We start from the raw sequence: 72,089 nt of genomic DNA, 5'->3' as shown, positions 1-72,089 counted from the left end.
GTAAAAGTCCAGAAGGATCATCACCTATTTCAGATTTGCCCGTTGTTCAAAAAATCAGGAAGTTGCTTAAATTGCTGTTTATGTCAGGACATCACAGGATTCCACCATCAAGCTTCACAACTTCTCCACAGCCTTGGGGTGTTTGTCATGGAAAAGGCCACATGCCATTAGGAAACCTCATATCGGCTAAAGCCCATTCATCTTCCCACTACTGCTAGATGAAGGATAATTGGACTTCTTTTTCTATTGTGCTGCCCAAATCCTAAAAGAGGGCATCTCATTGACAGAACATAACTCAAGTGAATTACCCTAAAACGAGGAGTGTAGAAAATGTAATTCCAAGTGACACATAGGAGAACATACAAGGCAGTGGTAAATATTGGTGCCAAAAACAAAGACAAAATGATTTCCAACACAGGAGCAGAACCCAATATCAGAATTTATTTCCAGACAAGATAGATAGAAACAAGTTAAAAAGAGCCTCTAGTAAGGGTGTATCAGCTTTTCTTAGCAGATCTACCCAGACCCTTCTCTAGTTTTACATGAGTTCCTACTTTCAGAATCTAAGTTTGTTCAAGAATTGGAAAACTCATTTGCCCATGACAAATAATTTGGTCAAGATCATGAGATAACATCTAAGATTCCTATTTTCCTACTCTATCAATAAGCAATGATCTTTGAATCTTTTCACCTTTATTTAGCCAGTCTTACTCAATATTCATTTATCCAATAAGAGGAAGCTTCTCTGCTATGTATAGCATGCCATGTCAGGCATTATAGTGAATATTAATAAGATACTTAATCTACTCTCAAAGATCTTAAAATCTAGTAGGGAACAAAAAGTATATACAGTTTTTTTAGCATAGCAAAAATCAGAATGTGACAGTGTCAAATGTCAACTATCAAGTTCATGTCTTTTTTTACATTGAAAATTCCTTTTGCGCCTATTTCAATTATATAAATAACTCATATTCTAGGTAATAATTTAGAGAATACAAAAAACTATAAATAATGTCACCTAAATTTCCACCTATCCGTGGTAAACCTCCTTAACTCTGTAATGATTATAATGTCATATAAGATCTTATCTTTGTGAACATATTTCTATCTATTGTTGTTGTTAGGTGCCGTCGAGTTGGTTTCTACTCATAGCGACCCTATTCACAACAGGATGAATCACTGCTCAGTCCTGTGCCATTCTCTCAATTGTTGCTATGCTTGAGCCCATTGTTGCATCATACACACATATATTTAATTTTACATAAATGAAATATCATAATTCTACCAAAAATCCTTTTTTTTTTTTAAATCACCGACTCTTTTGGCCTACCTCCAATTTCCTGGGCAACCAGCATGCAGCAGCACCCCACCATCCAATGTCTGGTATTGATTACCTCATGTGTATCCTTTCATTTCTCTCTTCATGTACAAACACATACACATACGTAAGGCAGGTTACCTTGATTTGTTTAAGTAAAGTGTGTAATGTGATCAACATCAGAAGAAACAAAAACTAAAATGATTAAATAAGGCTGAGGTCAGAAGGAGATGTGTGTTTTCAACTAAAAGCATATATATACTAATTGATCTGTTCAGTCACATGTATGAATTACTTCCATTTTTGCTAAGGTTTGTTTCTTTTTCCTAATGACTTGTTATCATGAAAGTCAAGAAACTGGCAACAATGTTTAGTTGTCAATCTTACTATTCAGGATTGTTCTGTAAGTCCTGGCCCATTCAGTAAGTCAAGAAAAACATGTGAAAAGAATACAGTTTAGAACATAGGAAATGAATTTGTCATCACTTGTGTATAATATGGTTGTCCATTAAGAAAGTTTTAAGGTAGCAACTGAAAAATTATAATATACTATTAAAAAGCTCTGTAAGAAGGTCAAATATAGCAATATTAGAAATCAATAGATTTCATGTCAGGAAAAATCAATCATAAAATATAGATTTCATCAAAATACCAACAGACTTCATAAAATAAACATAATCTTAAGAAGAAAATTTTAAATCCTATAGAAATAAAAATACTAATATTTAATGAAGAATATAAAAAAAGACATGGTAAAATAGAAAGACCTTCCATGTACCTCGGTGCATAATCTCAACATTAAATTATACTCTTTAAATAACTCTAGGAATTCAGTACATTTATTTCAAAATCTGAAAATATTTTGGAGATAGACACAAATATTATAATAGGCTATTCTGCAATAGTAAATGCACAGCAATAAGAAAAAATTGGAACCAAGAATATACACTAGAGTGGGTCACAGTTATTAAAACACTGTGGCACTGATGTGGAAACAGATATGTAGATCAGTGAAGAGGCCAGAATCCAAAACAGATCCAGGTAAATTGATCTGATGTATGTAGAAATTCAGTGTATGACAAAGTGGACATTTAAAATCATTTACACATGATTACTAATTCATACATGGCATAGGGACAATTTTATACAATGAGGTCCCCATGTCATATTGTCACAAAAACAAATTTCGGATTGAATTACAGAGTTAAATCCAAAAAATAAACCTTTAATTGTTAAAAAAAAAATATAGAAGAACATGTTTTAGAATCTTGGGAATAAAAATGGCACAAAACTAAGAATCCATAAATAATTTACACATTTAACAGTACAAAAATTTTTATGTGGAAGATGCCATAAAAAAAGTTAAAAGATAAACTATATTTTAGTCAAGAACACTGACAACACCAATCAGAGGAAAAAATTGGTAATGATATATGTAAAACCAAAAACTGAACCCTTTGCCATCAAGTTGATGCCAACTCGGAGTGTCTCCATACGACAGACCAGAACTTCCCCACAGGGTTCTCAAGGAGCTGCTGGTGGATTCAAACTGCTGACTTTTTGGTTAGCAGGCTAGCTCTTAACCACCGTGCCACCTGAGTTCTGCTCATATATATTCGACTCATATTTGTAATGTCTAATAAAAGGTAAAGTCATAGACATATATGAGCAGAGAATAGAAAAGGCAACTACCAGGAAAAGGAATGTAAATAGTTAAATGAATTTATGAAAACATTCTATATAACAAATATACAAATGATTAGGGAAATCTAAATCAAAACAAAAAGGAAATAGAGTCATTTTCCTGCCACTTTGGCAGGAATTTAACTTTTCCATAAAGAAAATTGGCAAGTCTAATAGACTGTTGGTGAAAGAGTAAATTGTACAAGTATTTGGAAAGTAATTTGACAATACCTTTCAAAATGTAAAATGATCAAGACATATCACTTTTAGAACCATTCTAGATTCTTCCCTATCTTATTAAAAAAGAGCATAACTGTAAAATGTATGCATGAGGATATTCAGTACCCCAGTTGCTGTAGTAAACTTTAGGAGCTCTCTAACTGTCCAAGTATAAATGATTGTATAAAGACATTTTGGTACAACTATACATATGAAAAGATGAATGCATTAAAAAGATGAAAACCCAGGCCAAAAGGCATTGATTCAGAAATAAGTTCCTGACTCATGATAAAGTAGGAAAAAAAATTAATTGCAGAAATATATATAAAAACCACATTTACCTAAATCAATAATTTGAAAACATTGTGTACAAACTAGACTACATAAACATAGAGAAAAGAGTCTGTAATAATGAACATCAAACTGGTGACATGTTCCCAGTGGAAATAATTGGAAAGTGAGGTTACCATATTTACTTTATGCACTCATTAATTTTTTATTATATGTTCAGAGAACATATGTTACCTTTTCTTTTAATTTTTTTGTTGTTGTGTAGAATACACACAACAGTACACCATTTCAACAGTTTCTACACCTACAATTCAGTGACACTGACTATATTCTTCAAGCTGTCCAACGATTCTCACTCTCCTTTTCCAATTTGTTCCTCCCGCACTAATGTAAACCCCTGTCCATTGCTGGAGAGTCGATTCCAAATCATAGCTACAGTATAGGACAGGATAGAACCATCCCATAATTTCTGTAATTGTTACTGACTAATAAGTAAAAAAAAAAAAATCGCGATAAATGGAGAAAATACTGAAGTTGTCAAGGATTTTATTTTTCTTGGATCCACAGCCAACACCCATGGAAGCAGCAGTCAGGAAGTCAAAGATTGTATTATATTGATCAAATCTGATCTGTTTTCTGAGATTTTGAGGACAAAGTTGCTCCTGACTCAAGCTGTAGCATTTCAGTCACCTCATATGCATGCAGAAGCTGAATAATGAATAAAGACTGAAGCAGAATGATGTCTTTGAATTATGGTGTTGGTGAAGAATATTGGATATACCATGGATTGCCAGAAGAACAAAGAAACCTGTCTTGGAAGAAGTACTACCAGAATGCTCCTTAGATGCAAGGATGGCGATATTTCACCTCACATATTTTGGACACATTACCAAGAGGGACCAGTCCCTGGAGAAGGACATCATGTTTGGTAAAGAAAAGGGTCAGCTAAAGAGAGGAAGACCCTCAAGAAGGCAGATGGATACAGCGGCTACAACAATGGGCTCAAGCTTAACAATGATTGTGAGAATGGTGCAGAACTGGAAAATGTTTTGTTGCACATTGGGTCACTATGAGTCTGAACAATCTCAATGGCACCCAACAACAACAACAACAATCTTCAAGGAAGCAGGCTGCCACAGCTTTCTCATGCAGAGCAACTGGTAGGCACAAACCACCAACTTTTTGGTCAACAGCCAAACACTTAACCCACTGCACCACCAGGGCTTCTTCATATAAACTCATTAACCCCTAAGTTTCTTATCTCACCTTTCAAGTTGCTGTTGTCAATTTGATCCCGTATAGATAGATCTTAAAAGAGCATAATGCCCAAGACACAGTTTCTTTATTAATTAGGCTAAAAGTATTGTTTGTTTTTAAGAAAAATGTGTCATTAGCACGATAAACTGAGGTGCTCTTAAAATGAAAACGTGAACCTAAATCTCAAAGCCAAGAAATCAAATTCCATGAGGTGTTTGGTTGTACATAGCAGTCTCAGCAGCTATTCCTTTTTTTTTTTTTTTAAATCATTGCAAATCTATCAGTCACAAGATGGATTGACACAGTGGTTGCAACAATGGGCTCAAACATAGCATCTATTGTGGGGATGATGCTGGACGAGGTAGTGTTTCAATTTGTTGTACATAGGGTCACTATGAGTTGAAAATGACACAACAACCTAACAAAAACAATGACTTCCTACTTCGTATACCTGACATGCCTGAGGACTCATCATTTTTAATGACATGACAAAGTAAGATCCGTAAGCACTTCAGAAGAGTGACCACGACATCCTATGGCCAGATGAAAACATAACCAGGAGCAAAATTTACTTCAGGAAGGAAGCTACATCTATGACAAAAAATTGTGTTAACTCAGAGACATGCAGGTGTTGGTTTTATATAATATCATGCATGTATTGTCTGTCTCTTTCATTTGGGAACTGTCCCTACTGATAAATTCCAGTGGAGCTGACCATGAAAGCCCATGTCCCTCTTGCCTCCCAGCTGACTAGTCAGACAATCCCACTTCCCTGGACACACAGATTAAACCAGGCGTGACACAATAAAACCATCATGGCTATTCAGTCCTTTTGAGGAAATGATAGAGACACTGGGTAGAGAAAAGGTTTCTCTCCTTTTGATCCTGGAGCTATAGGGATAATGAAAGCCTGGAGATGGTGGGCCATTTACAGTATGCCTGAGGATAAAGCCATCATAGAATAAAGCAAAGTCAAAAGAGAATACTTATACACCTGGGTTCAAATTCATCCCCTTGAACTTTTACTTTAGCCAATAAAATCAGTGATTTTCTAAACTCCAAATGACTGAATTTTCTTTTTCACCTGAATTATGTTTGCAATATACTTTTAGAATCACAGAATTTTAGAGTCCATAGAAGAAACTGTACCTTTCACAGTGACAAAATCTATCATAAGTGTCTGATAAAAAATCCAATATTATTTTGTATCAATATTATTTTCCCTCCTGTGTGAAGGAAATAATTATTTGGCAATCTTTTACATAATGTTCCTCTTTTAGATTTTTCATCTAAAAAATTGGGAGCAGGGAAATGAGTTACTGTGACTATTAAATGAGCAACACAAGTATTCACAATAAGGCCTGATGCTTGGTAAAAAATTAATAAAGGCTAAGTTTTTTAAGACTACCTGTATATTTAGCTCTTGAATATCCAAGATACAAAACCTAAGTTGACATTTCAGTGGTTGGACTCCTTAGGAAAGCCCTCTGCTTAATGAGGAATCCTCAAGGAAATGTGAATGTTTAATGTTTCCAGTAAAATTCAGCAACATTTACATTTATTACTCTATGTTCTGTATTTTTTCCAAAAATGATGAAGTGACTTCTTAGTAAAAAGTAAATTGAGTAATAACGTGTAATGTAATGAAATCTGTATTTTTATTTGTAAATCTGGGATAGACACTAACGCTTACAACAGGATGTTTTTGCAATTATGGACAAAAACCACTGTATCTCAGTTGTCCTAGTCGCCTTCTGATTAGTCTTAAGATACCTTATTAATTCTAAAGTCTGCCCTCCCAGTCTTGTGTGTTCAGCATCTACTGATTCAACCAACCACGGATGTAAAATATTTGAAAAGGAAAAAAAGAAGTTTCCAAAAGCAAACTTGAATTTGCTGCACACCAAGCAATAGGTGAAGGAAGTGATGTTAAGCATACCTTGCTATAGCCTCACGCCATTTCAGAGATCTTCAGTCTCTAGACAACACACGTTATTTAAGTAAGCATTGATTGCCTGGTGCCTTGTTAATTAACTACTTGTGTTATGTGCACACATTTTTCGCTGTGTTCGTTCGCTGCTTGTGTTGCCTGCACCCTTTGTCTCTGTGAAAAAATGGCTCCTAAAAACCAATTAAGTGGTCAGAGGGTTAGCTTTTAAGTCTATTTTAAAAGTAAATTAGAAAACAATACACAAATCCTGAATATCAAAAAAGAAAGCCTAAGGACTGGCCGGAACACCAATGGGAAGGAATAAAGAAACCAATGAAAGAGGAGTAACACAGAATGCAGAGGCTCTGCCAGTCATCCTTGCCTGCTGCAGCTGACTTAGCAGAAAGCCAGTATTGGCCTTAGATGAAGAAAACCAAAAGGCAACTTCACAGCTTTACCAAGAGGGACAGAGAACCTCTGTAAATGCACGTGCAAAGTAGCAGAGAAAGAGAGGGTGCCAGATCAAGAACTGGGGTACTCAGGGGTACCCTTGAACTCAGGAGTGAGTGCGTGTATGAGACAGTGGACTCACGGACTGTCAGCAGAAGCTCTCTCACGCAACAGATCCCTGGGCAGCTATCCCACCCCCCCCCACCACTTTGCCATTAAAATACTATGCATCCCACTTACTTGATGCAGTGGACACAAAGTGCCCTTGCACCCGCATATCCTAGCCAGAGGAACACACACCCGCACACTCCATCCTGATCTGAGGCTGTAGAGGGTCCTCTACCTCAACCACCTTGCCTGATTGGGGGATCATAACACTAGCCTATACTCTTCCCCCTACCTCAACAACCCCATTCACTACTTCCCTGTGCCCACCCAAAGAGTTAAACCAGGCATGCCCTGGAGCATATGCCCATCTGCCACCTACTCCCCCACCCAAGTGCTTACTAGAGGGCAGCAGCAGCAGAACAGTGACACAGCTCATCCACCTGTCCCTCTTCCTTCCCCCTCCTGGCATGAGGCAGCACCTCTCAGTGTGCATCTGCCAGGCACAACTGCATCCCTTAACCCACCCAATGAAGGGTAGAAGAGCTGTGACTATGTTTGCATCCCTCATAGCCCCTTCCTTCCTCCCTCCACCTGATGCAAATTGCACCACTGTGCTCTCATCCATTAGGCCCACCTCTATCCCTTAACCCACCCAGTGAGGGCAGAGGAACTGTAACTGTACCCACATCACAACACAGCCCCTTCCTTCCTCACCCCTCCACAAACTGTTGTGAGGTGTCACCACTGACACCATAGACCTCTGCGCAAAGGCACTCAGCTGTCTCCTCATGGGCCAGAAAGCCCAGTAGGCCGTCTCCTGCTGCCGGGTCTCCGCTACTGAGTCTTGCTGTCTTCAGTGTTACATCTCTCTCTCTCTCTCTCTCTCTGTCTGTCTCCCGATTGAAGGAGCTTCTCAGTGCAGAGATCCTGAGTCCAAAGGATGTACTGGTTCCTGGCTGTTCTTCCTTGATGATGGTGATATCTCCTCTTTCTTGCCTCTGGAGTGGCTCATTTCGAGCCCAACGGGATGACAAAAATGGCCAATTCCTTTGGTAGGCCAAAATTACCCTATTTGTCTCACCCAGTCACTTGGCTGTGAGTTATAGGATCCTGGCCAGAAAGGCCACACAAGTGTGGTCCATCACGCTGCAGGTAGTGAGAATGGTTGCACAACCTGAAGAATGCAAACACTGTGACTGAATTATATATGTACAATTTTTGAATTGTGTTACGTTTTATTGTGTATATTTTCACTACAATTAAAAAAAAAATCTGCTGTCTCATCTCTCTTACACCCCTAATAAGGAAACTTCGAACACTTTGGCAAGGGTAAAATAATAAAATTATCATTTTCTTTTCAAAGTGGGCCCTCTATGAAAAATCTCAATCATCTACAACATAAGGAGTAAAAAAAAAAAAAAAATTATAGAAAATCAAACCAGAAGTATTTTCAAGGTCTTCCTAAAACCTGAACTTCAGGGACACTATATAAGGTCAAAGTAGTCCAGGTTGAGAAAAATCTAATTTTTTTTTTTTGGTAAAGATGACTAGCATCCAAATATAATGAAAAAATCTTAAAATGTAAGATTGAAAATTCTTAAATTTTTATTTAAGAAATAAAAATAGAGGGTGGAGCCAAAATGGCAGAGTAGTCAGATGCTTCCTATGGCCCTTCTTACAATAAAGGCCCCCCCCAAAATAAAAACAAGTGTTTTGATTATACAAGAATATCTGGGAGCCCTGACAGTCAAAGACAAAGTTGAGGAACCGAGATTAGAGGCAGGGGGAGGGAAAAATTGTTCAGAAGCAGTGAGGAGTTGCCAGGCCTGAACAGACAGGAACCAGCTCCTAGCCGACCGGATCCATTGGTGCAAATGCGGTGAAGCAAGCAGTGGCATTTGGAATGCATTTTCCACATCGGAAGAGACCGAGTGAAGGAGAGTCCACACACACCTCTAGAATCAGTGAAAAAAAAAGAATCAGTGAAAAGAGGTGTGCAATTGTGAAAAGGTAAGTACTTGTGTCTAGTTTACTGTGCAGAGCAAAAACCACCCATTTGGAAAAAACTCTCTCCCATTTATCTAACTCCTTCCCACTCTGCACAGGGTCCTGAGTTGGCATCAGTGTTAGCTGTATTTCCTGGACTGCAAGTAGGACATGTTGCATGTATTGAGCCATTCCCTCAGCCTTGGAGAAGGAACAGATTAACAGATAGGGGAAAAAAATAATCTGCTGGCTTCCCTAAACCATGAACTCAGGGCAGAATCAGCTCCTTTGCTTAGGCACAGTCATAAGGGGTCCACAGACTTTGAATGTCTTTCACCTCTGCATATACCCTTGTGGGCCCATTTCAACATCATAGAGCCTCTTTAGCACAGTACAATAGGGTATATACAAAATCTAACTTAAAATGCTTCAGTTGTATGGTGGAGATGTATGTTTTTGATATTTGACACCACTCTGCCTATCAAACAGGGTCCTCACATACCCACATCAGAAGCCTGAGGACTGGTGGCTCCACCCATGCCACCTAGCCACCCATGACAAGAGTCAAAGGATGAGTGTTGCCTCCCAGTCCTTACACCCAACAGGATTGAGTGCCCATAGTCTAGCTGCAAAACCCACCCTCCTATGTGCTCTGGGGAACACGGACATGTTTTCATTACATGCTCTCAAGGGTTATTTTCAGGGCCCTGCCTTGCTCATTGTGTGATCCCCACTTTAGCCAGATACTTGTGCCTACGCCAATCACCCCTCCTTATCTACGACTGTAGGAGAGAGCCTTCACCACACACTTGGTGATCAACTACCTGGACACCTAAGCAGAATTCATATAAGAAAATTAAATGGACTCCTGAGCTTTTTTACATATTAGTAGCTTTAACCTCATGGTGGCAGGAATAATTTGCCTCAAAGTCACTAATAATCAAACTGCCTCACTCGAGCAGCCTATGTGGGTATATCAAAAAAAAACTAAACAAGAAGCTAGAACAGAGTAACAACAACAACAAAAAAAGTAAAGAAAAATCCATTGTCATTGAGTCAATTCCAACTCATAGTGACCCTATAGGGCAGAGTATAACTGCTCAATAGAGTTTCCAAAGAGCACCTGGTGAATTCAAACTGCTGACCTTTGGTTAGCGGCTTAGATATCAACCACTACGCCACCAGCATTTCCAGAACAAAGTAAGCAAACATAAGATAAATAAATGCAATAAATTATTGATGGCTCAGAAACAACAGTCAATATCAAATCACATTAATAGAGGCAGACCATGATGGCTTCACCAATCTCTCAAAGCAAAGAATCAAGAAATCTTCTGGAGGAAGAGAATTGTCCAGAGTTACCAGAGGTAAATTATAAAAGATTACTATACAGAACTCTTAAAGAGATCAGGGAGAAGATCAGGTCAAATGAAGAATAAGCCAAGAAAGACACAGGAAAAACATTAGAGGAACTTAAGAAGATTTGAGAAGAGCATAAGGAGAAATTTAATAGGCTACAAAAATCCATAGAGAGACAGCAAACAGAAATCCAGAAGAAACTTCAGAATTAGACAACTCAATAGAAAGTCAGGAGCAGAACTGAGAAAATGGAAGTTAGAATTAGTGGAATTGAAGGTACAGCACTTGACACCAACATATTTGAGGAAAAATCAGATGAAAGAATTTTTAAAAAATGAAGAAACCCTAAGAATTATGTGGAATTCTAACAAGAGGAATAACCTATGAGGAATTGGAGTACCACAAAGGAGGGGTATAACAGAAAATACAGAGAGAATTGTTGAAGACTTGTTGGCAGAAAACTTCCCTGAAATTGTGAGAGATGAGAAGATATCTATCCAAGATGCTCATCAAACCCCACGTAAGGTAGATCTCAAAAGCAAGTCACCAAGATATATTACAATCAAATTTGCCAAAACCAAAGACAAAGAGAAATTTAAGATAGGCTAGGGGTAAGCGAGATGTCACCTACAAAGGAGAGTCAATAAAACTGAGCTTGGACTACTCAGAAGAAACCATGCAGACAAGAAGGCAATAAGATAGCATAACACCTTGAAGGAAAAAAAATTTCCAGCCAAGAATCATATATCCAGAAAAACTGCCTCTCATATTAAAAAAAAAAAAAAAACCAAACCCGAGTCTCTCATATAAAAAAAAAAAAAAACTATGAAGGCAAAATTAGGATGTTTCCAGATAAAGAGAAGTTTTGGAAATTTGCAAAAAACCAAGCCAAAATTACAAGAAATACTAAAGGGAGTCCTCCAGTTAGAAAATCAGTAACACAGCAACCCAAGACTAAAACATGGGACAAAGTAACCAGACACCAACCCAGAAAGAAAAATCACAAAAATAATTTCAAGATAAACCACTCAGAACCAGAAAACAGAGATGTCATTGGGTAAAGAGGACAACATTAAAACAAAAAAGAGGGACTAAAAAAATGTAGTCATAGATCTCTCATATGGAAATGAAGACTAAGTGTTATAAAGAAATAAAAGATAATGTTGAAAGGAGAAAAATAGGTGTAACTATTAAGGTAACCACAAAGGAAACTCCAAATCCTACACAACAAAATAAAAAACATAAAGACTCAGCAAATACAAAAGCAAGAACAAAAGAAAGAAAACCTATAAAGAAAATGACGTAGCACAGAAAATTACGTGGAACAAATACTGTCAAGAGCAGAAAAAAAAAGACATCAAAATAATAGCACTAAACTCATACCTATCAATAATTACGCTGAATATAAATGTACTAAATACACTAATAAAGAGACAGAGTGATAGAATGTATCTGTACGCTGCCTACAAGATACATACCTTAGACTTAAAGACAGAAACAAACTAAACCTCAAAGGATGGAAAAAATAATATCAAACATACAAGTTACAACTAAAATAGAACAGGAATGGTAATATTAATTCCTAACAAAACAGGTTTTAAAGTAAAATCCACCACAAAGGATAAGGAAGGACACTATGTAATGATTAAAGGGACAGTATACCAGGAGGCTATAACCATAATAAATATTTACACACCCAACGATGGTGCTCAAAATACATAAAACAAACTCTAACAGCACTGAAAAGAGAGATAGACAACTCCACAATATCAGTAGGAGACTTTAACACACCTCTTTTGGTGAAGGACAGAACATCCAGAAAGAAGCTCAGTAAAGACACAGAGATCTAAATGCCACAATCAACCAATTTGACATCATAAACATATACAGAACACTCCACCCAACAGCAGCCAAGTATACTTTTTTTTTTTCCCCAGTGTGCATGGAACATTCACCAGAATAGACCACATGTTAGGACAGAAAGCAAGACTTAACAGAATACAAAACATTGAAGCATCTTTTCTGACCCTAAAGCCATAAAAGTAGAAATTGATAACAGAAAAAGCAAGGAAGAAAAAATGAAAGACATGAAACTGGACAACATCTTGCTCAAAAACCAATGGGCTGTAGAAGAAATTAAGGATGGAATAAAGAAATTCATAGACTCAAATGAGAATGAAAACACTTCCTACCAGATCCTATGGGACACAGCTAAAGCATTCAGTGTTCAGAGTTCAATTTATAGCAATACATGCACATATCCAAAAAGAAGAAAGAGCCAAAATGAAACAATTATCTCTACAACTTGAACAATTAGAAAGAGAGCTTTGAAAGAAGGCCTCAGGCACCAGAATAAAGCAAATAATAAAACATTAGAGCAGAATTAAATGAAATAGAAAACAGGAAAAGAACTGAAAGTGTTAACGAGACCAAGACTGGTTCTTTGAAAAGATCAACCAAATTGATAAGCCATTGACCAAACTGACAAAAGAAAAACAGAAGAGGAAGCAAGTAACCCAAATAAGAAATGAGATGGGTGGTATCACAATAGACCCAATTGAAATTAAAATCATATCAGATTACTACGAAAAATTGCACTCTAATGAATTTGAAAACCTAGAAGAAATGGATTAATTTCTAGAAACACACTATCTACATAAACTAACACAGAGGTAGAACAATTAGATAAATCCATCACGAAAGGAGAGATAGAAAAGGTAATTAAAAAACTCCCAGCCAAATAAACCTGGTCCTGACAGCTTCACTGGAGAGTTCCACCAAACTTTCAGAGAAGAGCTAACACCACTACTACTAAAGGCATTTCAGAGCATAGAAAAGCATGGAATAGTCTCAAACTCATTCTGTGAAGCCAGCATTTCCCTGATACCAAAACCAGGTAAAGACATCACCAAAAAAGAAAATTACAGACCTATATCCTTCAAGAACTTAGATGCAAAAATCCTCGACAAAATTCTAGCCAAGAGAATTCAACAACTTATCAAAAAAATAATTCCCCACGACATATGATAGACTTTAGTAAAACAAATCATGACAACCTCCCTTACATTATGTGTACGTGCTTGCATGTGGGGAAAGAAAGGGAAGGATACACATGAGGTTGTCAACACCAGTCACTGGAAGGTGGGGTGCCGTTGCATGCTGGTTGGGCAGGGGGAGGGAGGAAATCGGAGGAAGGCCAAAAAAGAGTATACTTTTTAAAAAGGCATATTTGATAGAATTATGATGTATCATTTATGTAAAAATAAATATCTGTGTGTCCAGATTCACAAAGATAAGATGTTATATGATCTTATAATTGTTAAAGTTTTAATGATGCTTACCATAGGATGGTGAAAATTTATATTACTTTTATTTATACTTTTTGTATTATCTGAATTACTTACCTGGAATATGAGTTATTTACACAATTTGAGTACGTACAAAAGCTATTTTCACTGTAAAAAAAAATTACGTGAACTTGATCGTTGACATTTGACACTTGTCACATTCCGATTTTTGCTATGCTACACTATAGATGTTTATTGTTCCCTACTAAATCTTAAGATCTTTGAGAGTAGTTTCAGTACCTTATCATTAATTTTTTTAATTTTTATTGTTCTTTAAGTGAAACTTTACAAATCAAGTCAGTCTCTCACACAAAAACTTATATACACCTTGCTACATCCTCCCAATTTCCATTCCCCTAATGTGACAGTCTGCTCCCTCCCTCCACTCTCTATTTTCGTGTCCATTTTGCCAGCTTCTAACTCCCTCTACCCTCTCATCTCCCCTCCAGTGAGGAGATGCCAACAAAGTCTCAAGTGTCCACCTGATCCCAAAAGCTCACTCCTCACCAGCATCCTTCTCCAACCCACTGTCCAGTCCAATCCCTGTGTGAAGAGTTGGCTTTGGGAATGGTTCCTGTCTTGGGCCAACAGAAGGTCTGTGGGCTATGACCACTGGGGCCCTTCTAGTCTCAGTCAGACCATTAAGCCTGGTCTTTTTATGAGAATTTGGGGTCTGCATCCCACTGCTCTCCTGCTCCATCAGGGGTTCTCTGTTGTGTTCCCTGTCAGGGCGGTAATCGGTTGTAGCCTGGCACCATCTAACTCTTCTGGTCTTATGCTGATGTAGACTCTGGTTAATATGGCCCTTTCTGTTCCTTGGGCTCGTAATTCCCTTGTGTCCTTGGTGTTCTTCATTCTCCTTTGCTCCAGGTGGGTTGAGACCAATTGATGCATTTTAGATGGCCGCTTGCTAGGTTTTAAGACCCCAGATGCCTCTCTCCAAGGTGGGATGCAGAATGTTTCTTAATAGATTTTATTATGCCAATTGACTTAGATGTCCCCTGAAACCAAGGTCCCCAAACTCCTGCCCCTGCTATGCTGGCCTTGGAGGCATTCAGTTTATTCAGGAAAATTTCTTTGCTTTTGTTTTAGTCCAGTTGTGCTGACCTCGCCTGTACTGTGTGTCATCTTTCCTGTCACCTAAAGTAGTAAAGTAGTTCTTATCTACTATCTAATCAGTGAATACTCCTCTCCTGGCCTCCCTCCCTCCCCCCATCAAAACCATCAAAAAATATTTTCTTCTTGGTTTAAACTATTTCTTCAGTTCTTACAATAGCGGTCTTATACAAGATTTCTCCTTTTGCAACTGACTAATTTCACTCAGTATAATGCCTTCCAGATTCCTCCATGTTATGAAATGTTACACTGATTCATCACTGTTCTTTATTGATGCGTAGTATTCCATTGTGAGAATATACCATGATTTATTTATCCACTTACCTGTGGATGGGCCCCTTGGTTGCTTCCATCTTTTTGCGATTGGAAACAGTGCTGCCCGCCACGTGTCTCTCGGTTTGTCGTACTGTGGGGGCTTTTGTGTTGCGTTGAGCTGGAAGCTATGTCACCGGTGTTGAGACACCAGCAGGGTCACCCATGGAGGACAGGTTTCAGCTGAGCTTCCAGACTAGGAAGAAGGACCCAACAGTCTACTTCTGAAAAGCCGTAGCCAGTGAAAACCTTATGAATAGCAGCGGAACATTGTCTGATATAGTGCTGGAAGGTGAGCCCCCCAGGTTGGAAGGCACTCAAAAGATGACTGGGGAAGAGCTGCCTCCTCAAAGTAGAGTTGACCTTAATGACGTGGATGGTGTCAAGCTTTCGGGACCTTCATTTGCTGATGTGGCACGACTCAAAATGAGAAGAAACAGCTGCAAACATCCATTAATAACCGGAACCTGGAAAGTAAGAAGTATGAACCTAGGAAAATTGGAAATTGTCAAAAATGAAATGGAACAGGTAAACATCAATATCCTAGGCATTAGTGAGCTGAAATGGACTGGTATTGGCCATTTTGAATCAATCACATAGTCTACTATGCTGGGAATGATAACTCAAAGAGGAATGGTGTTGCTTTCATCGTCAAAAAGAATGTCTCAAGATCTGTCCTGAAGTACAATGCTGTCAGTGATAGGATAATATCCATATGCCTACAAGGAAGACCAGTTATTACGACTATTATTCAAATTTACACACCAACCACTAGGGCCAAAGTTGAAGAAATAGAAGATTTTTATCAGTTGCTGCAGTCTAAAATTGACCAAACATGCAATCAAGATGCATTGATAATTACTGGCGATTGGAATGCAAAAGTTGGAAACAAAGAAGAAGGATCAGTAGCTGGAAACTTTGGCCTTGGTGATAGAAACAATGCCGGAGATCGAATGATAGAATTTTGCAAGACCAACGACTTCTTCCTTGCAAATACCTTCTTTCACTAACATAAACGGTGACTATACACATGGACCTCACCAGATGGAACACACAGAAATCAAATTGACTACATCTGTGGAAAGAGACGATGGAAAAGCTGAATATCATCAGTCAGAACAAGGCCAGGGGCCGACTATGGAAGAGACCATCAGTTGCTCATAGGCAAGTTCAAGCTGAAAGAATCAGCGCAAGTCCACGAGAGCCAAAATATGACCTTGAGTATATCCCACTTGAATTTAGAGACCATCTGAAGAACAGATTTGATGCATTGAACACTAGTGACCGAAGACCAGACGAGTTGTGGAATGACATCAAGGACATCATCCATGAAGAAAGCAAGAGGTCCCTGAAAAGACAGGAAAGAAAGAAAAGACCAAGATGGATGTCAGTGGAGACTCTGAAACTCGCTCTTGAGAGTCGAGCAGCTAAAGCGAAAGGAAGAATTGATGAAGTAAAAGAACTGAACAGAAGATTTCGAAGGGCCTCTCGAGGAGACAAAATAAAGTATTATAAGGCCATGTGGAAAGAGCTGGAGATGGAAGAACACACTCGGCGTTTCTCAAGCTGAAAGAATTGAAGAAAAAATTCAAGCCTCGAGTTGCAATAGCGAAGGATTCCATGGGTTTTGGCCCTTTCTTCTTTTGGATGTGTGCATTTTTTGATGTAAATTCACCTCTGAGCACTGCTTTCGCTGTGTCCCAAAGGTTCTGATAGGGAGTGTTTTCATTCTCACTGGGTTCTATGAATTTCTTTATTCCATCCTTAATGTCTTCTATAATCCAGTCTTTTTTGAGCAGGGTGTTGTTCAGTTTCCAAGTGTTTGATTTCTTTTCCCTGCTTTTCCTGTGATTGATTTCCACTTTTATGGCCTTATGGTCAGAGAAGATGCTTTGTAATACTTCAGTGTTTTGGATTCTGCTAAGGCTTGATTTATGATCTAATATGTGGTCTATTCTAGAGAATGTTCCATGTGCACTAGAAAAAAAAAGTATACTTGGTTGCTGTTGGGTGGAGTGTTCTGTATATGTCTGTGAGACCAAGTTGGTTGATTGTGACATTTAGATCTTCCGTGTCTTTATTGAGCTTCTTTCTGGATGTCCTGTCCTTCACATAAAGTGGTGAGTTGAAGTCTTCCACTATTATTGTGGAGCTGTCTATCTCATTTTTCAGTGCTGATAGAGTTTGTTTTAAGTATCTTGCAGCTCTGTCATTGGGTGCATAAATATTTAATATGGTTATATCTCCTTGGTGTATTAATCATTATATCTTGTCTTTCCTTATCCTTTATGATGGATTTAACTTTAAAGTCTATTTTGTCAGGAATTAATACTGCCACTCCTGCTCTTTTTTGATTGTTGTTTGCTTGATACATATTTTTCCATCCTTTGAGTTTTAGTTTGTTTTTTGTCTCTAAGTCTAAGGTATGTCTCTTGTAGGCAGCATATAGACGGATAGTGTTTTTTAATCCATTCTTCCACTTTCCTTCTCTTTATTGGTGCGTTTAGTCCATTTACTATGAGAGTAATTATGGATAGGCATGAATTTAGTGATATCATTTTGATGTGTTTTTGTGGGTTGTTGACAGGTTCTTTTTCCCACTTAATTTTATGTGATGAGTAGTTTATCTTTCTATATTGTCCTTTCCTCATATTGGTTGTTGTTGATCTTGTTTCTGCTAAGTCTCTATTTTTTTCTTGCATTTTATTTTGATGAGTAGGATATAGTTTGTCTCCTTTGTGGTTATCTTATCATTTACCCTTATTTTTATAAATTTAATAACTTTTATTTCTTTGTATCACCATATCTTCCTCTCCATATGGAGGACCTCTGATTACATTTCTAAGTCCCTCTTTATTGTTTTTACGTTGTCTTCTTTTTTTATAATAACATTGCCATTACCCTGTTTTGAGCTTTTTTTTTTTTAAATCTTGTTTTATTTTTTTTTGGATTTCCCTGTCTGGGTTGACTTCTGATTGCTCCACCCAGTGTTCTAGTCTTGGGTTGATACCTGATATTATTGATTTTCTAACCAAAGTACTCCCGTTAGTATTTCTTGTACATTTGGTTTGTTTTTTACAAATTCCCTAAATTTCTACTTATCTGGAAATATCTTAATTTCACCTTCATATTTCAGAGACAGTTTTGCTGGTTGTATGATTCTTGGCTGGCAATTTTTTTCCTTCAATTTTTTAAATAAGTCATCCCATTGCCTTCTTGCCTGCATGGTTTCTGCCAAGTGGTCCGAGCTTATTCTTATTGACTCTCCTTTGTAGGTGGCTTTTCATTTATCCATAGCTACTCCTAAAATTCTCTCTTTATCTTTGGTTTTGGCAAGTTTGATTATAATATGTCTTGGTGACTTTCTTTTAACATCTACCTTATGTGGAGTTCGATGAGCATCTTGGATAGATATCTTCTCATCTTTCACTATGTCACGGAAGTTTTCTGCCAAGAAATCTTCAACAATTCTCTCTGTATTGTCTGTTATCCCTTCCCGTTCTGGTGTTCCTATCACTCGTAGGCTATTTCTCTTGATAGAGTCCCATGATTTTACGGTTTCTTCACCTTTTTAAAATTCTTTTATCTGATTTTTCTTCAAATATATTAGTGTCAAGTGCTTTATCTTCAAGTTCAGAAATTCTGGCTTCTACTTGCTCAATTCTGCTCTTCTGACTTTCTACTGAGTTGTCTACTTCTGTAATTTTATTGTTAATCTTCTGAATTTCTGATTGCTGTCTGTCTATGGATTTTTCCAGCTTATTCAATTTTTTATTATATTCCTGAATAATCTTTTTAATTTCTTCAATTGTTTTATCTGTGTGTTCCTTGGCTTGTTCTGCCAATTGCCTCACTTCCTTCCTGATGTCTTGAAGTGTTCTGTATATTAATCTTTTGTATTCAGCCTCTGGTAACTCCAGGAATGCACTTTCATCTAGAAGATCCCTGGATTCTTTGTTTTGTGGACTTGTTGAGGTGATCATGGTCTGCTTCTTTATGTGACTTGATATTGACTGTTGTCCGAGCCATGTATAAGTTATTGTATTAGTTTATGCTTGCTTACTGGGTTGTAGCTTCTTGCTTTGTTTTATTTTGATATTCCAAATCGTTTGCTTGAGTGTGGTAGCTTGATTATTTTCACGTTTGGAGCTCTGACAACGTGTCCCCAGATGGCTAGAGCTGTTATCATGTTTATCAGTCTAGGAGTCCATTCAGTTTTCTTGTATGAATTCAGCTCATGTTTCCAGGTAGCTGATCATGAAGTGTGTGGTACAGTCTCTGTCCTATAGTCTTAGAAGGGCAGAGGTGATTGGTGTATGTACCAGTATCTGATTGCAGCAGGGTGTCAGGCTTTGAAGAAGGCAGAGGGCTGAGAACTGACCCCCGAGTATCTCTGAGGAAAGCGCGTCCCTCTTCCCTAGAGAGTGCAGGTGGGTGAGTTCTGCAGATGGACCATGGGCACCCAATGTTTTTGGTTGTAAGGACTGGGAGGTACCAGTTATCCTTGGACCCCTTTCATGGGTGTCTGGGTGACCTGAGTGGAGCTACCAGGCCTTAGGCCCCTGTTGTGGGTAGGTGAGGACCCTGTTCAATAGGCAAAGCAATTTCAAACATGAAACAGCCACCTCTCCGCCACACAGGTGAAACATTTGAAGTCTTCCAACAAGGGCCTATTCTCCTGAAATAGGCCAACAGAAGTCCATGCAGAGGGGAAAGGTGCTCAAAGTCCACAGACCATTTATGTCTGGACAGGAGCTGCTTCTCTCCTGAGCTACCACAGTTATTGGATTTGGCAAATTATCTTTTCCCCCAACTGCAACTTTTCCTTCTTGAAGGCTGAAAGGATGGCTGTAGGTACTCAAAAGTGCCTATCTCAGACCCAGATAATTCAGCCGTGGAAGCTGGCTTGGCTGTGGTGGTGGTGGGGGGGGGTAAAGTATACGCAAGTACTCAGCTTTTGCCGAGAGCACCATTTTTCTTTGGCTGCAGAGGTGTGAATAGGCTGTGTGGCTGGCTACTTCTCCCTAAGGAAACTGCGGTCGAATGCTAGTACCAGCCTGCCGCCACCTCTCAGGAATGGTGCCTCAGGGCTCCCCGCGATTCAGGTCCGGTAACTCCCCTCCACTTCTGAACCATCTCTTCCTCCCTCTGCCACTCTGTTCATTTTCTAAGCTTGCCTTTGATGCTCAGGGCTCCTAGCTTGTCATAAATATACTCATTTCACTTGTTTTTTTCGGCCTTTGTCATAAAGAGGGCTCTCCTGGTGTGCCAGTCTATTCCATCATCTTGGCTCTGCCTCCTCAGTATTTTATTAATATTATTATTCACTAGAGTGCCTGACAAGGTATGCTATACATGGCAGATAACCTGCCTGTTGTTGGGTAAAAGAATTTTGAGTCAAATTGTTTAAATAAAGATGAAAAAGAGTTAGACACAGTTGCTTGTTGATTGAGTAGGAAAATATGAGTTATAGGTGCCGTCCCATGATCTTGACCAAATTATTTGCAATAGCCAAATTAGTTTTCCAATTCCTGAAGAAACTTAGATTCTGAAAGTGTGTATTTATGTGAAACTGGAGAAGGTTCTGGGTAGATCTGATTACGAGAAGGTGATATGACATTACTAGACCTTCTTTTAACTTGTTTCTATCTTGCCTAGCAACAAATTCTGAGATAGGGTTCTGTGTTTGTATTGGAAATTATTTGGTCATCATTTTTGGCACCAGGATTGACCATTGTCTTTTATGTTCTCCCAGGTTTCACTTGGAATTAAATTTTCTACGGTCCTTGCTTTAGGGTCCTGGATATGAGTCACAGTCTGTCAATGAGATGCACTCTTTTAGGATTGGGAAAACACAACAGAGGAAAAAGTCAAATTATTCTTCATTGAGCAGTAGTGGGAAGTTGAATGGGCTTTAGGAGATACGATGTTTCGCTATGGTACGTGGCATTTTCCACGACAATCACCCCAAGGCTGTGGAATAGCTGTGAACCATGATGGGGTTTCCTGACCTAAGCAGCATTAGTAGAAATATCCTGAATTTTTGAATAGCAGGCAAACCTGAAATAGGTGATGATCTTTCCAGACTTTTGTTCTTCTAGCACACTGGAAAATGGTATTGTAAGCATCTAATTACTTATTTTAAATTTGTTTTTCCAGGTGAAACTTGACTGATAGTCCCTCTAGTAAGAATCACCTGAAGGCTCTAGGAGTTGCCAGATAATGGCTTAGTATATAAGTTCTTTGTTGACATCTTACATTAGGGCCCTCCTAACAACCTGCTGTACTTCTAAAGCTCCTTTGCTTCTAATTGTTTTCCTGGTTTTAATCTCCCATTCTGTACTTCATTGCTGTATTTTCGAGTTTATTCAACATGTTTGCCATGACTTTTACTTCATTGTATCCTGACTCCTGCAACCTGCATGTCCTCACTATAACTGATTTACTCATGTCTAAATCTTATCTTCCGTGACCTCAGATTTTTAATTTTTTTCCAGAGTTGACCTTAGCTTTATTGATCTTGTGTCTCTGCAAGTCATTTTGAGCCACTGTCATCCATGACCTGGGATTCTAGAGTTTTATAGATAACAAATTTGCCTTTTGTAACCTCTGTACACCAAATTAGAGTCAGCAGAAAAACACCAAAATCAAACTTGAGTGCTTACATGGACATAGAGTAAAACACCTGAGTGGATGTTAAACATACAAAAAAAAAAAGATCAACCAGTTTAATACTGAAGGATTTGCCAATTAAATCTACAAGATACATTTTCATACACTTTGAACTGGTAAAAATTATTACTCATCATAGGGAAGGCACCAAATTATTGGTCACCGCAGTGCTGGTTTGCTGGGTGCATGAACAGAGTGGTGATGGGATTGCCCAACAGAATGGACTGTCATGAGCCAAGTGACCTAGCTACTGCTGCCACCTGCAATCCAACCTGCTAGTGTTCTGACTATACATTTGGGGAACAGGGAATTGACCACGGGTGGGACTCCAGACCTAATGGACCTTCTATAAGCTGACTTTTGTCAGGACTCTATTACTAGATTTCTATAGACCCCACTTTCACATATTTGTTTTCAGAAGAAAACCACGCCTCTCATTCATCTGAATCTTATCAAAAGGCAGTGCTCAAAAGCACAAAAGCTTTTGGGATGTCAATACACAAGAAAAATTTGAATAGTGTCTGTTGTGCTAGTTTTTGAGTTATTGTATCTCAGCTCTGAATTCAGCTCTATGTTATTGACTCTGGAACCCTTAATCGTTTCTCTTTGCTAGCTGGTTGGATGGTAAGCTTTACCAATAAAAAACACCAGAATGACATGTCCCTGCCAAGGTCCCTCCCGCTTTATTCTTATTGTTGAATAAAGGCTGTGAGTATTGTTGGATTATAAGATTAAATATGAAAGTTCTGATTAGCATATTTGTGTTACATATCTTTTAATAAATATTTCATTTTACGTGGAAATTAATTCAGAAAACTCCTAATTTTATTGCTAATTATATTGCCAGTCTCCAACATAGAAAGACTCTGCTTCTTGTGTTCTTTTCAAGATTAAGTTCATAATCATTGATTTTTGTCTCCATCCACTGTGATACTTACATATGCCTGCGATTAAACATTAGATGGGAAATAAACAAAAGGAGCACACAGATGGTAAAGGTGAAGAAAGTTACCTTAATTCTGTCATTCTATGTGAAAACTTCAAGTTTTTATTTGTATTAAATATTTTTGACTGCCGAGACATTTCAAAGTTGCTTGAAAAATCCTGAGGAGACAACCACATGGAAAATATTACAATTTGTGGAATTTAATATATAGTGGGATTTTTATGATTTGTGCCAAATGTACCTTCATGTTTATGGCATTTCCTAAATATACGTATATATATATATGTGGGAAAAAAACTTTTAAAATTAAAATGAATGAAAGGATTGTTTGATCATCCAGGAGTAGATATAGATTGGTATATCTGACCGTATGGTCTAAGAATTGCAAAGAAAATCAATTTGGACAATGTCATTAACAAACCTGCAGAAGTTATTTTTTAAAAACAGAACTGAATAGGAATTTGGCATAGGTAGTACACGTCCAGCTTCATTATTGTCTCAGACTAGTATGTAGGTATAAGGTTATCGCACACTTAAAAACAAAAACAAATGAATATTAATGTAAGAAAAAAGCATTAATGCATTACTTTTTCTCTTTTGTATTGTAATATTTAATTTTTTACTTTTTAGTGACATGATTCAAAGTTTAATAAAAGATGAAAAAGTTTAATAATGAAAATATTCATTGTTTAATTTCCAACCATTATTGTCATGATTAATTTCATTTGCAATTATTACTGAAAATATCTTTGTCCTGTAGAAAGGAAAACCAATACCAAACCAGATGCTGTCAAGCCGATTCCAAATCATGGAAGCCCCATGTGTACAGAGTAGAACTGCACTTCATAGGGTTTTCGCAGCTGTGATCTTTCAGAGGCAGATTGCCAAGTCTCTCTTCTGAGGGACTTCTGGGTGGGTTCAAATCATCAACCTTTAAGTGAGTAGTGGAGCACTTAACAGTTTATGCCACCCAGGGACTCCTAGGTTGTCATATAGAAGAGTGTTATAAATATTTCCAGGTGTCAAAAATGCTAGCTATGCCATTCCTCCATTCAGATGTTTAAACTATCTCTTATCAGGCAGAAGAAACTACAAAGGAATGGTTTCTTCCTTCTCTGGGGTTCATTATTTCTTCATCCTAAGGTTCTGATTGCTGATATTCAAAGACTTTTTTGGAGATCTTTTCACCTTATCAAATGCTTTAAAATGCATTTAAAAAAAAAAAAAACCCTGTGCCGTCGAGTCGATTCCAACTCATCAGGTGCATAGCTTTTAAAATTGTTGCACATAACAAAATTTGGCTCTTTCTCTGCCATTTACTTTTTCTGTGCAATAGAGAGAAGAATCAATATAAAAGGTTTAAATAGCATTCTGGTTTTCCTAGCCTAAGTGGGGTAGATACTAAAGTCTGTGAATTGCTAAGTTAAGGCCAAAAATAAGAGAGATTATTACAGGAGCTTTTAACATTATAACTCAGAGGCACTGGGCTACACTTCTTGGGCCCCACCTATCATTCCTAATCAAGGGAACTACTCCTTTTATTTTATGTCTTACTATCCAATTGCAAACACTGGTGGTGTAGTGGTGAAGAGCTACGGCTGTTAACCAAAAGTTTGGCAGTTCAAACCCACCAGGCGCTCCTTAGAAACCCTATGGGGCAGTTCTACTCTGTCATATAGGGTCACTATGGGTCAGAATTGACTTGATGACAATGAGCTGGGATTTTTTTGTTTTTTACTATCCAATTCCAAAGAGTCATTCCATAAAGGGAAAACAATAGAAAAGCATATTCAAGGGCAGTGTGGAAAATATTTGTATTCTTTCTAACCAAGGCCTTTACAGTATTACATAATTTTAGGGAGGAAGCCACTTAAAACCACTCAGAACTTCTGAAAGAAAGAAAAATTTCAGGAAGAAATACTGTATGTTTCATGAGGCATACATATATTTGTATGAATGCACATCATTTATATAGAAAATGTTTCTGAAAATGCAGAGTGAAAACATCAAGCTTCCTGATCTTTTCACATCAATAGGTTGCGGTTCCAGTGAGTTTCATGTTGTTTTCCGGTTATAAAAATATACATAACTCATCACAAACATAGATCTTGTTCACAATTTACCAAATGAGAATAATACCTTGAGTATAATCCACCTGATGACTGGAACTGTCTATTTCAAGAGGAATATTGAGGAGAAATTTATTTAAAAACACGCAAGATCATTCTTCCTTAGGGAAGAATTAGCTAACACAAGAACAATAAACCAAGAGTAGCATATCCTCAGAAATAAAAAAAAGCTCAGCTCTTGCAAAATATGGAGGAGAATCCTTCCACAACTTGAATTGTAAGGGTTGAATTAAATATAACGCTCTCACTTATCATGCCTATTAATCTTTTGTCTTAAAGAGGCCTACTCTCTCTTTTTCTTCTTTCCTGTCTTATAAAACTTTTGATAACCTAACAAACAACATTTTATGACCAGAAAACCAGCAATTGCCACACAAACCAGGAGAAACCCAATCACATCCAAAGAGTGGTACTGGTACCAGGTGAGGCTGAGTGCAGCTGGGCGAAGGTGTTTGGCTCCTTTGTGGCGCATGACAAACTCGATCCAGAAGACGGCTCGATCCAGGGGCTTAACAGGCTGATCATGATGAATGGCTGATAACCTCATAGCATTCTCTTTATAGCTGAAGAAAAATCAAATAGACATCAACTCAGACAAGAAACCAGAAAAGATCAATAAGTGAAATTCTCATGCAGATGGTAAAAATATGTGCCACATAAGATTGGAAGAAAAATGTATTATTTTCTTCCGAGATGATGATAGACATTTTAGCACATGGGCTAGAATTTGTTGAATGCATAGGATTTCAGGATGTAAAGAAAGACAGGAGTTGGGGGAGGCCATGTATTTTTAGGTTAGAGAATGGAAAGTGCTAAGCCTTAAAGACAAAAAAAATAAAAGAAAAAAAAAATCATCATCTGTGCAGAGTTTGAATTATCCAGTGAGGAATTGTTAATGAACCTGCTGTACAAGTTTCAAAATAATATCAAATGGACACGATGACACCTAACAACCACCACATTCCAGTATTTATCTTCCAAATCAATCCATTGTTAATTTTAAAACTCTTCCAAATATAATCAAAATAATCACACCCAGAAGAACCAAGATTTTTCATACATTTATGACAGCAATGGGCTTGGTTTGATATCCTCATTTTTCATGGTTTCAATTGAATAAATTTTCAGCCTTAGTTGTTTAATGAATCCCTGGTGGTTAAGTGCTGTGGCTGCTAACCAAAAGGCCAGCAGTTCGAATCTACCAGGCGCTCCTTGGAAACTCTATGGAGCAGGTCTACTCTGTCCTATAGGGTCACTAGGAGTCAGAATTGACTCCATGGCAATGGGTTTGGTTTGTTTGGTTTTAGTCGTTTACCATTTCTGGTACTGGGATCTAAATGTTAGGATAGAAATTTTCAGAAGGGTTAAACGTAATAGAAATTTGAGGTTGATTATCTTTTGCTGATTTACTTAAAACATTTTAGAATAGTTTAAAAGAACTAATGAGTCTCATGCTGAGACAAAGTTACATGGCCTTGCAGAGTCCTATTGTTTTAACATTCATGGTCCCTATTTCAACTTCGGTCTCATCTCATAATTCTTCCATGTCCAACTTCAGTAATTCTTCTCATTCTCCTTACTGGCTTTTTCAAACCTTCATCCTTGTTCTCAAACCTCTCATTGTCCTCAAACCTCTGACAAATCATTTCCCCAACATCACCCTCCACACAAAAAAAGAAAAAAAATCTTATTCTAACTACTCACGATGGGTCATAGATAACTGTCTTCAAAGCATTGAGCAAATCTGTACTTGTCATCGTGTCCATGTCCAGACTCACTGCTGCCCCCTTGACCTTCATGCGAACAATGTTTTCAGGTTGATCTGCAAACAAGGGAATGCCCACCATAGGGATCCCATGGTAGATAGCCTCATAGATGCCACTGGCTCCACCGTGAGTTATAAAAGCTTTGGTCTTTGGATGACCTAGGAAGGGGTAAAATTCAACAAAATTATTCATTATATATTCTTAGAAATAAAATGAGAAATGGGAAATACAGGGAACTCAATGGGCAGTGTTTTCTAGAAAACAGATTATCATGTCCATGAAACTATATATAAATTGTTTTTAGATCTCTGAGTAGGAAGCAACTAGGCCTACTGCAGTAGTAAACGAGGGCTTACTGAAAGAAATGATGTGTGCCTGGACAGATGAAAAGAGAATAGAAGATTGTCAGGTGGACAAGTTGAAGGAGAAAATCCTGGGTAAAAGTAACAAATGAACTAAAAAAGGGGCACATTAGACCATATTAGAGAAACAGTGAGAAAAATGATGGAGACTGATGTGTGGTGTGTTTAAGGGAGGAGGAAGTTCGATGATGGTGGAGGTGGACTCAGAGGAAGGGATGGTGATCTTTTATCATGAAACATTTCATCACTTCATGGAAAAGATTGTGGATATTTTAGTATACAAAATGGGGGTGGGGCTCACTGGTTCTAAAGGAGGTGCTGTTATTGCTCAGCAGCATTTGCAATACTGCTTCAGCAATGGAAAGAATAGGTATGAGGTGAGAGTATTAGGATGATGATCCAGGAGGCTTTTAAAAAAGTCCATTTGAGAGGTGATTACACCTGAAGTATAGATGCCTTACTTCTGCGAAAAGGATTATGACTGTATATTATAAAATGCCAATTATTATATTTCATCTTTTTTCCCTCTAGAACTAGAAAATAAATATTCAGAACTTATGCTTTAGTTTTTAAATTCTTCTATAATAAATGCTCAAGAATTGATTTTCTGTTTAACTATTATCCCTCTGATTAGCTGCTATCCATATTTTCATTATTTGTTCTCTAATCTTACCAAGAAGGTCATTCTGGGGAATCCACTTATAGAGCCGAGTATTGGGTCCTAAGGTATCTGGCTTTTTGCCATCAAATCGCCACAGCACCTTATGAAGATGAAGAAAATACTTTATTCCATGAATACAACTGAAAAGTTATAGCAAGTTAGAATTTGGTAATCATTAAAAGATCCTCTAGTCAAACCCCTTCCTATGACAGAGGAACTGAGAACAAGAGATGCTAGAAATCAGAACTACGAAAACATTGAAGTAAATAGGAATACTCAGGTTGAAGGAACTTATTTTTATATAAAAAAATAAGGTAATTATATGAAATTATGATGTTTCTCCCATGGTACCTAAAAACATTGAGATTAGCAGTGACAAATTCAAGCATTTGGGGAACTGTTAGGCAGTCACATATCTAGGGTAAAAAACAGTGTGAATTCCCAATGATATACATATTTATGTTCTCATATCTATGTGTTACCCTGGCTCTCATTTCCTAAATTTCATTTTAAACTGATTCTTTCTTATCATTTTTTGAATGACATGGAAGGGAGTTAACTTCTGTTCACTTATTCCAGACTTTCAGAAGTAGATTGCTGGGTCTTTCTTTCTAGTCTGTCTGAGTCTAGAAGCTCAGCTGAAACCTGTCTGCCATGGGTGACCCTGCTGGTGTCTGAATAACGTTGGCATAGCTTCCAGCATCACAGCAACATGCAAGCCCCCACAGGAGGACATGCTGACAGACACGTGGGACGCTATCATAGTAGTTACAGGAAATTTCCATAACCAGACCCTTTACAGAGTTGAACAGACTAGCAAAGTAGTTGGTCACCCTTACGGCACGTTATCTAACCTTTTGTGGAATCTGAGCAAGGGCCGATGCAATCACATGGGCCCTTTCTTCTGTGAGGTTACTGACCATTGACCCAAGAGTAAACACCACCACACCGTGTTTTCCAGAGCTCTGGACAAACTCTTCTATTTCCTGTGAAGACAGCATTTGCTTCATCATGAAACAGCAACAAAATATTGAACAGTATTTAAAGATTTGGCCACAACTTAAGAGAGAAAATCAAGAACTGACAACCAAAACCAAACCCACTGCTGTAGAATCAATTCTGACTCGTGAACAAATCTCCACAGGTTTCTATTTCCACGGTAACATTTAAGGACGCAGATCTCCAGGCCGTTCTTCCGTGGTGCTATTGAGTAGATTGGAACCATGAATCTTTTGATTAGTACACAAGGTTGAGCCATTTGTGCTACCCAGGGATTTTCATTGACAGAGACAAAGTATTGGAATAGTGGCTGTTTTTTTAAGAGCACTGATCAGTCAGTTCCTTTGGAAGGAGATGCATGATATGAGATCTATGGCCTTCAGTATGTACAATTGTGTAAATGTGTGTGGGAGGATGGAGGTGTGATATAAGCAAGAAACAAAATTAAGCAGTTACACAGTAGTGAGAAGGACGCTCACTCTTCATTTAGAGTTATTAATTACTAGTATATATTCTAGGAAGGAGACCCAATAGCAGCATCTTAACTCAGCTTTAATTCTATATAGTTCTATTTCTACTGGAGTACAAGATCAGTACAAATAATTGCTGTGCTTGGCTGCCAGCTAAAGTTTGGAAGTTCAAGTCCAACTAGAGGTGCCCCAAAAGAAAGTCAAGGTGATCTATTTTTGAAAAATCGGCTAATGAAAACTATACTCTGATACACATAAGGTCACCATGAGTTGGAATCAACTCAACAGCACCTATTTGGTTATAGTTCTACCCAAATCATATGTGTTTATTCCGGCAGGTTTTCTGGAGATATCTGTCAGTTGGGAATATTTTACTTCATGACTATGAACCCTAATGAAAAATAAGTTCTGGTACAGGGTGATTTGATATTTCTCTCATTTACATAATCCTTTATGTCACACCTTAAACTTTCTCATAGTTTCCCAAATATTCCTCTAATATTTAATGTCCAAATGTTAAGATTCTCTAACGTTCAAAAAAACTTTGAGTTTAGAATTTCTGTGAAATAGTCATAAAATTTCCATTTTTAATCCATAAATACACATTTGTAATTACATATGAGAATGTCCCTATTTCTTGGCTTCTTTCTTGACCTGAAGTCATATTATGAAACTGATGTACCTGTTGAATGTGCTGTGCACAACTGTGGGTAAAAGAGACCTTCATTAACATCTCACTGTCTCCTGGGGAGAGCACTCTCTCCCCAATGGGAGAGGTCCACCTGGCCTTTCTCCAGGAGGGATCTGGTCACCCTCTTGAGAAGTTCACTTGGAACTACATAGAGTTTCTGGTAAAGACATGTTCATCTGGAATTGTTTGAGAATTATTCTGACTTGTGCTCCTTTTGCTGTGCAAGATGGATTCTGATAATATTATAATAACACAACCTTTCTTTAAAGATTAATCACTTACTTGGCCTGATTCATTCCAAATTCTGTGACATCTTAATAAAAATGACACAAACACATTGTAAAAAATTTTGGATAAGTATGAAAAATGTAAAAGAGAAAGTAAGTTTCACCCATAAATTCCATCCTGGAAGAGTTTAAACTCTGTACCCATTCATTCTAGTGTTCATGTTATCCATATGCAGAAATGTATATTAAAAAAAAAAACACTGTTGCCATAAAGTTAATTCCACTCATAGCGACCATATAGGACAGAGTAGAACTGCCCATAGAGTTTCCAAACAGCACCTAGTGGATTCAAACTGCCAATCTTTTGGTTAGCAGCCATAGCTCTTAACCACTATGCCACTAGGGTTTCTGATGTATATATATGACATATATTTAGAAAACTGTAATATCCACTGTATATACCTTTTTTCTACAATAAATTTGGCATTGTAAATTTTTTAACAATTTGCCTCTTGGTTTCCAACTAATCTTATATAATGATTGATTTTGTATAATCAAGCATTCTTTGATGAAATGATTGCAATAGTGCAGAAACACATAAGTTATTTAACCTCTCATAAATGTTGGAATTTAAATTACTGTCAATGTTTACTTTTATAAATAACACTGCCATAAGATTGATTCTGCAACACTTTTTTTTTTGTCTGTGTAGGTTCATATAAGCATATAATGAGGTCAAAGGCTATAATTATTTTTAAGTCTTTTGAAGCATTTTGCTAAATGCTTTTTTTTTAAAAAAAAGAAAGTCAAATAATCTGAGTCTAAGAATTAATGGAAAAGCAAGTAATATGGGGGGAACAATCACTTTTTATAATAATGCATAAGAGTCTTCACATCATTGACTTGGATTCAAATCTTGTTTCTGCAATGTAAACGACAACTACTGTAAATATATTATTTTAACTATTACACTATTATTCATCCTCTCTTCCCTCCCCTCTTTCCTCCTCCTACTAAGACTGTCATTTTCCTTTAATGTGAATGGGAAAATCTTTCACGAATAAGGTGAGATTGCAGAAAGGGTCATTAATCTTACCGCAGCATTTACACCCTTTGAAAGACATATATATATAATTTTACATTCAAAGTAACTATTGAGTTTTAATCCTTGAAGAAGATTTCAGTTTTATGTTCCTGCCAATAAGAAGAGAGACAAAACAGATCTTTTAATAGATTATATACTACTGCCATAAACAATCCTTGCTTTTTATTTATGTCTTAAAGTTGTAGTAGTAATTTAAAACAGATTCTTGTTGTCCTTCATAAGGGATATTAACCTGTATGCTGACAGAATTATTTTGTAAGTTCAAACTAATGGAAATTTTCAGATACAAGTAGCAGAAATTCTTTAGTCTTTATTATGTGTACAGAATTTTTTGTGTTCATTATATGCACAGGATACATTTTCTGTGTTCATTCTATCAGGCAGCTATGCTACAGACACGCATATACTCAAAGGGGAGCTGTGGTGCTGCAATAGCTAAATGTATGGCTGTTAAACAAAAGATCAGCAGTTGGAATCCACCAGCCCATCCTTGGAAATCCCGTGGAGTGAGTTTGGTTTGTTTGTTTGTTTGTTTTTATACTCAAAGGGAGTTTTACTAAGGATTCCTGTAGGCTTGGTATATGGTAGAAAACACTTCCTCTGATAGGCTAAACCATCCCTTTTATTCTCAGAGATGTAAAACTGTGAGGCTTCAAATGGTGAATGGTTTCAATGCTGTAAACTAAGGCTGCAAGCAAGCACACTGGGCTTTGGCTGCAAATATTGTTGGGAACACCCATTTCTATTCACCCATTTATAATGGTTAGGAATGGTCTTCCCCTTAGCTATAAAACAGATGAAGAGCCTAAATCCTTACAACAAAATTTAAGCATTTTAACCTGCTCATCTCTTTGCTAAAATGTATACATTCACTTTTAAAAACTTCTCAGGATATCTGTTCTTTAGGACTTTGCTAGAGAATATAATTTTGATCTACTGGAAAACCAATTCCTACTAAATGAGAAGTATATTTAAAGTGTCTGACACATATGAAATGATTAATAGCATTAGCAATAGTAACAAACATAGCAATAATTACAGTAGCTAATATCACTTTTGGAAACCCTGGTGGCGTAGCGTTTAAGCGCTACGGCTGCTAACCAAAGGCTCGGCAGTGCAAATCCGCCAGGTGCTGCTTTGAAACTCTGTGGGGCAGTTCTACTTTATCCTATAGGGTCGCTATGAGTCAGAATCGACTCGACAGCACTGGGTTGTTTAGGGTTTAATATCACTTTTGGATTACTTTGTGCCAGAGGCATTTGGAGTGTTTTACATATATTAACGAATATTTTCTTACAACAATCATATGAGGTTGGTAGTATTATAGGAATAATGTTCACTCTATGGCCATTCTAGTTTCCCATCATCTGGTGCCTGATCTCCTGAAACAATCTCCTAAAAGGTCCACCATTCTCGTCTTGCTCCTTCACAATCCAATCCAGTTACTGCATCTTGAGGGCTCTTTTGTAAAAGAAACCTGCTCATATCTCTCCCTTGCTTAATTCTTTCCACTGGCTCCCCAATCCCCTTAATGGATGTTTCAAACTCCTTCTGGATCCAACTAAGTTCTTCCACATCATCAGCCTCTTTACATCTCCTCTTCCTGGTAGCTAGGAGATCCTGGGGACTGCCATTACTGCTATAGCTGCTTTCATTTTGTCTTCCTCTTTCCCCCACCTTCTCTACCTATTCCTGCACACCCTTCACCTTAAATACAAATGACTCTGGGTTACTTTCTATGATCCCTGCTGGGTGTTCCCTTAGCACTGTGGTCTTTCCTTAATATGATACTTTTCACACTGTATGTTTACTACTTGCTTCTGTTCTATTTTTCCAACTAGAATATAAGATGTGTGTGCGTGAGGTGGGGTATGGGAGGGTGCAGGGACCATGTCTGTTTAGTTTCTCTGTATATCCAACCAGCACTAGTTTACCTGGAATATGGTAGTCACTCTAAAAATAATCTCTGAATGAATGAGTGATATTTTCTTATGTGCTGAATAATGAAGGCTTTAATTTATTAGACTATTCTCAAAGTCTCACAGGTATCCCACTTATTTCTCTCATGGTAATGATATTAAGATACTTCTGGTGGCATGGAAATATGAATTTCTAATTTGTAAGTCACTTTAACACACTTCTCACATCTTTCTTACTTCGTCAAACATTCTGAATGAAGAAAGCAGAATGATTTCAATTGAAAATACTAAACCAACTGAAATAAGTTTACCTTAGGCAAGGGATTCGCAGGTTTGCAGTGGAACCCACCAACAAAGTGAAAATGTGGCAAGAAAGGGCGCGGAAATTCAAAATCCCAATAGTTTCGAACGAGCCATAAATCAGCTTTCCCCATTGTCTCACGTAATGTAGTTGGTCTTCCTGCAAAGAAAAGAGAAAACAAAAAGTAGGGGAAACTGGAAAAAATTGACATCTGAATGTCCAAGTAATCTTCTGAGGGAAGCTTGCAATAGTTGGCTAAAGATGTTTAAAAGTGTCAGAGGAGCCTTATACCTCTAATGTCACATCAGTACTTCCACCATCATAAACAGTTATTAAATCTAAGCCACTGTAGAATTAAATATGCATTTACTTTATCTAAAGTTGCAAAAATAACAGATCCACAAATGGAAACAACTGGAATTTGAGCTCCCCGATCAATTAAGCCTGCCACAGCCATGGAAACACCTTTCCCAGAAGTACTCAGTCTAGTTTCTACCATTTAGCAAGCCAATTTTTGACATTCAGTTTCCCAACTAAAATTTGAGGTTTTTGTGAGTATGGCTCAATTCCTTGTACCAACTACAGCATTCAGTTCAAGCGAGGAGCTGAATAATATTTCATTATTAAATAAAACTATATGGAAGTAAATGCTGTAAATTTTCAAAACATTATGGAGATAAACGTGCTCACTGTGAATTTTTTTAAAGAGAGAGACAGTTTACAAAAAATTCAGACTAATAACTTATTTGTCAACCCCTTCACAACAATGTATACCTGTAAGACAGGTGATTTGTAAGCACTTAGTGAAGAAATGTGGAATCATTAGAAACCTCAGGGTCCACTAGGCACAAGTTATGTAAATTGTATTATTTGATTATGGCTATTTGGCTAGCAGATTAATAAATATTGTAGATACAAAGTATAATTTTTGAATCTGGCATAAAGCCAGTATATCTTTCAACTGTAAAGGAATCCTGAGAAAGTACTGTGGAAAAATATTCTACTTAATAAATAATAAAACTGCTACACAAGTATTTTTCCCAACGCTACCAACATAGTTATGCTAGTAATATGTATCACTCTTCAATCCGCATGTCTATGTTCATTCAGACATTCACGGAAATATAAAATGACTTTTTTAAAAGATAAAAACTACAATAAAATGGATATATAATTGATTAAAGAAATTCCAATTGTCTTAATTTCGGGTTTTCTGATTCTCGGGAGTCCCCGTCCTAGTGATTAGCTACCAGGTTCTTCTAACTGATTCTGTAATAGAAGCCTCTCTATAACATTCGTTAGATAGATCATTTCATATTTTCATTTCACTTTTTACTTACAAAAAAAAAAATTTCCTCTGCCTTTTTTTTTTTTTTTACACAAACTCACCTTCAAAGGCACAAGAAAAGCTAGGACTTCCTTCTACCAACTAAAAACATAACTTACCTAGTACTTCACTGTAAAACTGATTCCACTTCTTCTCATTAAACGTCTGGAACCAAAAATCGAAATAAAGCATATATATCATATTTTTTACCCTCTCCATGAATGTCATTCGATCGGGTAATTCTGACATTACAATAGGTACGTAAGAAGGGGGGGTCGAAAGTCCTCCGCTATACTTTTCAATTGTATAGCCCATAGTGAACCGGACACTATACACAAAGGGTATTTTAAGTAGCTCCGCCAACAGCTCACCACAAGGGAAAAAAGCATCTGCAAGAATGACATCAAACCTTGATTCTTGTAGTTTCATCATAAGTTTCTTGTTAAAAACTACATCCTTACAATGGTTTTCAATGCAGCCAGAAAATTCCCTAAGAATTTCTTGTACTTCTGAAAAATATGCCCAAAATGTATCTTTCGGCATATCATATATCCATTTCCTGACCAACTTCATGAGAAGAAACTCAAACTCATCTTTAGTAAGAGATGTAGGATAAACCTCAAATTTAATAGCAGATGGTTTGTTGGGATCAATAAGAACGGAAGCTGAAGATGTTAGAACAGTCACCTCATGACCCCTTTGAATAAGTTCATCCAGTATTGCCTTCATAGTCATCCAAAGGCTATAATCTGGCGGCCACACCAGCACTTTTCCACAAGTTCCACAGCTAAAGCAACAACTCAGTGGTATCAGCAGAAGAACTGAAATCCATTTCATAGACATCTTGGTTAAAGGAATACTTTTCTTTCAAAAATCGGTTCCCTTAATGCACTGCTCATACTTATATCCTGGGAAAAATCTATCAAGAAGTTAAAATATAACTTGTACACAACAAAGTAAATACATTATATGAATAGTCAGAGCATGTGGATGCCAAGTGGAAAAAGCTAAGGGTAGATGACCTTGTGGTTGCCTGAGTGTACTTAATGTTCCTTTTACCATCAGTGCTGTTACACAGCTAAGAATTGATGACCTAATAGTTCAGGGTCACCTGTGTTATATAATAGATTTTAGAATAGTGTTAAGAACATTGGTGAGTGTGAGGCCACTTGTGATTGCAATCTCTTTGGCACAAGAACTAAAGACAAAGTACGTACACATTTGCATCAACATTTTTTTGGATATCATGATTCAAGGCTTTTTGTATCTGGTAAAATCTTTATTGACACATAATTCACAAAGCAAACAATTCTTGAATTTAATGTGTACCATTCTATGGTTTTTAGTGTATGCACAGAGTTGTGCAACCATCACCATGATTAATTTTAGAACATTTTAATCACTCTAGAAAGAAATCCTGTGACCCTTACCCATCACCCTTCACTCTTACATCCTCTCTCTCCACATGTGTTCATTCATGAAGGTTCCATTTTCTCCACATTCTTTTATTTTTTCTAATTCTTTGGAAAATATATTTTTTTCCACTTCACCACCAGGGCTTCCAGAGAAAATATAGACACAGCAAATCATACACACATTCACAACTTATACATGTACAGTTCAGTGATCTTGATTACATTCTTTGCATTGTGTCATCGCTCTTGCTATCTCTACCCAAATTAATTCACCACCATTAACTTAGATTTTTCACTTTCTTGACAACACTTCTCATTATTTGTCTTTGATTATAGTCAACTAGGTGAGTGTGAAGTTGTATTTCCTAGTGATTTTACTTACACATCTTTGATGGTGCATGGTATTGATTCAATTTCATGTGCTCTTTGTCCACTTGTACGCTTTCTTTGGAGAAATGTCTCGTCAGATTATTTGTCCATTTCTTCTTTGGGCTATTTGTCTTTATTATCGAGTTGTAAGAACTCGTTATATATTCTTGTCACAAGTCCCTTATCAGATACATGATTTGCCAATATTTTCCCCCATTTTAAAGGGGCGTGTTTTCAGTTTCTTGATTTTACTCTTTGAAGCAACATGTTTAATTTTGATATATGGGTTGAGATAGGCAGTCCAGCTTCATTATTTTGCAAGTGGATATTCAGTTTTTCTAATCCCCCTTGTTAAATAGACTGTTCTTTCCACTATTGAATTATTTTGGTACTCTTGTTGAAAAAACAATTGAGGATAAAAGTGTGGCTGTGTTTCTGCATTCTCTGTTCTAGTTCATAATCTGTACATCTATCTGCATACCTGTACCACATCGTCTTGATTAATAACTGTAGATTTGTAAGTTTTGAAATTAGAAAATGTAACTCTTTCAACTTTGTTTTTTCTTTTCAAGGTTGTTTTGGCCATTTTGGATCCCTTCAATTTCTATATGTTTATACAAGTTTACATACATTTCATTTTTTTCAAAGAAAAGATTATCTCAGTATTATTTAAAATATTTCTGAAACTCTTTTTTTACAAAGCAATGTGACCTAGACAACATTCAGCAATTTTGACTGTAACCAACCTGCCTATTCTTTTTAAGGACTATATACTTTATCCCTTTCATTAGAGGTAAGTGTGTTCTCTGACTGACACCCCTTTAGGTACTGTAGGGAGCATCTTGCCATACATCACATATATACTCATGTTCAAGTATTTCTGCAACACAAGTTCCTACATGTAGAATTACTGGGTCAAACCAATTTCATTTGGATTGATTATTCCATGTTATACTCCTTCAAACATAGTTTTATCAGATTCTTGTTTCACAAATCTGTGCCAAATTAGTTTATTGTCTTAATTTTAATTTCCCTAATTATTAGGGATGCAAAACCAAAAAGGGAGAACATGTTGAGTGTTTCTCAAGCTGGAAGAACTAAAGAAAAAATTCAAGCCTCGAGTTGTAATATTGAAGGATTTTATAGGAAAAATATTACTTGACTCAGGAAGCACCAACAGAAGATGAAAGGAATGCGCAGAGTCACTACACCAAAAAGAATTGGTTAACGTTAAACCTTTTCAGGAGGTACCATATGAGCAGGAACCAATGGTACTGAAGGAAGAATTCCAAGCTGCAGTGAAGGCATTGGAAAAAAACAAGGCTCGAGGAATTGAGGAAATGCCATTTGAGATGTTCCAACAAATGGAAGCAGCGTTGAAAGTACTCACTCAGTCCACACCAAGAAAAGTGGAAGACAGCTACATAGTCAACTAACTAGAAGAAATCTATATTTATGCCTATTCCCAGGAAAAGTGATCCCACCATATGTGGATATTATTGAACAGTATCATTAATATCACATGCAAGTAAAATTTTGCTGAAGATCATTCAAAAGCAGGTATAGCACCATATCAAAAGGAAACTTCAAGAAATTCAGGTCAGATACAGAAGAGAACATGGAACTAGGGATATCATCACTGATATCAGATAAAAGATAGATTCTGGCTAAAAGCAGAGAATACCAGAAAAATGTTTACCTGCGTTTTATTGACTATTCAAAGGCATTTGACTCTGTGGATCATAACAAATTATGATTAACATTGTGACGAATGGAAATTCCAGAACACTTAATTGTGCTCATTAGGAACCTGTACATAGATCAAGAGGCAGTTTTTCGAGCAGAACCAGAGGATGCTGCATGGTTTAAAGTCAGGAAAAGTATGGATTAGGATTGTGTCCTTTCACCATACCTGTTCAACCTGTATGTTCAGCTAATAATCCGAGACCTGGACTATTTGAAGAAGATCAGGGTGTTAGCATTGGAGGAAGAGTCATTGACAAACTGCGTTATGCAGATGACACAACCTTCCTTGCTGAAAGTGAAGAGGACTTGAAGCACTTACTCATGAAGATCAAAGACCACAGCCTGCAATATAGATTGCACCTCAACATAAAGAAAACAAAAATCATCACAACTGGACCCATAAGCTAATCTTTGCCAACCCTGAAAATAAATAAATCTTTCTTTCATTTTGTAGATTGGGATTAAGATTCAGAAGCTGAAGGTCTATTCAAAGACACAGAGCAAGTGACCAGCAACAGTGGAATAGGCCTCCGTTTGCCCAACTCTACTCATTTGGCTATAGAGAAATCCACTGTGTGCCAGACCCGGAGTCAAAAAAATGTCCATAATTTATCTTATTCAAATAAGACAGTTTACAGTTTATAAGAAAATTTTTCTTTAAGAAAACATCTTTTAAAAATGTCAAGTTCCTTATGCTAGAAAAATGTCATCAGAGAGGGATGGAGTGAGAAACAAGATGAAAATAATGCAGCTGCTTATAAATACAGACTAGTTATATCAGGTAAGTGGATGTAACCAATTCAGAAATAAGCAGGGTATTAGTCCTAAATTAGCATTTCTCCTTGTAACCAGTGTGTGATGACCACTGTAGAAGTCTATGAGAAGAGGGCTATGGGGTGGGGATGGGATGAAGGACTTAAGATAACCACTGTACCAGGTACACTGTGACATGATTTAACAATTATATTCACCTGAAAATATAAAGATTAGTGCATAAAAGCCTTTAAAAGTATACAGGAAAGAAACAAGCAATTTTATATGGTTATAAGTTTTAGTTTATATAACAACTTGAGTTCCCCATCCAACTTGTGGCAAAGCCAATGAACCACAGGCTGAAATTTAAAATGTCTAAAATTGACTTTAAAGAAGGCTAATGAAACAGAAGATAAAAATGATTAAAAATGCCCCTCTTAGGAAGAATTAACTGAGTCATCTGACATTAAAAATGAATGTTTCTTTTAATGTGAAAAGGCTATTACTTCCATTTGCCCCATTCCAATGGTGTCCAGCTCTATCTGGCCCAATCTGGAGTCCAGCTACTAAAATACATGTAGTAAGACATTTTACATTCTGGAAAGTGCCTTAGGGTGTTATGCGCTTTTGAATGCACTGCACGTGTGTTTGCGTGTGCCTGTGCGTGTGTGTCTCTTAAGTAGGTGTGGAGGGAGGATAGAATCAGAAAAGTGAGGACTTATAATAGTGTCCTTCTTTCTTTCTGTAGCTTACACTTTCTTAAGACCCCCAATCCTAAAGACGTCCTTTGAACTGAGACAAAGTAAAAGCAATTATTGAAAGTCTGATTGTGTACAGTATAAAGAATAATGTGGTAAAATTGTAATAATGCAAAAGACATTTAAATTACAAACATTTTTTCAACACAGACATGATTATAAGAAGTATAATACTCTGTGGATGCAAGACAGAAACTTCCAGAAAAGGGATTAAAAACAAACAAACAAATTTTACCTCACAGCTTAATTCCCTTCTTCCATCTTTTTTTTTTAGTCATCAGTGTTGCAGCTGAAAGGAACCCAGGAGCCAGCACTAATACCAGAAGGGCAGGGCAATGAGTATTCAGATAGGCTTACTCCTGTGGCTGGGAAAAAACAAGTTAAGGATTAGATTTGAACTTTGTAGTTAATGACTTTACATTTAGGTATAAAAAGTTCGGGATCTTACAGTTAAGGTATAAAAGGTTTGAAACGCACACTCACATACATAGATTCAGGCCCTACTGTTTTAATACCTGGTAGAGCCAGAAAACTCTGAGAAGGAAATGGATTAGGGTGGCAGCCACAGATTTCTTTACGTTCGGATTTCCACAAGTTTCAGAGGATCTGAGAGAAGTGCATATTGGAAAGAACTTGCAGGGTCGGTGCTCTGTCAACCTAATCATTTCCATACCTCTCGGCTTGTTGTATGGGGAGTCACATATACGTGGACTTGGAGTAAAGAAGCTACAGGTGGGTGGGAGGAGAAGAGCCAGCCCAGAAAACACCCCCTACCCTCCAGTCCCACTACCTCAGGACCCTGTTAGATTCTCTTAGGGCCCAATTGCTGGAATCAATCCTTTTGCCAAGGGCACATGTCTCAAATTGAGGTACAACTACAACCACAAGCCCTAGGCCAGGGGATTATATCTGTGCAGGCCTGTGGAAGTCAGAAAGCCAAGGGGACAGCTAGTACATCCACTTAGACCATTGGTTTCACCTGGAAATTTTTAGGAAAGTTTTTAAATCATGTCTGTGTTTTTAAAAGGCATTGCCAACAGATTTCTAGTTTTGTCAGCCGGTATTATTTTGTTTTTATTTTTTTATTTGTGTGGGGGTAGAGAGAGACTACAGAGGAAAAAATATTTAAGTGAACCTGGCATAGCTGTATTTCGTTGTGGTTATGCGGGGCCATTGACACAATAGCTGAAACAAGAACTCAAATAGACCAATGATCATGAAAAGGGTGCAGGAACGGGCAGCATTTTGTTTTGTTATACTTATGGATGCTATGAACAGACTCAATTGCAATGGGAAACAACGACATCGAGGAGCCATAATCCTTATAAATGCATCAGACACACAGATCTGGAGACCATTGGAACCTACTACGTTAATTTCAATATGATATTCTCGTGCGGAGGTTCGGGGCTGTATGATTTTTTTTTTCCCCCTCACTTCCTCTTCAGATTTGGAGAAGTCCCTTATCTGAATTGACATTCTAAAATACCTCTAGAATTAAGAAAAAGGATGCTAACAGTGAGGGGGCATGACTGGATAAAGTAATATCTGAAAGAAATAAAAATTCTTGATATAAGGAATTAAATGGAAATATCCAAAAGCTGCTGAACAGAATCCGGATATTCCTTCCTTCCTTAGGTATCTTCATAAGCAAAGAAATCTTCTTGCTCAAAACTAATTCAAAATCCCTTGACGGCAAAAGCTTTGACTTATTGTTGTTCATAAAGTTAATGCCTTGAAGGGTTCTACTTAGGGACAGTGGGTTTTTGTTTGTTTTGTTTTTTGCTGTAACTTGTGTGAATGGCACTTCTTGGGATTGTAAAGTGTACAACATGTACAACTGTACCTGCTGATACTGTAGACTAGCACTGAGTTTAGCCCTTAGAATGCACTCAGTGAAGTTGTGATACATAAAAGATTTTGAGATTTATGTTAATAAGATATATTAATAGGCATTTTTAGTCGTAAATATAGAAAACAGATGAATTCTATTTAGTCAGGTGTGCCTGACAAGTGCTGTTAGATGCTGTCAAGTGGATTTTGAGTCACAGTGACCCCTGTGACAGAGTAGAACTGCCCCAAGTGTTTCCTAGGCTATTATCTTTATAAAGTATTTTGCCAGGCCTTTTCCCCCAGAGTGGCTGAGTGGGTTCAAACTGCCAACCTTTTGATTAGCAGTTAAGTGCTTAACCATTGCAGCACCAGGACTCCTTCCCTGATAAGCACTAGCTAGCACACAATTAATCTCACAAACTCATAGTTCATAATCATTACTTGAACCAAAGTCCAGGTGATCAGCCTTCAACAGGAACATGTAAAATGGTGATATCATGAGCTCACTGTCAGGAAAACACATCTGAGTTCAAATTCAGGTTCTCCAACTTATTCATTGAGTAAACACTACTAATGCCAAAATGAGCATGAATACTAAAGTCTCATGTATAACCAAACGAAACTCACTGCCAGAGTCAATTCCAACTCAGAGCGACCCTATAAGACCCAGTAAAACTGCCCCTTAGGGTTTCCATGACTGTAAAGCTTTATGGAATCATACTGCCACACCTTTCTCCCGTGGAGCAGCTTGTGGCTTCGATTCACTGATCTTTGGGTTAGCAGCCAAGCACTTTAACCACTGTGCCACTAGGGCCCCTTCATATATAACCACCATCTACCAAAAACGTTGGTGTTTTCTTCCTCAAGGAGGGGAGGTTTTTTTGTTTAGGTGAGGCAAGGTTCTTGGGGCTGAAGGCATGGGTACGTGTTCTGTTTTATCCTTACTGAATAATAGATAGTGATAGGCTTTGTGCCAAAATTGTAGTAGCCTTGGGTGCTATCAAAAACAAACAAACAAACAAACCAACAAAAAATCCATTGTCATGAAGTCAGTTCTGACTCACAACGAACCCATGTGTTACAAAGTAAAACTGAGCTCCACAGGGTATTCTTGGCTGTAATGTTTATGGAAGCAGATTGTCAGGCCTTTCAAAGTGCTGCTAGGTGAGTTCAAACCACCGATCTTCTGATTAGTCACTGAGCTCAAACCATTTCTGCCATCCCGGGACCTTTGTGGTGTTACAAGAGTGCCTTATTTTCTTACCTGCCGAAGAAACAATGCCTGTTTGAGAACAGTTTTTTGTATAAGCCATTGGCCTCTATCCTACCCCTGGAGAAGGAAACATCAAAGTCTGCTGCCTGCACACACACACACTCACACCATCCCTTTCTAGGCAGTGAAAGAGAATAAGAAGTTGCTTTGCTGGGAACCAGACCAAAACACATACTCTGACTCACAAAAATACAGGGAGGGCGACCCATTCCTGGTCACCATTAGAGTTAACGGGCTAGAGGTGTGAGACCGTCCCTTTTCTTTATGCTGAAGTGGGTGAAGAAGCAGGTGGAGATGCAAGTTGGGTTTTTCTTCCCTCTAGTAGTTTTGGGAAAGGGGTGTTGTTGCTTCTACTGCCCATACCTCTGCCTGTGATTTCCATTTCCTCCAAAAGAAAAAAAGTTGTCTTAGGGAGTTTGCCTTTGGCCTGCGACCTCATAAGTTGCCTCATCAAAAAGTAAAAAAGATAATTTCTATTAGTATGTAATTTGTCCTTTATTACCCCTGACCTTTAGCCCATCATTCCTCCCTTCCTGAAATTTGCAGCATTGCAAATACTGGCCCTTATTTCATCTCCATCCAATATCAGCCTGAGGAAGTGTTTGATTGGACAAGAATCCATGGTAAATACATTGCCTGGTGTAAGTTCTGAAAAAAAGAATGACTAATGGTTTATATTTTACAAAGTTTATATTTCTTTGTACCTACCTCTACTAAAAAAAAAAAAAAAAACAGCCTTTGCCATCAGGTCATTCCAACTCTTAACAACCCTATAGCATAGTGTAGAACTGCCCCAGCAGGTTTCTTAGGCTGCAATGTCAGGTATTTCTCCCACAGAGTGGCTAGTGGGTTTGAACCACCAACCTCCTTTAGGTTAGTACCTGAGCTCTTAACCACTGTGCTACTAGGGCTCCTTTTCATACTTCAACTGAGTCAAAATACCATACAACCAATTCTTTAGAGTTACTTCCTTAGAACTTATTATTTCATAGCTGAACAAGCCCTTACATCATTTTTCAGCTGGTTTTATCCACTTACCTTCTAGTCTTTTACCCAAATTGCTTTTGCAAATGATTGCTATCATTTACTGCTTTAGAAGAAGTTATATTCTTAATACTTTTGAGAATTTTGACTTATGAAGCTGGATAAGATGAAAACATATCAAAGAGAGGTTTTTCTAAAATGACTGTTTTGTCACTTCAAGTACAGAGCAAATGAACATATTTACTTGCATGAAATAAAACGTATATTTTTCTTTTAAAAGATATAGTGACAAAGTTTTCCTTTTGGTTGTAATAAAATTAAGGGGTATTCTAGATAATCATTATTTAAGCATCCAAAGTTTATATCAAGAGTAACTTGAGATCTGTGAGACCCTGTAAGGTTTTGTATGTTCTAAGAAGAAACATATAGGGTAGCTATGAGTCGGGATCGACTTGACGGCACTGGCTTTTTGGCTGGCAAGAAGAAACAAAGAGCCGGGTCTGGGGTTAACGTCAAGTCATCTGGCTGTACAGTATCTTATTTCATGTAGCTGAACTTTATCAGGAAATAAACACAGAATGCTGATTGCGACTTCTGCAAATATAGGTGGCTCCAGTATTTGCTATACTTGGTAGCATTTCTTACCTTCTCTGAAGAGCTGTGACTTCATGAGTGAGCCTGAGTAGTCTGAAAGTCCATAAAGGAATAAAGGAAAAAAAGCATACGAATCTGTATTTCAACTTACTCCCCTACACCATGAACACTTTTCATGGGCCCTTGTTTCTTTAATTATGTTTTGTATTGTAAGGCCTTAATTTCTAAATCCCCTTCGCTTTTTGGTTTGTATCACTTTTGGCCAATTCTGTTAAAAACTTAGGGTTAGAGGTCAAAACTGAAGACACTTTCTAACCTGGTCTCTGCCATTTAGTTATCAGTACAGCCTGGGGAAAATTCCTTAGTTTGTCCAGTATCAGCTTCCATTCCATCACACACTGCATTTGTTCAGGAGGGCGTAGGATTGCAGAATTGCCTAGGTTTAAATCAGATTCTGTTGGACCTTGGGAGAGCTACATAGTGTCTATGTATTTTGGTTTTATGCAATAAAAAATGGGTATAGTATCATACCTAATTCACAGAGATGCTGTGTAAATTCAAAGAGATAATGTATATAAAGCACAGGGCACAGTGCCTCAGTAGAAGTCAGCACTATGTAAGTTTGAAATTTATCATGATTATTCTGTAATCCTTTCTTTGATTCAGCTAATTCTCTTTTCTTCATGACCCTTTGAAAAGGCTCCACTGTTTAATTTCACTCTCATTATCACCTTTGGATAATGAAAGCTCTGTCTCAATTTAGGTTATGCTAAAAAAAATTTTTTTTTTAATATTGAACCAGTGTAATAAATGCACCTATTCTTTCAAAACAAGACACAGCATCACTTAGCTGCCTTACAGATATGTTGTGAAATTCAACGTGTTTGTTGAACACAGATTGAAATTAGGATTATCATTCTAAATAATAATACTTGAGATGATCTTATTCTTTCTCTCTTCAAAAACCCATTGTCCTATCCTTCTTACACTCCTGACATGGAAACCTTACATCTTTTGGCAGAAGTGAAAATAATATACTAATGTTTTTCTTTTCATCCTAGGCAAACAGTGACTGAGTTTAATCTGTAACAGCGCAAAGATTACACGAATTAAAAATTTTATAGAAAAAAGGAAAAACAAACCACAAGTTCCCCTGAAGTTTACACATCAGGGAAATGCAATAGGATCAAAGTGGTCTAGGTTGAGAAAAACCTAACTGTATTTATTGGTCAGAAAGATTGTAACTCAAATCTTATAATAAGTTTTATGTTATATAAATACTGGACATTATTTTTCATTATTGTCAGATAATACCCATTGTATGGATATACCACTTCTGCCTATTCATTAATCAGTTGATAGGCATTTGGGTTTTTTCCACTTTTTGATGTTTATGCTGATCATGAATAATGCTGTTTATGAGCATTCATTTTCAACGTTTGTGTGAATGCATGTATTCATTTCTCCTGGGAAAATACATAGAAGTAGAATTGGTGGATCATATGGTAACTTTATGCTCAACTTTATGCCAGACTGTTTTCCAAAATGGTATGTATAAGTGTTCCAATTTCTCCACATTCTTTTTTTCTAATACTAATTCTTTTGAAAAAGGTTTGTTTTTGCTGAAAATATAGACACAACAAAACATACACTCATTCAACAATTTCTACTTTACATTCCAGTGACCTTGATTCCATTCTTCACAATGTGTCATTATTTCGCTATCTCTTTTTCTCCCCAAATTATTTCACCACCATTAACTTAGATTCTCCACATACTTGACAACACTTTTCATTATCTGTCTTGATTATAGTCAACCACGTGAAAAGTAAAGATGTCACCTTGAAGTTTAAGGTGCACCTCACTCAAACCATGGTATTTTCAATCGCATCATATGGACGTGAAAGCTGGAAAACGAATAAGGAAGATCGAAGAAGAACTGACACCTTTGAATTGTGGTGTTGATGAAGGATATTGAATGTACCATTGACTGCCAAAAGAACAAACAAATCTGCCTTGGAAGAGTACAACCAGACTGCTTCTAGAAGCAAGGATGGTGAGACTGTGTTTTACATACTTTGGACATGTTGTCAGGAGGGATTAGTCCCTGGAGAAAGACATTATGTTTGGTAAAGTACAGGGTCAGTGGAAAAGAGGAAGACCCTCAAAGAGATGGATTGACACAGTGGCTGCAACAATGGGCTCAAGTATAACAATAGTGAGCATGGTGCAGGATTGGGCAGTGTTTTTGTTCTTGGTACCTAGGGTTGCTATGAATGGGAACTGACTTGATGGTACCTAACAACAATGACAAGAATTTATATAACAGAAAAATCTTAAAATATTATGGTAAGTGAAAGAAAAATGTATGATTCCATTTATATGAAATGTCCAAAACAGAAAAATCTATAGAGACAGAAAGTAGATTAGCAATTTTCTAGGGCTGGGGGGAGAAGGAGGGTGGTAAGGCTAAGAAACGATGGGTAAGGGACACAGGATTCCTTTTTGGAAGGACTAAAATTAATCATGGTGGTGGTTGTGCAACCCTGTGCATATACAAACAACTGTTGAATTGTACGCTTGAAATTGACGAATTGTTTGGTATGTGAATTATATGTCAATAAAGATTTTGCCAGGTACAAAAAGCCTTGAACCATGATATCCAAAAATATATTAATGCAGCCGTATAATTATTTTTTCTTTAGTTCTTGTGTCAAGGAGACGACAATCACAAGTGGCTTCAACCTGTCACAGTTCTTAACACCATTTTAGAATGTATTATATAACACAGATGACATCAGAATATTAGGTCCTCGACTCTTAGTTGTGTGATAGCACTTATGATGAAAGGGAAGTTAAGTACTCCCATAAAACACAAAGCCACCTCCCCTCTGCTTTTTTTCATTTGGTATGGTCTGGCTATTTATATAATGCATTTACTTTGCCCTTTAAGAGTTGTATTTTAACTACTTGATTGATTTCTCCTGGAATATAAGTACAAGCAGTAGCAAAAGGGAACAGAAATTTGAAAAGAAGAATTCATTTAAAAAGGATGTCTATGAAATGGATTTCACTTCTGCTGATACAATTGAGTTGTTACTTTAGCTGTGGAACTTGTGGAAAAGTGCTGGTGTGGCCAACAGAATATAGCCATTGGATCAATATAAAGACAATACTAGATGAGCTTATTCAGAGAGGTCATGAGGTGACTGTTCTAACATCTTCAGCTTCCATTCTTATTGATCCCAACACACCATCTGCTATTAAATTTGAAGTTTATCCTACTGCTCTTACTAAAGATGATTTTGAGTTTCTGTTCATGAAATGGATTAGGAAATCTGATGATCTGCCAAAAGATACATTTTGGACATATTTTTCAGTAGTACAAGAAATCGCTGGGGAATATTCTGATTGTATTCAAAGGCTCTGTAAAGATGTAGTTTTCAATAAGAAACTAATGATGAAATTACAACAATCAAGGTTTGATGTCATTCTTGCAGATGCCATTGGTCCTTGTGGTGAGCTGTTGGCCAAGCTACTTAAAATACCCTTTGTGTATAGTGTCCGGTTCACTTATGGCTATACATTTGAAAAGTATAGTGGAGGACTTTTAACCCCTCCTTCCTATGTACCTATTGTTCTGTCAGAATTACAAGATCGAATGACATTCTTGGAGAGGGTGAAAAATATGATATATGTGGTTTATTTGACTTTTGGTTCCAGACATTTAATGAGAAGAAGTGGGATCTGTTTTACAGTGAAGTACTAGGTAAGTCATGTTTTTAGTTGGTAGAATGAAGTCTTGGCTTTCTTTGTGTCTTTGAATTTGAGTTTGTGTAAGTAAGAAGAGAGAGGAATTTGGTTTATGTAAGTAAAAAATGAAATAATCTATCAATCTCACAAATATTTTAGGAGGTTTCTATTGTAGAATCAGTTAGTAGAACCTGATGGCCCATCACAATGACAACAGACACCTGAAAGTTGGAAAATCAAAAATTAAGACAGTTAGAATTTCTTTAATTAATTACATATCTATTTTAATGTACTTTTACCTTTAAGAAGTCATTACAAACCTCAGTGAACGTCTGGATGATAATAGACATGTAGATTGAAGAGTGACACGTTATTTCTAGCAAAACTGTCTACGTAGCAAAAAGCCGTTGCCACTGAGTCGATGTTGACTCACAGAGATGCTATAGGATAAAGCAGAACTACTCCATAGTATTTCCAAAGAGCTGCTGGTGGATTTCAGCCACTGACCTTCTGGTTAGCAGCAGAGCTCTTAACCACTGTGCCACCAGGGCTCAAACTATCTATGTAGCATTGGAAAAATAACTTCTTCTATAGTGCAATTTTCTTATTCATTAATAGAAATATTTTTCCATATTACCTTCTGAGGATTCCTTCTCCGTTGAGAGATATAATGGCTCTATCCCAGATTCAACAATTTACAGTTTGTGTCTACAATATTTTATTAAGCTGCTAGCCAAATAGCTGTAATCCAGATAATATGATTCTGCACAACTTGTTTCTAGTGAACCCTAACGATTCCAAATTTTTTAGTAAGTGCTTACAACTCATCTTTCTCACAGGTCTATCAAGTTTTTGAAGGGTTGACATACAAGTTATTAATCTGTATTCTTTGAAAACTATGTCTCACTATATTAAAAAAAATCACATCTATTTCCATAATTGTATTGAAAATTTTCCAGTTGTTAATTGCAAATAGTTTTATTTGTTAATAAGATATTATTCAGCTCTTAACTTGAACCAAATATAGTAGCTGATACTCACAAAACCTCACAGTTTAGTTGGAAAACTGAGTGTCAAGGGACTGACTTGCTAAATTGTAGAAACTAGACTTAGTACTTCTGGGAAAGGTGTTTCCATGGCTGTGGTAGGGTTGAGTGGGGAGCTCAAATTCTAGTTGTTTGCATTTTTGCATCTGTTACTTTTGCAACTTTGTTGTTGTTGTTGGGTGCTATCTAGTTAGTTCTGACTCATAGTGTCTGTGTGTACAACAGAACAAAACACTTGTTATGCTTGAGTGCATTGTTGCAGCCACTATGTCAATCCATCTTGTTGAGGGTCTTCCTCTTTTTCACTGACCCTCTTTTCCACCAAGCATGATATTCTTCTCCAGGACTGATCCCTCCTGATAACATATCCATAGTATTCAAAAAGTAGTCTCGCCTTCCTTACTTCTAAGGAGCATTCTGGTTGTATTTCTTCCAAGACAACTTTAGAGAAACCAAATGCATATTTAATTCTGCAGTGGCTTAGGTTTAATAACTGTTTATGATGGTGAATATACTGATGTGACATTAGAGATCTAAGTCTCCTCTCACACTCTTAAATAACTTTATGTGCATTATTCCATGCTCCCTTCTGAAAATTTCTCTGATACCCAGGTGACAATTTTCTCAAGTTACCTCCACCTTTTGTTTCTCTTTTCTTTTCAGGAAGACCCACTACTTTATATGAGACAATGGGGAAAGCTGAAATATGGCTCATTCGAACTTAATGGGATTTTGAGTTTCCTCGCCCAGTTTTGCCACATTTCGATTTTGTTGGAGGGCTCCACTGCAAATACGCCCATCCCTTGCCTAAGGTAAACGTGTTACTGTTGGTTTTGTATTTTCAATTGAAATGATTCTACGGAATTTTTAAAAGAGAATGTATACATTTTCTCAAACAGGTGAACCTGGATGAAATACTTAAATTTTGTTGTAAGGATTTAGGCTTTTCACCAGAATTGTAGCTTAGAGGCAGACCATTCCTAAACAATATAAATGGGTGAGCATAAATGGGTGCTCCCAACAATGTTTGCAGCCAACCCAAAGTTTTTTTCTTCAGTGCCTTGGTTTACAGCATTGAAACCATCCAACATTTGAAAACCCAAGTTTTTACATCTTTGAGAATAAAAGGAAACGTTTAGCATATCTATCAAAGGAAGTGTTTTCTGCTGTATATCAACCCTATAGTAAAACTCTGTTTCTGTATTAAAAAGAAAAAAACTTGCCTTCGAGTCGATTCTAACTCATAGCAACCCTATAGGACAGGGTGGAACTGCCCCACAGGTTTACAAGGAGTGGTCGACCTTGAAACTAATTTGAACTGCCAACCTTTTGGTTAGCAATTGAATGTTGAACCACTGTGCCAGCATAGCTCCGGCTGAGTATATAGGTATCTATATCACAGCTCCCAGATAAAATGAAAAAAGAAAATGTGTACTGTGCATCTAATAAAGATAATAAATTCTGTGTACATAATAAAGATCAACCAATTTCTACCAATATTTTCTGAAAATTCTGTTTGTTCAAAATTACAAAATAATTTGTCAGCATATAGAATAATATACCTTATGAAGGAAAGGAAGAAACCAATATATTTTAAATTAATGTTACAACTTTAAGACATAAATAAAAAGCAATCATTCTTTATTGCACTAGTATACAGTCTATTAAGAGATCCATTTTGTCTACCTTCTTATTGGCAGCAACATAAAACTCAGATCTTATTCAAGGATTAAAAGTCAAAACTTATCTCGAGTGCAAATTGTTTAGGCTCCATGTAATATCTTTTGTAGAGTTCAAAAGTTGTTGTATGATTAATCATAATTTTATGCGATCTAATCTTATTGGGGAAACCCTGGTGGCATAGTGGCTAAGTGCTACGGCTGCTAACAAAAGGGTCAGCAGTTTGAACCTGCCAGGCGCTCCTTGGAAACTCTGTGGGGCAGTTCTACTGTCCTATAGGGTCGCTATGAGTCGGAATCAACTCGACGGCACTGGGTTTGGTTTTTTTTGGAATCATATTCAGGAAAAATTTTCCTATTCATACTAAAGGAAAATGACAGTGTTAGGAGGAGGAGGAGGAGGAGGAAAAGGACAATGAATAGTGCCACAATAGTTAAAATATTTATAGTAAATGTTATCTAAATTGCAGAAAATATATGAACATTTCAATATGTAACTACAAATGTATATTCATGGATTGTAAATGGAACTCTTATGACTATTTCATAGAAATTCCAAACTAAAAGCTTTATTTATTTATTATTAGAGATTCTTCACATCTGGACATTTAAGGGGTATTTTAGGGGAATATATGGGAAACTATGAGAAAGTTTAAGGTGTGACATAGTAGGGTTATGTAACTTAGAGAAATATGGAAATACAATCATCACCACCATAACTAATTTTTCATAGTGTTCATAGTTAGGAAGTGAAATGCTAATGACTCCCAACTGAAAGAACTCTTCAGAAAACTTTCTGGAATAAAAACATGTGATTTATTAGAACATGACCAAATAACTGTCATTGTGTTGATTCCAAATCATGGTGATCCCATGTCTATCAGAGTAGATCTGTGCTCCATAGGGTTTTCCTTGGCTGATTTTTCAGAATAAGATCACTGTGCCTTTCTTTTGGTGCATCTCTAGGTGGACTTGAATTTTCAGCCTTTTGGTTAGCAGGTGAGCACAGTAATCATTTGCACTGTGCTGAGACTCCAGTAGAAATATAACTGTATGGAATTAAAACTGACTTAAGACCCTGCTGTGATCCTTCCTTCCAAGAATGTATATTAGCAATTAATAACTGTAAATGAAGAGTCAGGATTCCTCTCACTACTGTGTAATAGCTTAATTTCATTTCTAGCTTCCACAAGGCACATACATAAACAAATTTACACAAATATACATCATAGAGACCATAGATTGCATATCACACATCTCCTTCCAAAGGAACTGACTGATTGATTTTGTTAAAAAGCAGCCACTATTCTGATAATTTCAATCAATACTTGAAGATCCCTGTGTGATGCAAACCTACAAAACAAAAGGTTAGCAGTTCCACCCTACCAATGGCACTCAGAAGAAAGGTCCAGAGATCTGCTTCCATGAAGATTACAGCCAAAATATCCGATGGCACTCAGTTCTACCTGTAACACTTCGGGTTGTGATGAGTCGGAATCAGCTTCACAGCAACAGGTTTGGTTTTGGTTGTTACTGCTGGATTTTTTCTCTTAAGTTTTTGTCAACAAATTGATACATATTGTTCAATATTTTGTTGCTGTTTCATGATGAAGCAATTTCTTTCTTCATAGGAGATAGAAGAGTTTGTCCAGAGCTCTGGAGAATATGGTGCTGTGGTGTTTACTCTTGGGTCAATGGTCAGTAACATTACAGAAGAAAGGGCCCACACGATTGCATCAGCCCTTGCCCAGATTCCACAAAAGGTAGACAAAGTATCTTAATGGTGAGCAAGTACTTCACTAGTCTGTTCAAGTCTGTAAAGGCTCTGATTATAGAAATTTTCTGCAGGAAGGTAAACTATCATGACAACAGCAATTTTTCTCAAATTTTAGTCTGAAAACAAAAATTTTGGTGTTAGATGTTAATATGATGTCTTTTAAACTGATAATTACTTTAGCAATAACATTGTAATGAGAAATACATATGTTTCATAGTTGCAGTGTGAAGTTTTGGCATTATAATGATGTTGTAGCCAGGTATACAGGAATCACTGAATTCTGTCCTGTCATTTGCTCCTCTTTCTTGCAGGATTCCTGAGGTCGCTATGCTTACTGCAGACATTATCAGAAAAGAGTAGAATTTTAATTTGGTGATTAGAATACTAGGTCAGATATAAAAGTAAAAAATATTTCACAAAACAACAAAGTCTGGGGAACACGACACTCTAGACAGAAGCACCATGCCATTCCTTTGCAGCAAAAACCTGAAAAAACTAAGTAAAACAGATACAAACATCAATCCTGAAGCCCTAAGCATTGAAGACAAGATAAAGAATTTGATCAAGCACCAAATGCAATAAGAATCTGACAGAGAACTTAGAATGAGGAGAGTTAAGGAGTGGAGGGCCCCTACCAGCTAACATGGTACTGATTTGTCACCTTGGACTATAGCCACCAAGGAATACAGACTGGAAGTTCAAAAGGCAAATTCATAGAGTTCCTACCCGGAGACAAAGAACCCTGTAACCAGGGATACGAGCATCCACCCCACACTTCTTTCTTCTAGTTGGCCTCTACAGCTTTTCTACAGGCCACTGTCACTCAAACAGAGAAACACCAGCTCACTGCCACCCAAGTCCACCCCACCCTGAACAGGTCAGCACCTTCAGCACCATTTTTGTTGTTGTTTTCGCTTTCTTTGTTTGTTTTTTCTCTCACCCTTACTTCTTTTCCCTTCTCCTGGACCTCTGACCCTGTGTGAAGTCCCTGTCACTTCTTTAAGGGCTGTACCACACCGTTCAGCTAGAGAACCACCAACGAGGCCTCTCTAGTTCTATGCCAGCTTCACCAGCCGGTCTCTTGGCTACATTTTTTTTCAGTTTCTTCTCTCTCTCTTCCTTCCTTTACTTTCTCCTTCCCACTTAACCCTGTACACTGCCCCTGTCCCTTCTTAACAGGCAATGGTCCATTCTGCCCCCAACAGCCAGCTCCTTTACTGCCATATTTTGTTTCATTTGTTTGTTTTTGTTTCTTTTCTCTCTCTCTCTCTTCCTCCCTTCCTTTCCTTTCTCCCTTCCATCTAGCCCTGAACACTGCCCCCCCTTCTCGACGGGCTACCCTGAACCACTCAGTTAGAGAACCTCTGGCACATGGTCTCCATGGATCTGCACCTCCCTCACAGGCCAGCACCCTCAGCACCATATTTTCTTATTTTTCTTTATTGTTTTCTTCCTTTTTCCTTCTCTCTCTCACCTAGGCCTTGTGCTGCCCCCACCTCTTCCTGAAGGGCCATGTCGCAACACCCAGTGAGAGAGACATGAGTGATCTACCACCCAATTCCATTACACCTCCAATGGCCAACTGCCTCAGCACCATATTTATTTTTGTTGTTGTTGAATTTGCATTATTGGGTTTTATTTTTTTGTTGTTTCTTCTCTCTCTTTCTCTTTTTTCCTTTCCTTTCTCCTGCCCACCTACACTCTACACCACCCACAACCCTTCATGATAGTCCAAGCTACACCACTCAGTTAGAGAGCCACTGACACATGGTTCCCCCAGGTATGCCCTACCCCATGCTCCAAATCTTTCCACAACTCCATTTTATTTACTTTTTTTTTTTTTTGCTTCTCTGTCTCTCTCTTCTTTCTGTCACACACTTAGTTTCACACATCATATCCTCTCCCTTCTTTGCTGCCTATCTACACTGTGTGCTGAGCACTGTGCACCTGAGGGGCACCAGGATATTCACTCAAACCTTGGGCCCTAACCCATAAATGACTCATACCCTCCCAGCCTCCCCTGCTGGATCTGCCCTGTTACACTAAAGCTGAGTGACTGATTCTGCTGATGGCAAATTTAGGATAATTCTAGTAAAACAGACATTAAGGGAATATGTAAAAACCAAATCAAAATAACAAGAATTATTAAAGGGACTCCTTCAGTTAGAGAATCAACAACAGCAGACAACAGCTTGAATCTAGGACACAGGACAGCATCAGTCAGATAGCAACCTGGGTAATAAACTCTCAAGAATACAACAAAATTAAAATATTTACAACATGGAACCAGAGTGGTCAATCTGTAAAAGACAACATCAGAACAATGAAAAAGAGAACAGGTAGTGTATGTATAGAGTTTTCAAATGGAGAGGAAGTCAAGGCAATTCAAGAAATAAAAGACTTAGGAAGGTAGGAGTAAATTTGAAGGTAACCACAAAGAAAGTTAAGAAATCTGCTGATAAAAATAAAGCAGAAAAACATAAAGTCTCAGTAAACACAACATCTACAAAAAGTAAAGAAATAAAAATCCAGAAACAAAAGGAATTCAGCCTAGCACAGTAAAAGCAACAAAGAAAACTTTAGCACCACAAAAAAAAAAAAAAGGCCCTCTGAAATGATAGCAATAAACTCACACCTGTCGATAATCACACTAAAAATAAATGACTTAACTGCACTGGTAAAGAGACAGAGAGAGTGAAAGAATGGATTAAAAAACGTGACCCAGGAATACACCGACTATAAGACACACACCTTAGAAACAAAGACATAAATATATTAATAATCAAAGGCTAAATATATGACAATACATATACATATATACATGTATATGAAGCAAACAGCAACCAAAAAGAGTAGGACTGGCAATCTTAATCTCAGGTAAAATAGTGTTTAAAACAAAAGCTGTCATAAAAGACAAGAAAGGATATTATATAATGTTGACAAAGACTATCTACCTTAAGGATATAAGTAAAAAATAAATATCCGTGCACCCAACAACAGGGCTTCAAAATACATAAAACAGACTCTAACATACTAAACGGCACTGGGTCTGGGTCTGGGTCTGGGTTAACATACTAAAAAGAGAAAGTGACAGTTCCAAAATAATGGTAGGAGACTTCAACATACCACTCTCGGTAAAAGACAGAAAATCTAGAAATAAACTAAACAAAGATATAGAAGATCTAAAGGCCACAATCAATCAACTGGACCTTGTAGACATACATAGAACTATCCACCCAACATCAGCAAAGTACACATTCTTTTCCAATGCACATGGAACATTCTACAGATTTGACCGTATCTTAGACCACAAAGCAACCTTCAACAGGTTCCAAAACATTGAGATAATACAAATCATCTTCTCTGATCACAACACCAGAAAAGTAGAAATTAATAACAGGAAGAGACAGGGAAAAAAATCACATACAAGGAAACTGAATACCATCTTGCTGAAAAACCACTGGGTAATAAAAGAAAACAAAGATGGAATCATAAAATTCCTAGAATCGAACAAGAATGAAAACAGATCATAGCAAAAATTTTGGGACACAGCAAAGGCACTCCTCAGAGGTCAATTTATAAGAGTAGATGCACACATGAAAAAAAGAAGAAATGGAAAAATCAAAATACTAGCTACACAACTCGAACAAATAGAAAGAAAACAGCAAAAGAAGCCCATAGCCACCAGAAGAAAGGAAATAATATGAGATCAGAGCAGAAAAAATTGATATAAAGAATAGAAAAACAATGCAAAGAATCAACAAAACCAAAAATTGGTCCTTTGAAAGGATCAACAAAATCAACAAACCATTGGCCAAACTGACAAAAGAAAAATGAGAGGAAGCAAACAGTCTAAATAAGAAATGAAATGGGGGACATTAAAACAGACCCAACTGCAATAAAAGGGAATATAAAGGAGTACCATGAAAAACTGTAATCCAGTGAATTTGAACTCCTATGCACTGCTGATGGCAATGTAAAATGATGCAACCATTTTGGAAAACTATATGGAGCTTCCTTAAAGAGCTAGAAATACAAATACCATACCATCGAACAACCCCACTATCCTACAGAAATAAACTCTGTCATATGAATAGACATATGCACACCCATGTTCATTGCAGCATTAAGATGTATATATCCATTAACAGATGAATGGATGAACAAACTATGGTACATACACACGATGGAATGTTATGCAACAATAAAGAACAATGATAAATCTGCAAAAGATCTCACAACATGTATGAATCAGGAGGACATTATGCTGAATGAAATAAGACAATCACAAGAGGACAAATACTATTTGAGACCACAATTATACAAACATATGGAAAGGTTTACATGGAAAAAGAAACAATCTTTGATGGTTAAGGAGGAGGGAAGGAATGGCAAGGGAAAAACACTAACTAGAAAATAGATAAGTGGTAACTTTGGTGAAGGGTACGACAGTACACAATACCAGGGAAGTCTGCACAACCTGACCAAGTCAAAGTCATGGAAGCTTTATAGACACAACCAAACTCCCTGGAGGACTGAATTACTGGGTTGAGGGCTGGGTACCATAGTCTCGGGTGACATCTAGCTCAATTGGCATAAGACAGTTTTTAAAGAAAATGGTCTACATCCTACTTTGTTGATTGCAATTGGGGTCTTAAAAGTTTGCTAGCAACCATCTAAGATGCAACAGATCCCAGCCCACTGGGGCAAAGGAGAATGAGGAACACCAAAGACACAATGAAAACAGCCCAAGAGACAAAAGAGCCACATAAACCAGAGACTTCGTCAGCCTCAGACTAGAAGAACTAGATGGTGGCCGGCTACCACCAACAACCACTCTGACTGGCAACATAGTAGAGAGTCCCTGAAGGAGCAGGAAAAATGTATGGAGAAGAACACGAATTCATGTAAATAGACAACTTAAGGGTCTTACTGAGGCTGGAGGAACCCTTGAAGCCATGGCCACCAGACACTCTGTTAATCCAGAACTAAAACCATTCCCAAAGCCCACTCTTCAGACAAAGATTAGACTGGACTATAAAACATAAAATAATACTGGTGAACAGTGCACTTCTTAGTTCAAGCAGATACAAGAGACCAAATGGATGGCTCCTGTCCGGAGGCAGGATGAGAAAGCAGGAAGGGACAACAGCTGGTTGGATGGACACGGGACATCTGGGGTGGAATGGGGGAGTGTGTCATGAAATTATAGAGATTGCAACTAGTGTAACATAACAATACGTGTATTAGTTTTTGTATGAGAAATTAACTTGAGCTATAATGTTTTTTTTTATAAACATCCACCTAAAGCACAATAAAAAAAAGAAAAAAGAAAGATGCATTGTGTTAGGCAAATTTGCTACAAAAGACCTCTTTAAAGTGTTGAAAAGCAAAGATGTCACCTTGAAGACTAAGGTGCACCTGACCCAGCCATGATGTTTTCAATCACCTCATATGCATGTAAAAGCTTAACAATGAATAAGGAAGAGCAAAGAAGAATTGATGCCTTTGAATTGTGATGTCGGCAAAGAATATTGAATATACCATGAACTGCCAAAAGGACAAGATCTGCTTGGAAGAAATACTACCAGAAGACTCCTTAGAAGCAAGGATGATAAGACTATATCTCACATACTTTGGACATGTTATCAGAACAGATCAATCCCTGGAGAAAGACGTCATGCTCAGTAAAATAGAGGGTCAATGAAAAAGAGGAAGAGCTTCAATGGGATGGATTGACACAATGGGTGCAACAATGGGCTCTGGAATAACAAGGATTGTGAAGGTAGCACAGGACAGGGCATTTTCTTGTTCTGTTGCACATGGAGTTCCTAAGAGTTGGAACCAAGTGGACAGTATCTAACAACAGCAACAACATAATTTTGAATTTCTATTCATGGAGTAAAGTATTTTATCTTAATAGGTGCTGTGGCGATTTGATGGCAAGAAACCAGATAACTTAGGACCCAATACCCGACTCTATAAGTGGATCCCCCAGAATGACCTCCTTGGTAAGATCAGAGAACAAATACAGAAAATAGGAGTAACAGTCAGAGGGATCATAGTTCAAGAGAAAACTAAGTTTTCAGCATTCATTACAGAAAAACTCAAAAATGAAGCATAAGTTTTTTATATTTATTTTCTTGTTCTGGTGGAAAAAAATATGAAATATAATCACTGGCATTTTATTATATATAGTCATAATCCTTCAGGCCAGAAGCATGGTATCTGTTACTTCAGGAGTAATCACCTTTTGTTTGGAATTTTCTAATAGCCTTCTGAATCATCGCTCTGTCCCCTAATACTCCCACCTCATACCTATGCTTTCCACAGCTACAGAGAGACTTCAAATGGAGACGAACCCTCCCTTAGAACCAATGACTCTCCGTTTTCTATAGGAAAACATCCAAAATTTTCATCATGAAATGATAAAATGTTTCATGATAAAGGATTGCCTTCCCTTCTTCTGAGGCCAGTACCACCATCATCACACTTCCTCCTGCCTTGGACACCCTACATATCAGACTCAGTCTTTTTCTCACTGTTTCTCTGAGAGAATATACTCTGATGTGTCCCCCCCCCGCCTTTTTTTTTCTCGTGTTGTTACTTATATCTAAAATATTCTCCTTCGGTTTATCCATCTGGCAATCTTCTATTCATTTTTCAAGTCTCCGGGCACACACCATTTCTCCCCTGAATCCCTCACTTATTGCTCCAGTAGACCTACTTGCTTGCTGCTCAGAGATCTAAAAACAATTTAAATATAGTTTTATGGGCAAGATAATCTGTTTCCCAGAAATCATTGTCTTATTGAGTTTCTTGTATTTCCCATTTTATTTTTAAGAATTATACTGAATAATTTTGCTAAGTTTCACCCATTCCTAGGTCATCCAAAGACCAAAGCTTTTATAACTCATGGTGGAACCAATGGCATCTATGAGGCTATCTACCATGGGATCCCTATGGTGGGCATTCCCTTGTTTGCTGATCAACCTGATAACATTGCTCGTATGAAGGCCAAGGGGGCAGAAGTGAGCCTGGACATGAACACAATGACGAGTATGGATTTGCTCAGTGCTTTGAAGACAGTCATCACTGACCCATCGTGAGTGGTTATAATAAGTTTTCTATGTTTGTTTGTTTTTTGATGATGTTGGGGGAATGATACGTCAGAGGTTTGAGGAAAATAGGGAGATTTTGAAACAACCAATAAGGAAAATGAGAGGAATCACTCTCGTTGGAAATGGAAGAATTATGAGATGAGAAGAAATTTGAAGTAGGGACCACGACTGTTAGTAAAAATACTACTCTGCAGAGTGGTGTGACGCTCTCAGCATGCAATTCCAAATGTTTTAAGCTATTCTAAAATCGTTACCCTCACGTGTCTGTCAGTTTGTCTTACCGTGGGGGCTTGTGTTTTGCTGTGATGCTGGAAGCAACGCCACTGGTATTCAAATACCTTCAGACTCACCCTGGCAGACAGGTTTCACTAAACTTCAGACTAAGACAAACTAGGAAGAAGGACCCCGCAGTCTACTTGTGAAAAGAATTAGCCAGAAAACCTTATGAATAGCAGTGGAAAGTTTTCTGGTATAGTGGCAGAAGATGTGCCTCTCAGGTTGGAGGGCACTCAAAACACGGCTGGGAAAGAGCTACCTCCTGAAAGTAGAGTCCAATTTAATGATGTGGATAGAGTCAAGCTTTTTTGGAATCTTCATATGCTGATGTTGCATGATTCAAAATGAGAAGAAACAGCTGCAAACATCACTTAGTAATTGGAACGTGGAATTTACAAAGTGTGAGTAGAGGGCCAGTGAAAAAGGGGAAGACCTTTAACAAGTAATATACAACAATAATAAAATGGTTTATTTCTTGTAAATCGGCGTGACATAATCAACCTCAAATTTCTATGCATTTACTGCTTCCCAAAATTTCTAGCCTGATAATTTCATCCCATCACTAGAAATGGTAAAAAAAAAAAAAAAAATAGGGGTGAAAATATACACAATTAAAACCATGAAAAATGTGGATATCAAAATGTCATGGACTGAATTATGTCCACCCAAAAATGTATGTATCAATTTGACTGGGCCATAATTCCCTGTATTTTGTGATTGTAATTTTATGTTAAAGAGGATTAGGGTAGAGTTGTAATTTTATTTAAAAAAGGACTAGGGTGGGATTATAACACCGTTACCAGGTCACATCCTTGATCCAATGTAAAGGGTGTTTCTCTGGGTGTGGCCTGCACCAACTTTTATCTCTAAGCTAACAGAAAGTGGGGACCTCATTCCACAAAGAAAGAGGTGCCAAGAGCAGAGCATGTCCTTTAGACCTGGGGTCCCTGTGCCTCGGAAGCTTCCAATCAGGGGAAGATTTATGACAAGGAAACCTTCCTTCAGTGCGAACAGAGAGAGAAAGCCATTCCCTGGAGCTCATGCCCTGAATTTGAACTTGTAACGTTCTAGACTGTAAGAGAATAAATTTCTCTTTGTTAAAGCCATCCACTTGTGGTATTTCTGTTATAGCAGCACTAGATGACTAAGACAGAAACCAAAACCATTGCCACCATAAATGTATGCAAAGCCTTAGTTCTGTTTATGATTATTTTTGTCTTATTTGGAAGAATTGTAAAATGAAAAATTGTCTTGAAAGACACATATTGGAATTGTTGTTATCAGGTTTTGTAGAGTCATTTCCAACTCATAGCTATCCTTTGCACAACGGAAGGAAACACTGCCGGATCCTGCTCCATCCTCACAATCATTGCTATGTTGGAGCCCAGTGTTGCAGTTGTTGAGTCGGTCCATCTCATTGAGGTTATTGCTATTTTTCACAGACCCTCTTTTTTACCAAGCATGATGCCCTTTTCCAGGGACTGACCCCTCCTGATAACCTGTCCAAAGAATATGAGATGAAATCTCACCATACACACTGCTAAGGAGCATGCTGGCTGTACTTCTTCCAAGACAGATTTGTTTGTTCTTCTGGCAGTCTACAGTATATTCAATATTCTTTGCCAATACCGTAAATCAAAGGCATCAATTCTTTATTCGGTCTTCCTTATTCATTGTACAGTTTTTGCATGCATATGAGGCAATTGAAAATACCATGGCTTGGGTGAGGCACAACTTAGTCTTCAAGTTGATGTCTTTGTTTTTCAACACTTTAAAGAGACCTTTTACAACAAATTCGCCCAGTGCAATATATTATTTGGTTTTTTTTTTTTTTTTTTTTTACTTTTTATTGTGCTTTAAGTGAAAATTTACAAATCAAGTCAGACTCTCATACAAAAATTTATAAACACCTTGCTATATACTCCTAATTGCTCTTCCCCTAATGAGACAGCAAACTCCTTCCCTCCACTCTCTCTTTTCATGTCCATTTGGCCAGCTTCTGACCCCTTCTACCTTCTCATCTCCCCTTCAAACAGGAGATGCCAACCTAGCCTCATGTGCCTACTTGATCCAAGAAACTCGTTCTTTACCAGTATCACTGTCTATCCCAGAGTCCAGCCCAATCTCTGTCTGAAGAGTTGCTTTGGGAATGGCTCCTGTCTTGGGCTAACAGAAGGTCTGGGAACCATGACCACTGGGGTCCTTCTAGTCTCTGTTGGACCATTAAGTCTGGTCTTTTTACGAGAATTTGGGGTCTGCAACCCACTGCTCTCCTGCTCCCTCAGGGGTTCTCTGTTGTGTTCCCTGTCAGGACAGTCATCGGTTATAGCCAAGCACCATCTAGTTCTTCTGGTCTCAGGCTAATGTAGTCTCTGCTTTATGTGGCCCTTTCTGCCTCCTGGGCTAATAATTACCTTTTATCTTTGGTGTTCTTCATTCTCCTTTGCTCCAGGGGGGTTGAGACCAATAGATGCATCTTAGATGGCTGCTTGCTAGCCTTTAAGAACCCAGACACCACTCTCCAAAGTGGGATGCAGAATGTTCTCTTAATAGATTTTATTATGCCAATTTATTTAGATGTCACCTGAAACCATGGTCCCCAAACCACCACCCCTGCTATGCTGGCCTTCGAATGTTCAGTTTATTCAGGAAGCTTCTTTCCTTTTGTTTTAGTCCAGTTGTGCTGACCTCTCCTGTATTGTATGCTGTCTTTACCTTCACCTAAAATAGTTCTTATCTACTGTCTAATTGGTGAAAACCCCTTTCCCTCCTTCCCTCCCTTCCCGCCTCTCGTAACAACCAAGGAATATTCTCCTCTCTTTTTAAACTATTTGTTGAGTTCTTATAATAGTGGTCTTATATAGTATTTGTCCTTTTGCAACTGACTAATTTCATTCAGCATAATACTTTCCAGATTCCTCCATGTTATGAAATGTTTTACAGATTCATCATTCTTCTTTCAGTGCATAATATTTCATTGCATTAATTTACCATAATTTATTTATCCATTCATCCGTTCATGGGCACCTTGGTTGCCTCTATCTTTTTGCTATTGTAAACAGTGCTGCAATGAACATGGGTTTGCGTGTATCTGTTTGTGTAAAGGCTCTTATATCTCTAGGTTATATTCCAAGGAGTGGGACTGATGGATCGTGACTCGAAGTTTTTTTTTATGGTAGTTCTATTTCTGGCTTTTTAAGGAAGCGCCAAATCAATTTCCAAAGTGGTTGTATCCTTTTACATTCCCACCAGCAGTGTATAAATGTTCCAGCCTTTCCACAACTTCTCCAACATTTGTTATTTTGTATTTTTTGGATTAATGCCAGCCTTGTTGGAGGGAGATAGAATCTCATTGTAGTTTTGAATTGCATTTCTCTAATGGCTGATGATCATATTGCCTCATGTATGTGTTAGCTACCTGAATGTCGTCTTTGGTGAATGGTCTGTCATATCCATTGCCCATTTTTTAATTGGGTTATTTGTCTTTTTGTAGTTGAGTTTCTGCAGTACCATGTAGATTTTAGAGATCAGATGCTAACCGGAAATTTCATAGCTAAAAACTTTTTCCCACTTGAAGGTAATCTTTTTACTCTTTTGGTGAAGTGTTTGGGTGAGCATTGGTGTTTCATTTTTAGGAATTCCCAGTTATCTGGTTTCTCTTCTGCATTATTAGTAATGTTTATGCCATGTATTAGGGCTCCTAATGTTGTCCCTTTTTTTCTTCCATGATCTTTATCGTTTTAGATTTATATTTAGGTCTTTGATCAATTTTGACTTAGTTTTTGTGCATGGTGTAAGGTATGGGTCTTGTTTCATTTTTTTGCAGATGGATATCCAGTTATGCCAGCACTATTTGTTAAAAAGACTGTCCTTTTCCCCATTTAACTGTTTTGGGGGCTTTGTCAAAGATCAGCTGCTCACAGATAGATGGATTTATGTCTGGATTCTCAGTTTTGTTCCTCTGGTCTATGTATCCGTTGTACCGGTACCAGGCTGTTTTGGCTACTGTGGTGGTACAATAGGTTCTAAAATCAGGTAGAGCGAGGCTTCCCACTTTCTTCTTCTTTTTCAGTAATGCTTTACTTATCCAGGGCCTCTTTCCCTTCCATATGAAGTTGGTGATTTGTTTCTCCATCTCATTAAAAAATGTCGTTGGAATTTGGATTGGAATTGCATGTATTTATAGATGGTTTTTAGTAGAATAGACATTTTTACAATGTTAAGTCTTCCTATCCATGAGCAAGGTATGTTTTTCCACTTATGTAGGTTTCTTTTAGTAGTGTCTTGTAGTTTTCTTTGTATAGGTCTTTTATATCTGGGGTAAGATTTATTCCTATGTATTTTATCTTGTTGGGGGCTACTCTAAATGATATTGATTTGGTGATTTCCTCTTCGATGTTCTTTTTGTTGTTGTAGAGGAATCCAACTGATTTTTGGTATGTTTACCGTGTGTCTCAATATACTGCTGAACTCTTAGTTTCAGTAGTTTTCTGGAGGATTCTTTAGGGTTTTCTGTGTATAACATCATGTCATCTGTAAATAAAGATGCTTTTACTCCTTCCTTACCAATCTGGATGCCCTTTATTTCTTTATCTAGCCTAATTGCTCTGGCTCAGACCCCCAGCACAATGTTGAATAAGAGTGGTGATAAAGGGCATCCTTGCCTGGTTCCTGATCTCAAGGGGAATGCTTTCAGGCTCTCTCCATTTAGGATTTTTGCATCTAAGTTCGTAATGGATATAGGTCTATAATTTTCTCTCTCTCTCTTTTTTTTTTTTTTTGGTGTCTTTACCTGGTTTTGCTATCAAGGATATACTGGATTCAGACGCTGAGTTTGGGAGTATTCTGTCCTTTTCTGTGTTCTGAAATACTGTTAGTAGTAGTGTGCTAATTTTTCTCTGAATGTTTGGTAGAATTCTGCAGGGATGCCATCAGGGCCAGAGCTTTTTTCTGTTGAAAGTTTTTTGATTAACTTTTCAATCTCTTCTTTTGTTATGCATCTATTTAGTTGTTCTACCTCTGTTTGTGTTATGTTAGGTAGGTAGTGTGTTTCTAGGAATTCGTCCAATTCTTCTAGGTTTACAATTCATTAGAGTACAATTTTTTGAAGTAATCTGATATGATTCTTTTAATTTCAGTTAGGTCTGTTTTAATATCGCCCATCTGATTTCTTATTCAGGTTATTTGCTCCCTCTCCTGTTTTTTTCTTTTGTCAGTTTGGCCAATGGTTTACCAATTTTGTTAATCTTTTTCAAAGAACCAGCTTTTGGTCTCGTTAACTCTTTCAATTGTTTTTCTGTTTTCTATTTCATTTAGTTCTGTTCTAATTTTTATTATTTGTTTTGTTTTGGTGCCTGAGGGTTTCTTTTATTGTTCTCTTTCTATTCATTCAAGTTGTAGGGATAATTCTTTGCTTTTGGCCCTTTCTTCTTTTTGTACGTGTGCATTTATTGATATAAATTCACCTCTGAGCATTGCTTTCACTGTGTCCCAAAGGTTCTGATAGGAAGTATTTTCATTCTCATTGGATTCTATGAATTTCTTTATCCCATCCTTAATGTCTTGTATAATCCAGTCTTTTTTGAGCAGGGTATTGTTCAGTCTCCAAGTGTTTGATTTCTTTTCCTACTTTTTCTGTTTTTGCTTTATACTTTTATGGCCTTATGGTCAGAGAAGATGCTTTGTAATATTTCAATGTTTTGGACTCTGCTAAGGCTTGCTTGATGACCTAATATGTGGTCTATTCTACAGAATGCTCCATGTGTACTAGAAAAGAAAGTATACTTTGGCTGCTGTTGGGCGGAGTGTTCTGTACATGTCTACAAGGTCGAGACGTTTGATTGTGGCATTTAGATCTTCCGTGTCTTTATTGAGCTTCTATCTGGATGTCCTGTCCTTTACCAAAAGTGATGTGTTGAAGCTTCCTACTATAATTGTGGAGGTGTCTATCTCACTTTTTGTTGCTGTTAGAGTTTGTTTTATGTATCTTGCAACCCTGTCATTGGGTTCAAAAATATTTAATATGGTTATACCCTCCTGGTATATTGTCCCTTTAATCATTATATAGTGTCCTTCCTTATCCTTTGTGGTGGATTTAAATTTAAAGTCTATTTTGTCAGAAATTTATATTGCCACTCCTCCTTTTTTTTTGACTGTTGTTTGCTTGATACATTTTTTTCCATCCTTTGAGTTTTAGTTTGTTTAGGCGAGTCTCTTGTAGGCAGCATATAGACGGTTCACGTTTTTTTTATCCATTCTCCTGCTCTCTGTCTCTTTAACAGTGCATTTAGTCCATTAACATTCAGCGTAATTATGCATAGATATGAGTTTCATGCTGTCGTTTTGATGTCTTTTTTGGGGTGTTCTTGACAGTTTCTTTTTCCCACTTAATTTTTTGTGCTGAGTAGTTTATCTTTGTGTATTGCCTTTTCCTCTTACTCATTGTTGTTGTTTTTTTTTTTCTGCTGAGTCTCTCTATGTTTTTCTTGTATTTAATTTTTATGAGTAGGATAGTTCAACTTCTATATGGTTACCTTAATACTTACCCCAGTTTTCTAAGTTTCAATCTAATTTTTATTTCTTTATATGGCCTTGTCTTCCTCTCTATATTAATGATCTATGACTACATTTCTTACTCCCTTTTTATTATTTTAATATTGTCTTCTTTCCCATAATGACATTGTTGTTTCCCTGTTTTGAACATTTTATTTTCTTGATTTAAATTGTGATTTCCCTTTCTGTGTTAACATCTGATTGTACTGCCCAGTGTTTGAATCTTGGATACCTGATATTATTGATTTTCTGACCAAAGAACTCCCTTTAGTATGTTTTGTAGTTTTGGTTTGATTATTACGAATTCCATAATATTCTGTTTATCTGGAAATGTCCTAATTTCACCTTTGTATTTGAGAGCCAGTTTTACTGGATATAAGATTCTTGGCTCTCAAATTTTTTCCTTCAATTTTTTATATAAGTCCTCCCTTTGTCTACTTGCTACATGGTTTCTGCCAAGTAGTCCAAGCTTATTTTTATTGAATCTCTTTTGCAGATGACTTTTCATTTACCCCAGCTGCTCTTAAAATTCTCTCTTTATCTTTGGTTTTGGAAAGTTTGAGTATAATATGTCTTGGTGACTTTCTTTTAACATCTACCTCATGTGGAGTTCAATGGACATCTTGAATAGATATGTTCTCATCTTTCATGATACCAGGGATGTTTTCTGCCAGCAAATCTTCAACAATTCTCTCTGTATTTTCTGTTATCCCTTCCTGTTCTGGTACTCCAATCACTCATAGGTTATTTCTATTGACAGAATCCCACATGATTCTTAAGGTTTCTTCATTTTTTTGAACTCTTTTTTCTGATTTTTCTTCAAATATATTAGTGACAACTGCTTTATCTTCAAGTGCAGAAATTCTGCCTTCTGTTTGCTTTATTCTGCTCCTGTGACTTTCTATTGAGTTGTCTAATTCTGTAATTTTGTAGTTAATCTTCTGAATTTCTGATTGCTGTCTCTCCATGGACCCTTGCACCTCATTAACTTTTTCATTATGCTCTCTAATAAAGTTTTTAATTGCTTCAACTGTTCTATCTATGTGTTCCTTGGCTTATTCTGCGTATTGCCTGATCTTCTTCCTGATATCTTGAAGAGTTCTGTATACTAATCATTTGAATTTTGCATCCAGTAATTCCAGGAAGGCACCTTTATCCAGAAGATTCTTTGATCCTCTTTTTCGAGAGCTTGTTGAAGCAATCATGGTCTGTTTCTTTATGTGATTTGATATTGACTGTTGTCTCTGAGCCATCCATAAGTTATTGTCTTAGTTTATTTTATATTTGCTTTCTGTATCCTACTTTCTTGCTTTGTTTTGATATGCCCAAATGGGTTGCTTGAGTGAGCTAGCTTGATTATTTCCACCTTTGGAGCTCTGATGTCCTGTCGCCAGATGGCTAGAGCTGATATCAGGTATGTGTGCTTATGAGTCCACTCACTTTTCTTGTGTGGATTCAGCTCAGGTGTCCAGGTAGCTAATCATCAAGTGTGTGGTACAGGCTCTGTCCTACAGTCTTAGAGGGGCAAGGGTGTTTGGTGTAGGTACCAGTATCTGGTTGAAGCTGGGGGTCAAGCTCTGAACAAGGCAGGGGGCTGAGAACCATCTCCCCAGCATCTCTGAGGAAAGCACATCCCTGTTCCCTAAAGCATACAGGTGGGTGGCTTTTGCAAGTTACCTCTATTGCTGTTTCTACAGTGTCATGTCATAGCACTTTGGGATTCAGAGTTCAGAAACCATATGCCTTTATTCACATTTCTCCCTTGATCATAATGATTTTCAACAGAGAAACAACAGACTACAACTGCAGTGCATCGAAGTGAAATGTTGAGCACTATCCAACATGTAAAATAACAATACTAACAAGAAAAACAAAAATAGTAATAGCAAACATTTACTGAGATTCTACTACATGATAGAAATAGTTCTAAGTATTCTAAAACACAATCCATTGTTCTTCACAATAATCAGATAAAAGAGGCACTGTTCCCATCTACTCCATTTTAACAAAGAGACAACTGAGGCACAGACAGAATACATAACTTGCACAAAACAGGCAGGAAGTGGGTGTCAGAATCAAGATTCATACCAAGACAACCCACTTCACTCATTTAACTATTCAAACATTGATGTAAGGTCAATACCAATTCCTGGCCAACACTAACTCCTGCTCAGTCCTGCCTGGGCATGTGCCTGGACCTCATGATAGACCTGCCTCCTATTTCTGGATAATGGTGCCATTTTTAATCTTGTACACCTGGTCCTTTAAAAATTTCTTACTGGGAGATTCAAACCCTCCACTCTCAAGTGATGGTCTTTTGCTTTTCTTTTTCTTTTTTTGCTTTAAACTTAGCTCTTTTAAATCTCTTTCCCAAAAATACATGTCCTCCCCAAACTTCTATATTTCCTTACACATTGAAATCGTATATATTTAGCAAAATCTAGTTTTTTTAGCCCGTAAACTAAAATGCCTAAAATCATCTCAGAGGAAAATAATATATATTTCTTCCAGTCTAATGTGGCACACATTTTTACCACTGGCATGAAAATTTCACTTATTTACCTTTTATGATTTATTCTCTAAGTTGATGCTTATTTGACTTTTCTTCAGCTATAAAGAGAATGCTATGAGGTTATCAACCATTCATCATGATCAACCTGTTAAGCCCCTGGACCGAGCTGTCTTCTGGATTGAGTTTGTCATACGCCATAAAGGAGCCAAGCATCTTCATCCAGCTGCCCTCAGCCTCACCTGGTACCAGTACCACTCTTTAGATGTGATTGGGTTTCTACTGGCTTGTGTGGCAATTGTTACTTGTCTTGTCATAAAGTGTTTCTTGTTTGGTTATCAAAAGTTTTTTAAGACAGAAAAGAAGAAAAAGAAGAAGTAGGTCTCTTTAAGGCCTAAGACTAATAGGGATGATAAGTGAGAGCATTACATTTAATTCAACCATTGTGGTTCAACTTGTGGAAAGATTATTCCCCACAAATTTTCAAGAGCTGAGCCTTTTCAGCATTCCTCAGAAATTTTACCCTTGATTAATTGTTAAGATGTTAGTTAATCCATTCTTCTCTAAGGAGGAATAATCCTGTGTGTCTTTTGATGAATTCCTCCTCAATGTTCCTCTTGAAATGGACAGTTCCATTCATCAGTTGGATTATATTCAAGGTATTATTTTCATTTTGTAAATCCAGAAAAATTCCACTCTGGTGATGTCCTATATATAATTTCATACCTGGGAAACAAACTAAAACTCACTTGAGCCTCAACTTATTGATTTGAAAAGATCAGGAAGCCTGATGTTTTCACCATGAATTTTCGGAAATATTTTCTACATATATAATGTTCATTCATATGAAATACATGTATCCCTTGTGAACCTTAAAGCATTGCTTCATGTAATTTTCTTTCTTTCAGAAGCCCTGAGTAGTTTCAACTGACTTCCTACCCAAAATTGTGCAATTCTATAAAGTCTTTAGTTAGAAGGTCTGAAGATATTTTTCCAACCAGCCTTGAATGTATTTGAGTAATTGTTCTCCCTTTATTCAATGACCCTGTGTAGTTGGATAGTAAGGCACAAAATAAGAGGAGAGAGTAGTTCAGTTTATTAGGAATCATAGGTGGGGCCAAAATGTTTAGTCCAATGCCTCTGGATTATAATGTTAAAAGATCCTGTAATAAGATCTTTCATTTTGGGCCTTAACTTGTCAATTCACATACTTTAATAATTAGGATACTTAGGAGAGAAAAACCAGAACTCTATACAAATGTTTTATATAGATTCTTCCCTCAACCCCATTGAAAAAGTAAATTGCAGATAGAATAAAGAGTCACGTTTTGTTATGTGCAACATTTTTTACAACCTTTGCATTAGAAAATATTTGAAATGGCAGAAAAGGTTTCCAAATTTGTCTTTGAATATCAGTAATCAGAGCCTTTGGAAGCAGAACAAACAAATCACAGAGAAGAAGAAAAAAGAAAAAAATTTCTTTGTGATTTCTTCTGCCAGATAAGAGAATTTTAAACATTTGGGTGGAAAAAAGGCATATTTAGCATTTTTGATACCTGGAAATTTTTATAAAATTCTTCTATGACAAGCTAGGGGTCCCTGGGTGGCACAAACCATTAAGCGCTTGAGTACTAACTAAAAGGTTTGTGGTTTGAACCCATCTAGAGGTCCCCTGGAGGAAAGATTTGGCAATATGTTTCTGAAAGACCACAGGCCTGAAAACTCTGTGGAGTACTCTGCATATTTGGGGCCTCAATGAGTTGGATTCTACTCTACAGCAACTAGTTAGGTTTGGGTTTTGGTTTCTATATGACAAAGATATTTTCAGTAGTAATAGTAAGTGAAATTAATTATGATAATAGTGGACAGAAAAATGAAATTAATTTTGATAATAATGGTCAATGAATATTTTCTTTTATTAAACTTATCTCTTTCATTAAACTTTGAATCATGCCATTACAAAGAAAAAGTATCACATTACAAAAGTGAAGAAAGTAATGGGCTAATGATTTTTCATTACATTAATGTTTGTTTCTTCTGTATTTTTAAGTGGGAGGATACCTTATCCCTACACATTAGTCTGAGACAATAATGTAGCTCAACGTATACTAAAAAAATACTACCCCTATGCTAAATTCCTATTTCTGCTTTCAAGAAGTAACTTGTGCACAATTGTTAATGACTCTGCCTACATTGATTCTCTTTGCAATTCTTAGACCACATACCAGATATATCAACCTATATCTACTCAAGGATGATTAAAGTATCCTTTTATCCATCTTAATTTTGACAGTTTTTTTTTACATAAGGCAACATATATATAGTTAGGAAAAGCCATAAACATGAAGGTACATTTGGCAGAAAGTCATAAAAATCCCACAATATATTAAATTCCACAAATTACAATATTTTCCATGCCGTTGTTTCCTCAGGATTGTCCCAGCAGCTTTCAAATTTCTCAGCAGTCCAAAAAATTTTAATGCAAATACAAACTTCAAGTAGTCACCTAGAATCACAGAATGAAGGTAACTTTCATCACCTTTACCATCTCTGTGCTAGTATTGTTTATTTCAAATCTATTGTTTAAAGACAGGAATATGCAAGAATCACAGTGGTTGGAGACAAAAATCAATGATTATGCACTTAATCTTCAAAAGAATACAGGAAACAGTATATGTTGGAGACTGACAGTATGATCAA

General features: G+C 37.2%; 1 protein-coding gene and 1 pseudogene across 5 annotated transcripts; one reads left to right on the top strand and one right to left on the bottom strand.

Moving 5' to 3' along the window:
• Positions 1-25,352: 25,352 nt before the first annotated feature.
• On the bottom strand, positions 25,353-35,797 carry LOC126077109 (UDP-glucuronosyltransferase 2B4-like). Of its 5 annotated transcripts, XM_049886111.1 has the most exons (7): positions 35,482-35,794; positions 35,071-35,130; positions 33,635-33,783; positions 28,767-28,898; positions 27,925-28,012; positions 26,828-27,047; positions 25,353-25,686 (listed from the first exon to the last, which is right to left on the bottom strand). In XM_049886111.1, exons 1-7 carry the CDS (start codon positions 35,792-35,794, stop codon positions 25,407-25,409), a joined length of 1,242 nt encoding a protein of 413 aa, XP_049742068.1. In that variant the 3' UTR covers positions 25,353-25,406. The 5 variants fall into 5 exon arrangements, with proteins under 5 accessions (XP_049742068.1, XP_049742069.1, XP_049742065.1 ...); XM_049886112.1 differs by having other exon boundaries at positions 35,071-35,797; XM_049886108.1 differs by having other exon boundaries at positions 33,635-33,779; positions 35,067-35,794.
• Positions 35,798-47,728: 11,931 nt separating this feature from the next.
• Positions 47,729-69,770, top strand: LOC126077126 (UDP-glucuronosyltransferase 2B31-like; annotated as a pseudogene).
• The last annotated feature ends 2,319 nt before the right edge of the window (positions 69,771-72,089 follow it).

Source organism: Elephas maximus, chromosome 5 (assembly GCF_024166365.1).
Source record: "Elephas maximus indicus isolate mEleMax1 chromosome 5, mEleMax1 primary haplotype, whole genome shotgun sequence".
Classification (NCBI taxonomy): domain Eukaryota; kingdom Metazoa; phylum Chordata; class Mammalia; order Proboscidea; family Elephantidae; genus Elephas; species Elephas maximus.
Note: the sequence above shows the minus strand (reverse complement) of the source record. Positions and strands in the feature narration are given on the sequence as shown.

Bases quoted from the DNA above. Each gene is read 5' to 3' on its own strand.
- LOC126077109 (XM_049886112.1), bottom strand. From the start codon at position 35,794: ATGTCTATGAAATGGATTTCAGTTCTTCTGCTGATACCACTGAGTTGT. The intron at 28,899-33,634 runs GTAAACTTATTT...CTGTCTTCACAG, and splicing joins CTGCGAATCCCTTGCCTAAG to GAAATAGAAGAGTTTGTCCA. The intron at 27,048-27,924 runs GTAAGATTAGAG...ACCCCTTCCTAG, and splicing joins TCCCCAGAATGACCTTCTTG to GTCATCCAAAGACCAAAGCT.